Here is a 72,089-nt window from a genome sequence, read left to right on the forward strand (position 1 = left end):
TTTAAGATTTTTTTTTCTTTGAATTGTTGCTATTTCATTAGTTTCACTTTTATTTCAGAACTTCGTTAAAAACAATATTTGGAATCTTTCGAGTCCCAACATGCTGAATCTTTTAAATGAGGTCCGTGAGACATGTGTTTAATGACTTTATACCATAATTCAGGATAGGTTTCTCTGTTTGGAATTTCAGCACAGACAAAACGATCGACATCATCAGCAGTTAATAATTTTTTTTGCAAAGTAACCAATAAATGCATGTGAGGTAAAACACGTTTTTGAAATTCTCTGACTTAAACCTGAAAGCCTTACAGTATTTACATACTTCTGACATATCACCTGTGTCCATATATTCGATCCCTATTCGCCTTTTCGTTATTTCTCTTTGTAATAAATTCTCTTTGCGCTAATGCGATGTTTACTTTCTTTGTTTTGACACTTTCATTTTTTTCTGCTTTCATATTCTGTATCTTGTTCTGCATGTATTTCGTGCCTACATTTATTTTGAGTCTTTTGAATTCCACTGTTTTCATTATCTCTAAGCTGCTCTGCATATGTTTGGCCCCCTTGTTTTTTAACCTCTTTATGACATTTTACTTTGTTTTCTACTCTTTGTCTTTTATTTCTGACCTCGCTTTGTCCTGCTTTTTTTTCAATGTCACCTGGTCCGTGGTGATTATTTTCCTCTTTTTCGAGTAATAATTTCCGTTTGTTTGCGTTACTGCGATCTTTACTTTCTTTTTTTACTTTCTAATTTTCCTGCTTTCATATTCTTTAACTTTCTCTGCATTTGTATAGCGCCAATGTTTTTGAATGTCTTTATGAAGTTCTACTTTCTCTTTTACTTTTTGTCTTTTAATTCTGAGCCCGATTGGACGTGCTTTTTTTTCAGTTCCACTTGGCTGATTATTACTTTCCTTATTTTCTGAATTTGCACCTAAATTATTCTTTTTCTTTTTTTGCATTTTTTTCACTCCAACACTTTTGAGTCTCTTTTCTCCACGCTGCTCTTTCTTCTTCGCTTAGTCGTCGATGTTTCATCTATAACATATTGTCCATATACGCTTTATATGCGCTGAGAGCCCTGGATATGTGTGTGCTCAAAGCCTTTACACGACTGAGTGTTTTGCTGCCCATGGTCCATCCATCCATCCATCCTCTCCCACTTATCCGAGGTCGGGTCGCGGGGGCAGCAGCTTGAGCAGAGAGGCCCAGACTTCCCTCTCCCCGGCCACTTCTTCTAGCTCTTCCGGGAGAATCCCAAGGCATTCCCAGGCCAGCTGAGAGACATAGTCCCTCCAGCGTGTCCTGGGTCTTCCCAGGGGCCTCCTCCCGGTTAGATGTGCCCGGAACACCTCACCAGGGAGGCGTCCAGGAGGCATCCTGATCAGATGCCCAAGCCACCTCATCTGACTCCTCTCGATCCTCCGCATCCTCCGCTGCCCGTGGTCTTATTTGATATTGGTTCTACAACGTAAGTAGGGTGTGTCTTGCAAGAATTTCATGTTCTACATTCCTGCGAGACAGTCCTGGGTCAATCTCTTGGCACAAAGTCTAATGTTTAAGGTCCCTGCGAGACGCTTTGTGGCCAATCTCTTTCATCTCGCGGGTCTTTCAAGTGTCTTCAGTGATCTTCATGTGAAGATCACGTCTCGTCTCCCTAGTCTTTCTCTCCCAGGATTTTTTTTTATAATAGAGAGATGCGCGCACACACACATACACCTTTCTTATACTTGTGCTTGACAAATTCCATTTATTTCGTCCTTTACAAATACTTGAGCAATATATATATATATATATATTTAGTTAATTTGCTATTTGCCTTTCATTTTCATCGATTTCTCTGAGCATTTCTGAGGTTTCTCTTTTACTGTTTTTACTAGAGTGGTACTGGAAAAATTATTTACTGTTTTGGCTTTGCTTGTAATTCTTTTTTCAGTTATTCTTCTGACCTTTACAAGGTTTTTTTGATCCCTTGCTGTAGACTGATGGACAGATTTTAATTCTCAGGTCATGAAGCTAATCAATAGCTGCTCATATCACCACACTCCTGAGTGAGCCTCACATATCTGATGTTGCATTTAATGTATGATGTGCGTTCATTGTCCATTGTAAGAATCTCATTGTACACCTGACAATAAACTTAAACTTTATCATGTTTTTATTCCTTTCTCAATAATTTCCCTACTGGGCTGACTGAATAGCAAGCTGAAATTCAGTAACTTTCTTAATGCCAGTCATAGGCTTTCTTCCTCTAATCTAATTTTAGAATTAACAGAACCTCTAAAGTCTTTTCTTGATTTATGGTTCACAGTTGCTACACTACTAAAATTATATTAACCTTTTTTTTCTTTCATCCTTTTGCATTGTACTTCAAAAGCAAAATTGGATGGTGCGCATTCTTGTCTAATCTCCTCAGTGTATCATAAAGTGATAGCTGGTAAATTTCATTTGTAAGGCATTATCATCACCTTGCCTTCTTTTTCTCTTTGCTGCTTAAGGGCAGTTTAGCAAATAAACCTTTCCAAAACTCTGCACTGTTTATATTTATGGTCTTATTTATGCTAGCATTACATTACTAGAGCATTTTTAAGCTTTAATTCACATTTTACTGCACTATAATCTAATAGCTGATAAACATGTAATACACGCTAGTCGAGTAATCTTGTCATGAATTTTATTGACAAATTTGCACATTTCTCATCAGGAGATTTGGAAGTATTTTATAGGCAGCATCCTCCAAATGTTTTTTAGTTACAAAAATTGAATTTTCATTTCTGTTATGCTATAGACATGAATAAAACCTATTTTGGAATTAAAATGTTAGTGCATTGTAGGATTTAAAAAAGAAAATTTTAACTTTGTTAATTAATTACCAGTTTTGCCTTTGGCAATATAGGTTATTAATCAAATAATTTGGCAAGGGTCCTACTTTATTTACTTTGCTTTTCTTTGATGTAGGAGGTGGTCTCCAGCCGTTAGACTTTGTCATACAAGATACGGATTGACCGGATCTCCGGCCACTGTGGATGGTTCCTTACTCAACCAGGAAGCCATGATAAAGGAAGGATATGGATGGGTGGGTATCCTGACTGGGTTGGTTAGTGGTGCCCTTCCCATTTGGCAGGCCATTATGAAAGAAGGAGAGAGGGTGACGACCTCCCGAGACTTTGTGTTTGTGGTTTCCGTCCCGTTTGGGCACCCGCAGAGCTGCATGGGAATTGTGGTTTTGCTGGGCAGACCTTTTGGGTTTCTCAGGTGCCGCTAGGTGGGATGGCTGGGAGCAAGATGATATCAGAGACAAGACATGGAAGTGCTTCTGGTGTGGCAGCCTTTTTGCACTGGTATTACTCCAGGGTTCGACAAGGCTTGCTTGGAGGAGAGTGGAGGCGGAAAAGGGAAGGAAAGAAAGAAAATGAAATGAAACAGACTTGTGGTTGATTTATCAGGTGATGAAAACCTGGAGAAGGTATTTTGTTTAAATGAAAACTTCTCTACTTGAACCCATGACTGTGTGGTTTGGTTACGTCTGCGTGTTTGGGGTTCAGGTGAGCCTCTGATATCACTTATATCAAGGTAACTGATACAGCCCATTGAGGTATTCATTTTAAGGAACAGAATAATACAATTTATTAATAATAAACACAAGGATTGTAGAAGTATGATGAATGCTCATAAATATATTGACATGTAAGACTGGATATAGACAGACTAGACAGACAAACATGTAACATATAGGCTGGCTGTTTCCTGGTATTTAGAGTTCCACTTTATCTTGGCTCAGATAAATAGATAGATAAATAGTTCTATGATACCAAGTCTTTATGGGTGATATCCGATGTTATATGGAGATATTGCTTTGTTGTTGCTTCGGGTTCAAGTGGAAGATTCTTCTTCTTGCATTGAAGTGAACTCTTTCTCCTTGCTGCATTGCCCTTTGCATGTGATATTCTGTGCTGCTGCTTTCTTAGCTTGCTTTCTGCTGTTAGGCCATTTGCTCTGCCATCTGCAACTTAGGGAAAAGCATTCTGGCACAAGAGTTTAGTTGCTGAAGTTCCATTCTTTTACTGATGGCTGCTTTTCAGCTTTCAGACTGGCTGACTGTTAAGTCTGGCAAACTGAATTTCTCTTGGATTCTGTTTTGTGTGCTGTATTTACTCTATTTTTTTATACCAAATGTACTTGCATCCAACCTGGAAGGGGGTCTCTCCCTGAATTGCCTTCCCCAGGATTTCTTCCATTTTCATCTCCTACAAGATTTATTGGGAGTTTTTGTCTTCTTAGAGGGGGGTGTCAAAAAATAGGGCCTGCTAAAGCCTATTGAGGCATTACTTATGTGACCTTGGGTTATACAAAAAGGAAATTCTTGCTGTTCTTGTTCTTGTTGTTGCATGACACTCAACTGCAACATTTGTTTTTGTCACTTGCTGCAATAAAAGAACAGCTGTTTTGCACCACTATTTGATTTTTCTGTGTCTCTCACTAACCTACTGGTTCTTTCAGACATGAACTACAAGATGCTCAGGGTAAAGTTGTAGTGATTGTAACGTCTATGCTTCACTAAGTTTGTAGTGAAAACTAATAAAAGTGATTTTTACAAAAAATGATGCAGAGAAAAGATGCAGCAAAAAAATGTAATTAATACTTTATCTACAATCCCACAAACTCCCTGTACACAAACCGATTCTGAAAACTGCCCACGCTCTCCCAATATATACAGTGAACAAATGTCATAAAATCATGCACTCCAAAAATATCCCACAACGTCCACTCAATTTAGTCTTTTTATCAGATTATCATATCTCCCAATATTTCAGTTTCTCAGACGTGCCAATCCCAGAATAAAAGATTTATGGCTCACGCTGATTCTGATCCCATCCACTCTGGCACACTTCCCTCAGTGTATCAGGAATCTTCGAGGTGGCCACCCCACACTGCAACAGACTTGTGATGCTCCACGAGAAACAATCTTTTTCCCGGTCTTAAATACGTCATATCTTTCCCCTCCGCCATAAAGCTCGGGCTGTTTTTTTCCATTTCTCTTCCTGCCTTTTCACACTCCTATTCAATAGTGCATCTGTTTCCATGGCACTTAAGGAAATCGTAACGACCACCCCATACCCCACAAAGGTCTTACCTATCCAACTCACCCATCTTATGCTACAGTGTGCTTAGACGGAAACAGGATTCACATAGCGAGACAAAAAGACAAACCAGAAACAAATTTATAGTAATAGATAGATAGATAGATAGATAGATAGATAGATAGATAGATAGATAGATAGATAGATAGATAGATAGATAGATAGATAGATAGATAGATAGATAGATAGATAGATAGATAGATAGATAGATAGATAGATGCGTCCCTCTTCTTAATGCTGCCTCCCCAGCACACCACCGTGTAGAAGAGGGCGCTCGCCACAACCGTCTGATAGAATATCTGCAGCATCTTATTGCAGATGTTGAAGGACGCCAGTCTTCTAAGGAAGTATAGTCGGCTCTGTCCTCTCTTACACAGAGCATCAGTATTGGCAGTCCAGTCCAATTTATCATCCAGCTGCACTCCCAGATATTTATAGGTCTGCACCCTCTGCACACAGTCACTTCTGATGATCACGGGGTTCATGAGGAGCCTGGTCCTCCTAAAATCCACCACCAGCTCCTTGGTTTTGCTTGTGTTCAGGTGTAGGTGGTTTGAGTTGCACCATTTAACAAAGTCATTGATTAGGTCCCTATACTCCTCCTCCTGCCCACTCCTGATGCAGCCCATGATAGCAGTGTTGTCAGCGAACTTTTGCACGTGGCAGGACTCCGAGTTGTATTGGAAGTCCGATGTATATAGGCTGAACAGGACCAGAGAAAGTACAGTCCCCTGTGTAACAGCTCAACCCGACCAGGATGCCCTTATGATGGAAGGATGGAGGAAGGCAGATTTTCAGGAACACTGCATCCCACAAAACACTAGATGGCAGCTCCCCTGAATTGTAGCAGTACCTCCATCTGACTCAGAAGTGCTGGCAAGTCACGTGGGAGGAAGAACAGAAGCACTTCTTGGTCAAGGACTATTTAAAGAACTGCTGTGAACCCAGCAGGCGAGCCAGAATTGGGTGGAGGTGGACAAAGCTTGCTGGGGGTGTGGAGGAGATTTAGTGAGAGAGAGAGAATTGTGTTTGCTATTTGATTACTTGCCTGTTTATTGTGGAGGTGGTGCTTAGGGCACTATTTGGAGAAGAAAGTCAATTAAAAATACTTCTCATTGCTTTTACCCTGTGTTCTGCGTGTCTGTCTGTTGGGTTTAAGGAGCAACAGCGACCCCTAATGTCCATAATAGATAGATAGATAGATAGATAGATAGATAGATAGATAGATAGATAGATAGATAGATAGATAGATAGATAGATAGATAGATAGATAGATAGATAGATAGATAGATAGATAGATAGAAGGCACTATATAACAGGCTTTTAATAGAAGCTATTTAAACAAACAAACAAACAAACAAACAAACAAACAAATAAATAAATAAATAAATAAGAAAGTAAGTAAATAAATAAATAGATGTACATACACACTATGGTTTTAACACACTGAAGCTCTTTAACTAAATAAATACAAAAATAAAAAGATAAATAAATATGTATACACACACACACACACTATGGTCTGAACACAGATCAAAACGAGTAAAAAAGAGGAAGATTTAGGAAGAAAACTTCTGACTTGCAGTCCCAGTACCAGTGAGGCATTATACAGGCAGGTTGGTATAAAGGACCCCCAGTTGAATTTCTTGCCACACTTCTGCTGAATGATTCATTGGCTGAAAGTCCTCAGTGTTGCTGTGTCACAAAGAGGATGTGCAGCATTGTTCATAATGGCACTCAGTTTTGTTTTCATTCTCTCCTCCTCTACTAGCTCCAGAGGGTGTCCCATAATTAAGTCCCCCTTTTTAATTAGCTTGTTGATTCAGTTGGCCTCTAATGAAGTGATGTTATCAGCCCAGCACACCACAGTGTAGAGAACTGCACTGGCCATCACAGATAATCTCCCATGATTCCTAGGTCCCAAATGTGTGTAGCTTAGGTTAACACAAAACATGATGGGAGTGATTGTGCCCTGTGTTAGACTGATACCCCACTCAGGTTGTGGTACTGCTTTACAACCAGTGCTGGTAGGACAGGCACCAACTTCCAGTTCTGAAAAATGGAAACAGTAGGATTACAAAATGGTTGGAGAAATGAATGCATGGTGAGTGTGGTGGTAGGAAAAACACATCAGTGTGAAGTGTGCTACTGCATACAACATGTGGACAAACCTGTACAGATCTTTCAATGTCATTTGATTGAATTTACTGGAAACTAAAGCTTCTAGCATATGAGGATATAGGCAGTCTATTGCTTGGCAAAAAAAAAGGAATTATGGAACTTATTTTTTCGTGTTGCACAAAAAATGGTATGGCATGCTGAGTTAATTGAAAAGCAAAATGTGGGCAGAGAAGCTGTATGTATTCAAGCAAAAAGAAAAAAATGGTATAAACAGAAAACTGTGCACCAGCATAATATTCATCAATCAAAATGCAGGAGAAAATAAATTGTGTGATAGATGTGGCCGTGCACACGCAATAGTTAGAGAATTAACTTCTAATTACAGAAAAAGTAAAACGTGTCTCTTGTCATGCTGAATCTACTGAAATGTGCATTTTAAGAGCAGATAACATTGCAAAATCAATGAACACTATGAATTTGAAGTGTGCAATGGAATGGATGCATTGTACATGACACAAAAATTCAATTTGTCAATGACTTCCAAATGGTTATAAGGCAATGTTTCAAAGCTTCATTTCTAATCTAGGGAAATGTTTCAGCTGCTCAGGCATGGTTCACTTCTTTGAAATAAGTGAGTTCTTTTAATTTATTTTGCTCAGCAGACTTTATTTCAGTAAGCTTACTCTCTTTTTTTTCTCTCTTTTTCAACTGCATGAAATAAACAGGGTAGAAGATTATGCCTTTTTGTCAAGTATCGATGACCCCGTTTTCACACAATGTGCACATTCAATTTATATTCAAATCAAACAATAAAATCAGAATAGAAGAGAAAGGACAAATTTCAAAGCCCAAAAATATTTACAGTGCCTATAAAGGGTATTCACCTCCTTGGAAGTGTTCACGTTTTATTGCTATACTGTACTGGATTACGGTGGATTTAATTTGCCTTTTTTTGAAACCAATCAACAGAAAAAGACTCTTTAATGTCGATGTGAAGACAGGTCTCTGCAACGTGGTCTTACAAATAAAAAACACAAAACAATTGATCACAAAAAGATTCACACCCTTCAAGTCAGCTTTTAATAATAATAATAATAATAATAATTCATTACATTTATATAGTGCTGTTCTCGTCACTCAAAGCACTTTACATAGACAGAGGAGAACCACATCAACCACCACCAATGTGTAGCACCCACCAGGATGAAGTGATGGAAGCCATTATTGTGCCAGTACGCTCACCGCGTATTAGCTGGCAGCCATGACAGGCTTGAGTCTGTGTGTGCAGGCCTCTCTATCAGTGTTGCGCATCGTGACGTTGACATTTCTCCACATTCTTCTTTGTAAGACCTATGAACCTTTGAGCCTATGAACTCCAAAAAATGTTTGGCCAAATTCTACTGACTTTTAAAGGTGTAAGAAAAATTATGTGTGATATAGTTAGAGGTTAAACAACTAAAACTTTTTTTTTTTATTTTTTGTTCGTTTTTTTTATTCTTTTGTTTATGTTAATATTGTTGACCATTTACTTTGTTTATGTCAAAACATCCCTATGTGTCATGTGTTTTGTGGGTGGTCCGAAAGAGGTGGGGCCACCTGCCCATCAACCTCAAGGAACTGCTTTCAGCCCTGTAAAGACTGAAGAAATCCCAAAGTCCTTTGCAATACATTAGACTGACAGGCATTGGTGAGTACTTGTAATTATTATTATGTGATGTGAATTCACTGGCTTTTCTGACCTCAGCTGTGTCTTCTTTTTTGACCTTACATTGGATTTGTTCACCACTGGACTGCCTATTATTGGAATTGAACTCCTTCTGTGCTTCTGTGCTATACTGAGCTTCCTTGTGCTACAGGCTGGTTTTGTATAATAAACATTTTCATTTATAAAAGTTCTTTGTCTACTCTTTATTTTTTTACCAGCAGAAGGTTAATGGATCCTTCCTCTTTGGGGGGTTTTTGTGACTTATTTTTGGGAGTTATGCTAAGGTACTCTCCAGGTCATAACAGTTGCCTTTTTTTAACCTTTCATTTCCCTTTTTTGCTTTTAGTTTAGTTCTGTGTATTTTTGAGCATTTAAAGTATTTTTGAACTGTAAAAACTTGAGCCCCATTTTGAGCCTGTCCATGCCCTGAAGCCTGCTTTTTGAGTTTTGGATGAAGCCTATTATGGACTCTGACTCAGTCAAGTATATTATGAATGATTTCATTATTCATTTTCGAATGCATTTTTTGGCATTCATTTATAAAGTTTAGTGCTTGTTTTGGGTGTTTATTAAATCCTAGACTCTGAATCTCCCATCATTTTTTGATTTAAAGTTTACTTTTGTTGTTTTCAATCATTTTGTACCACTTTCACCATCATGTTTTGTTACTTAAGATGGCAGCTATTTTGTCTTCCTATCCTTTGAGCACCTCTTTTGCTCTTTACAGAGATCGTGACTCATATTAATTATTAAAGCTCTGAACCGACAAAGGTAATTTTAGAAAGAATGAATAGAGGTGCGATCAAGCAGAAAAGGGTCAGTAGTGGGAAATTAAAAGACCAACAGCACAACCAGAGTGCACGACAATACCAAAGTCAGAAAACGAAGCAAGTAGTCTGTGGTGGTTGGCTGGGGGCTGTGCACAGTCACGACACCTGGACGGACCAGGAGAGGGACTGTGCCTCCCCAGAACCATGAGAGGGCAGCCGCCCAGCCTGGTTTGGGGGCCACAGGGTTTGAGCTTGGAAGCTGACGATTGTGGAGCCTCGGAATACTGAGGACACCTGGAGTGCTTCCGGGTGCTCATGCGGCACTTCCGCCACACCAGGAAGTGCCGCAGGAAGTGCCGTCGCAAAGCACCTGGACCATGTCTGGGTGGACATAAAAGGAACCGCCTCCCTCCACTCAGCAGCTGCAGTCAGGAGGAAGAGGACAGAGCTTGGCGGAGAGGAGTAGAGTCGATGATTGACTCTAGAAGAGGGTGATTGGTGCAGGGGCACCGTGTGCTGTGAGAACTTTGTATAAATAAATGTGTGCTTTGTGGAACTATCAGTGTGTGCCTGTCTGTGTCCGGGGCTGGACTTCCACAAGTCTAAACTAAAAAGCAATAAACTAGAAAGTATTTTAGCAAAAGGGCGGCACGGTGGCACAGTGGTAGCGCTGCTGCCTCGCAGTTAGGAGACCTGGGTTCACTTCCCAGGTCCTCCCTGCGTGGAGTTTGCATGTTCTCCCCGTGTCTGCGTGATTTTCCTCTGGGTACTCCGGTTTCCTCCCACAGTCCAAAGACATGCAGGTTAGGTAGATTGGCGATTCTAAATTGGCCCTAGGGTGTGCTTGGTGTGTGGATGTGTTTGTGTGTGTCCTGCGGTGGGTTGGCACCCTGCCCGGGATTGGTTCCTGCCTTGTGCCCTGTGTTGGCTGGGATTGGCTCCAGCAGATCCCCATGACCCTGTGTTCGGATTCAGCGGGTTGGAAAATGGATGGATGGATGGATTTTAGCAAAAGGTTTGAAAGAGGTTATTAATCCACATATTCTAAAAAAAGAGAAATGTGACTGACCATTTCTTTTTTTAGTAATGTGATGATAGATTTTTTATTAGTGTTGATCAGTGAAATTTGCCAAAACTTTTGCTGGGTTGGCCGGTGACCTTGTTCTCCAAATTTTATCCTGAAATTTTGGAAAATTCTTTCCTAGTACACCACAATGCTATGTGAGGCCATCATAACATCACAGAGCTATACCAGCCAATGTTTGATGCACCACCTCCATTTTGTCCTTACTAGCAAGCTAGTTGAGGCCTACAACTCCCTTGGAACACCTCTCCATGTGTCAATCAGAGAGCTATTAGTATTAGCAATGGCAGTAACAGACATGAAGGTGGCAGTCTGATGGATGTAGGGAGAGACTATTTCTAGTCTCAGCAACCCAGTCAGACTCAGGGTGGTAGTAGCAGCAGTCACCATCAAGGGCTTGACCGCATGGTGAGCATCCACCTGGTGTATATTGGTGGGTGCACCAATGAGTCTATGAGCACCGATGGCCCCATAGAGTTTTGAGTCATGAGGATGAATTTCAGTATGTGTTGGAAGTGCTGTGATGTCCAACTTCCAGCTTACTGTCTTGATGGGTTTTCAGTCCTGTAGGTTGAGTGGCCACAGACACGACTGACATTTTTAAAAATGAACGAGTCCTGGATCAGCAGAGATTTCAGGGGTCTCAATGGGTCCCTTGTCTGCTCCTCTCTATTGCTCCCCCTCTGGTTTTCTGTAACTCTTAATTGCGCTGGGCTTGTGGTGACCAAGTGTCAGTGAATTCCTGCTCCTGGTTCACAATAAAAGTTATTGTTTTGTTATTAAATTCTATCAGTGTTATTTCAGATGTATCTGTGAGGGCCAAGCCTGAGTGAATTCACACATTTTGTTCCTGTTGCCACTGTCTGTAAGACATTTTAGTTGTCTGATATTTAATTACTGCGGTGGGCTGGCGCCCTGCCCGGGGTTTGTTTCCTGCCTTGCGCCCTGTGTTGGCTGGGATTGCCTCCAGCAGACCCCCGTGACCCTGTAGTTGGGATATAGCGGGTTGGATAATGGATGGATGGATGGATAATATTTAATTAAATGTATTTTTTCCCCTCACAGAGACACAGCTCAATTCACTATTTGGTCACCATAACTTGTCCAGCACAGTTGACAAATGCTTGCCTAAGCTTCAGGGGCATTTAAAAGACCATTGCACCATTATAATCCACTCAAAACTAGTTCAGTTTCTCCTTCCCCATTGACTTCAATGCATTTCACCAACATTCCCAAACTCAAGGTGAAGCAAATTTAGTGGGATTCGCTCATCGTAATTCTTCACATTTTAAAAAGGGTCCTTCAAGTCACTCACTTCTAGTCACTCACTAATGACTCAGGCACAGCCGAGAGTGGCAGCCTTTTCAGCAGCTTGTGAATTTCCCCCTGAGATCAATAAAGTATCTATCTATCTATCTATCTATCTATCTATCTATCTATCTATCTATCTATCTATCTATCTATCTATCTATCTATCTATCTATCTATCTATCTATCTATCTATCTATCTTCAACTAACAGAATGACTGAAAACACTGTGTTCTTGCAGACGACAACATTCGAGACATATGGAATTTGGAAGGTCACCAGGTCAGTTGCCTGTTTATTTGGTTATCTTGTAGAAAAGGACATGAGTATTTTCACTAATTTATCATTCCCAATCTGACGAGCAAAACCAGCCTCATAAGCTAAAGGCTAAATGAATAATTATTATGCTGGAAGGTCTGGAAAGCACACAGTTATCAGGTTTGCAACCCTGAGGGGGAAAAAGACTTGCAGCCTGTCTCAGTTATGGATGCCGCTGGATAATTAGCATTCTTTCCTTTGATGAGTTATAACAACTGTAGGGTTCCAAATTCTTTCAGTCATTCCTATAGGCAAAAAATTTTTTTAAATTCTTAAGTAATTAATCATTTTAAACAAGCTCCGCTATTCGAGTGCCTACGGAAAGTACTGGGTATCATGTTAAACAAGTGGCTATAATTAGCATCATTTGTGTAACTAAAATATTTTAATGTATGTTATGTGATCTAATTACTATTAGTACTCGTCCTACATGTACTACCAGCCAAAAGTCATATGCAAATAATAAATTAAACATCAGCCATTTGAAACAGCACTACCAATGCCTTGGTTATATTTTTCAATCAATTTATTGATATCTTGATAAAAACAGGAACTAGTTTCTATCAAAAATATGACAATTTCTGGGTGTGTCCAGACAATTGACTGGTAGTGTTTTATGCACTCATATAGGTGTAAGTACAATACAATACAATACAATACAATACAATACAATTTATTTTTGTATAGCCCAAAATCACACAAGAAGTGCTGCAATGGGCTTTAACAGGCCCTGCCTCTTGACAGCCCCCCCAGCCTTGACTCTCTAAGAAGACAAGAAAATACTACCAGAAAAACCCTTGAAGGGAAAAAATGGAAGAAACCTTGGGAAAGAGAGTTCAAAGAGAGACCCTTTTCCAGGTAGGCTGGGCGTGCAGTGGGTGTCAAAAAGAAGGGGGTCAATACAATACAATACACAGAACAGAATAAAACCTCAATACAGTATAAAAATAAAAATATTACAATTGCAGAGCAGAATTTAACAGTAGATAATATCACATAATAAATAGCCTATGATTTGGATTTGTTTAGAGTCCTGGAGACCTCAGCCATCAAGCTGCCTCCCCCATTTGGCCATTCCACAGCTGAAACATTGCTTGGCCAGCCAATACGATGAAAGGACCCCTCTACCCGATGATTCCTGCGATCCTCCATCAGGGATGACTTTACCTTAGGCAGGAAAAACAACTTGGCAGGTGAGCTGTGGCACCAAGTGCCACATGTGAGTACCGAGAAGAGAAACAGAATCGGTGAGGGTTAGTAACAAATTATAACTCACATTACTTATGTTTTAGTGCTAATGACCAATAACAGAAATGCAGTCTGTACAGTTAATCAGCAGCTCTAGTCAGGGTATGCTAAACTGAAGTAGTGAGTCTTCAGCCAGGATTTAAAAGCTGAGACCGAAGGGGCATCTCTTATAGTAGCAAGCAGACCATTCCACAGTTTAGGGGCCCTGTAACTAAAAGCTCGACCTCCCACTGTTATTTTATTAATCCTTGGAATCATAAGCAGACTGGCATGAAAAGTTCAGATAAGTAAGCCGGACCTTCGCCATTGTGAGCGCTGAAATCGAAATCAACAACGGGAGTCTAAAACTAATTTTTAATAAAAAACAATTTCTTTATTCTTTTATTCTTGGTGAGTAAAAAAAAAACTGTGAGACTGCCCTGTTGGAGAATGTGGGCAGACTGCAAAAGAAAAACAACGGTTCCCCCTTTTATCACCTAGCTTGTTCATTTAGCTAAAGAGAGAACAGAAAAAAAAACATAACAGTTCATTTTGAGGTCATCCATAGATTAGGGGACATCTTAAATTTATGACATAGGAGTACAGAAAAACAAACAGTACTAGGCGCCTTCATTATCTAAAGAATGTGCCCGTCTCAGTACAAACCCATTTTAAGCAGTTTTCTTAAAGTTCATTGCATTAATTATAAAGAGATTACATTCTTTTAATTTTAATATCTTCATTAGATTATATTTGTTTGATTAGATTAATAATTTTTATTTATTAATTCATAAGTGACATGTTTTCTTATAATATTAAACAAGAGTAAAGAAAGATCACATTGAATTATAATATCACAGGGTGTTCTGTTAATATCAAGAGGTTAGCACTTTCACATAGAAAAATTAAATCAGTCTCATATTCTGTGCATAAACATAATTAATTTCCTATCTAAATGCAGATAAACTCATATAGTTCTCTGCAGCATGATTAATACAAAATTCAGTTATTGGTATTTTGTGAGTTAAATACTTATAATCATCTGTGACGGGCTAGCTCTCCACCCGGTGTCTGTTTCCTGCATTGCACCCTGTGTTGGCTAGGATTGGCTCCAGCAGACCCCCGCAATCCTGCAGTTAGGATATAGCAGGTTGGATAATGGATGGATAGATGGATACTTATAAACATTACAGTTAATAATGTTTTTTCTGCGTTCTCACCATTTAAGGCTTTAAATGTTAAAAGGAGGATTTTGAAATATGCCCTAAACTTAACCAGGAGCCAGTGTAAGGATTTAAAGACTGGAGTTTTGTGTTCATATTTTCTTATTCTTATAATAATTTTTGCAACAGCATTTTGGATTAACTGGAGGCTGTATAAAGAACAATTTGAACATCTGGTGAACATTGCATTGCAGTAGTCTATCCTACTAGAAATACTGTAAGTACAGTACATGAAGAAGTAACACTGGGAAAAGTGAAGGCATGTCCCCAGCATTTTAAAACAGGCTCAAGAATTTTTAGGAATTGTCCATTGGAATCTGTTTTTGTCATGCTGCTTGCCAAATCTCTTTGAGGAAACATCTACACTTACTGCACCAAGAAAGCTTTATTATGTATACTGAATGACCAGAAAATACTCTTCATGACAGAAAAGAATGGATGCAAAATGCGGTGGATCATTAAGTAGTGATTAGCATTGATCTTGCAGTCTAAGGTGACAACTGTAAGCCATTACAAATAAATGTACTATAAATGTACTCCATGTGATAATGAAATTGCCAGAAGTCGTCATTGTAGGAAATGGCAAGTATGGCAAGAGGGCATTCTCAATTACATTCTGTCATTTTATTTTTGCATTTTTGCACTTTGATTCGAATGTTGAACCCATTATAAACTAAAGAGACCATGAAGAAAATGTCACAGAGTTTCAGGGTGTCAGGCCTATAGGCTTTTCTCTGAGTTAGCAGATGTCAATGTAGCTTAAAGCTCTGACTGTGAGACATTCTGACACTGATGGAGAAAGTGAAGTCTGTGATGGTCTGAAGGCCTTTCACTGCAGGGTAACAGCTGTTGTGATGAGGAATTAATACTGAGCTCTGAGGGCCTGGACCGCTGCTAATATTCTGAAGAGACACTAAGCAGGTGTAGAGTTTTTGTTGCTTAGAATGGCAATTATAACTGTTCATAATTTTGTAATTAGTTACCATTGCACATTCATAGGAATGTAAAGTTTTTGGGAAACAGTTGAAACCCCAATCCCAGTCATGAATGGAATCCTAGCTGGTCAATCATATCGGTTGACAATATGGTAGGAAAAGTGTAGCAAACGTAGTGGCTTATCCTGATGAGAGCTACAGCCACATTCATCTAATTTTTGGATATTTCCTAAATAAACATTATGGATGATCATAAGCAACCCAGTCCGCATCATGTTAAGTCACTTGCCAAAGAAATTCTGGCAAAATATCTTTTTAAAATAAGTCTAATAATAAATAAACACATTGTGAATTTGACAATCAATAAATAATAAAATAGTGACACATGAGCATAAAAAGATTATTACTTATTTCTTTATGAATTTATTTGATTACTAGGGGGTTCGCTCCCTGCTCGCTTCGCTTGCCAACCCCTCTGCTCGCTTTGCTCACCTTCCACTTCGCGTCTCTGCCACTCGCATTGTGAAGAGTGGGGCTGAATACACCCCAAGGAGACACGGTAGCTCCTCTGAAACCCCCTCCTTAAACGGTGATACAATTGGAAACAAATATTTTTTTTTTACCTCCTCTTTGCTCAATCAGCTGCTGGCTTGTTGCTGCTGACGTGCCGCGTGATCTGCATCTTGCATAGCACTTAGAACATTTAAAAGCCTGTACATCAGCTGTCCTACTCTTTGTCTTTCATTTCTGGCCCCGGACGTGGTTAAATCTTTTGGCACAAAGTCCCATCTCGCGAAACGTGAGTTCTTGATATTTTTTTAGTTTATAATTTAAAAACGGAATAAGAATCAGAAAATCTAACAATATCACATTAAAGTTCAATTAGTTCTGAAAAGAATGATACCAAACATATATATGTAGGTTTTAAAATAAGCTTGATTTAAAGCGTGACAAAAAATGTGACATAAACACCTCACCATTGCACTTTTAGGCTTAGGATTTTATATATATAGAGTAGATATAATCATATCACATACAGTCTTGAAATTTTAAACTGTCACTTCATTATATGGTCAAAACTCTGTGGACCCCTGAACATCACAGCTATATGAGCTTATTGGACACCCCATTCCAAATCCATGGGAATTAATATGGAGTTGCAATCCCCCAAGCCCCTCAAACACCCAGTCTTCTAGGTAAGCTTCCCACAACATTCTGGAGTATGAATGTAGGAATTTGTACTCATTCAGCCAAGAGAGCATTTGTGAGTTCAGCTACTAATGTTAGATGAGAAGACATGCCTGACTACAGTTCAACATCTGCAAGACAAAAATGTCGGTAGTGAGCTTTTGAGGGGCCTGAGACACCAGTCACTATTCCAGGTGAGGATGTGGAAGTGGTGCAGAGCTACAGCTATCTGGGGGTTCACATTAACAGTAAACTGGTCAGGTCTGACAACACAATGGCGCTGGACAAGAACAGCCAGAACAGACTGGACTTGCTGATGAGACTCAAATCCTTTGAGGTGTCCAGCACGCTGCTAGTGATGTTCTAACACTCCATAGTAGCCAGTGTGGTGTTCTACACTGCAGTCTCCTGAGGAAACAACTTGAGTTTAAATGATGCAAAATGCCTGAAGAAACTTTTGAGGAGAGCCTGTTCCATCACAGGGCTTAACTTGGACATACTGGAAGCTGTTGTGAAAAAGACAATGGTGACAAATTTGGATGAACAACATGAAAAATGTCCTCCATCCCCTCCAGGAGGTGCCATCTTGAAGCACTTTTAGTCACACGGTGTACTAAACAGTGCCTCTGGAGGTCTTTTCTGCCTGCTGCTATCAGATAATTCAAAGCTTTCTACAGATGTTTATTTTATTATTTCTGCACAATATATTGTCCCACACATACGCTTAGGAGGCAGCCAACAAGCCCCAACGTGAGTGATATTTCAAGACATAAAGGGTTGATTGTTTGTGTGCACTAATGCCTTTCTCTCCCCTTCAACAGAACCAAAGATGAAGAACCACAACTTACACACAATACTTCCAGTTTTCCAAAATGGCTACTACACAACAATCCAATTTCCAAATACCATCGATGATGTCACTTCCGGCTCCTAACAATGATGTCACTTCCAGCGCCACCGTGACGACATCACTTCCGGTCCCTAATAATGACGCCACTTCCGGTTTCACCATAATGACGTCACTTCCAGCCCTCCATGATAATGTCACTTCTGGCCCTCCCTGATGACATCACTTCCGTATATCTGCTTCAGTGTCACTTCCTGTATTAAATAATTTCCTGACACAATTTTCTATATAAACCTCATGTACCAATTTCAAGACTGATAAAAGCTTTGGTTTTTGATGGCTATTTTTCTCTTTTTTTCATCTTGTCCGACGGGCATTATACTGGGTCATTCCCCAACTCTTCTTGGAGTTTTCCAGTGTGTTTAATTTTATTACAATATATTTATTTATTATCTGTTGTATTGTGCAGGTCTTTGTGTTATGCATCACATAACCACAAAGGATTCTCCTGGACTTTTCTATTGGTTTCACCTGCACTTTAGAACACCACCCATTCTGAATGGTCAGGTTCAATTGGTCAGGCCAATTACCTCCAAGTTAAATATGGCTGCACCGCTGATAACCAGTTACCCCTCACTGAACAATTCCAAACAAAGAAACATTTCTTTGTGTTACAGTTAGTGGCAAAATTTGGGCAGGTAGGTTACGTGTCATGGTTTTTGATTTTTATTCCTTTGTTTTCTATTTTTTGGTGCTGTGATCACGCTAGAATCTCCCGGTGTTTTAGTGCTCACATTTATCCTTGGGACTTTGTTTTAATCATTATCTATCTATTGATTGATTGTATTATCTGTCCTATGAGTCTGTATTTTTGTTTTTTTTATGCTTCTACTGCTGTATGTATCTACATTTCCCCTTGGGATTAATAACGTTTGTCTCATTTAATTCAATCCAATGTAATTAAATCTGCAGGCTACATTTTACAGCAATTAATCCTTTCCTCAAAATTTGGACGTGACACATGAAAGGATAAACCTACTTCCTGCTAGTCAGCCACCAATGGGTCCCATTTATGTCCCCCCTTGTTCTCCCTTGCGACAGCCTGGGTTGGCTTCAGTTGCCCTAATGTTCTTTGATCGATGGTCATGTCCGAGGATGAGCTAGCGAATGAGGACACAACACAACAATTGGTATGTGCAGCAAAGTGCTCAGTGGTTTTCTTGATCAACAAAGTCTTCCAAACAACAAGTAAAGTACAGTGCAAAGTCTTCTGTTTTAATTAATGATTAATAATAAAAATTTGAACGTGAGCATCAGTAGGCTTACACCCTAGGAGCCAAGTTACTCGAATTATTCTCTAACATTTCAGTAATTATTTGCCACTCTGATGCTGATCATTCTGATCATAAAATTGACGAGAAGAATTCATAATTAATTGCAGAATTACAGTATTTGAGGGTTCCTCTCGAGTGCCTCTTTCTCGTGCACAATTTGGCTCAAAAACTAATCAGCACTTCGTCATCTCATAACACGCTTAAGTTTCGAGTTTGGGATTTTTCCGTCCAGCTGTTTTAGCTCTAGACTGTCCTCAAGAAACTGTGACACACAGACACTCATAGACAGACACACACCCATCATCGAGATATCAATGTTTTTGGTATCAGGAAAAAAGAGATCTGTCAAAAACTGGAGATCAAAAATTTTTGACGAATCTAAAGCTTTTGCTCTTCCCTCAATAGGTAATGGTGGGGCAGGGCACAAAGGTTTAAATCAATTAAAAATCCTTTAAAATCAAGGTTAAAATGAAGGTTAAAAACACAGTCTGGATCTGTTCAGTGAAACCACGAGCCTCAGAGCTCCCTTCTATATTTGTGCCTGTGCTGCTCACCATCATAGTCTGTACTGCAACAGCAGTCACTCTTACCGGCCTTTCAGGATCCTAAGTTACCTTCTCATTTCATATCCAAACTTTCTTTCATTACATTACGTTACTTTCTTTCAACATTTGCCCATCATGTCATTTCCTCTTGTCTCTGCAGCTCACCTTTCTTAGGTTTTGTTACCAGGCTGAGAAGCTGACTGCTCAGCTCCCCGGCTTTCATCCCTGTCACCTCAGGGAGAACCCACTGGGGCACTCTGGGCCTGACATCTTGCCACTTGACTTTGGTCCAGCAGGATCCCCTGAGCACTTGCAGTGGGAGCGACCCACCTCTGGAGAGCCTTACCTTTCACTCCATCAGGGGCTTACTACCACTCTGCCTACCTTCTGCAATGCTGTATCGTAATCCTGACACTTTCTTCATTGATCCTTCATCAGATCTAAACACCTCAGGCTCCTTTTTACATATTGTGGGTGCAGGTGCCTTGCTTACACTCCACAGAGTATCAATGAGAAAACTGGCCAACCCTGGTCGTTAATTTTCCCATTAAACACCATGAGGACATACAGCTACACTACTGCGTGCACCTACACCCCCAGATCCTGAACGCAGTGTTTTTTATTTTAAAATTGCATTCTGCTATGGTACCACCCAGTAAGTAGACCAGGGGTCACGTCCTGGGTCCTCCCTGCATGGGGTTTGCATGTTCTCCCCGTGACTGTATGGATTTCCTCCTTGTGCTCTGGTTTCCTCCCACAGTCCATGCAGGTTAGGTGAATTGGCGATGCTAAATTGGCCCTAGTGTGTGTGGTTTTGTGTGAGTTCACTCTTCAATAGACTGGCGCCCTGTCCAGGGTTTCTTCCTGTCTTGCGCCCTATGCTGGCTGGTATTAGGCTCCTGCACCCCACCATGATGCTGTTCAGGACTAAGTGGGCAAGGAAGTGAATGACTGATTGACTCTGCTAAAGACTCCTATGCACTTCATCACACACTTCCAAAGATCAGTTTCAGTGATGTAAAAAGGATTGAAGGAAAACACTACACAATGAAAGTATGAAAAGTGGACAAAGACTATACCTTTTTGTGTAAGAATGATTTCATAATTAGAAAGGTTTTTTTTAAGAGTATGTTAAATTACATCTGGCCTGTTGACAGGACTTCCAGAAAGTATACTGCAGAAGGCAATCTCATCTACTGTAAAATATCACTTTGATGGCTACAGCTACTCTATGACCAATCACTTTACTTCCAGAAGATGATGCACCAATCAAAAAACAGTAGTTGCTAGAGCCCAACATTTCAACTTTGATTGTCGAAAGTGACAGTTGAACCTTTAGGGCTTATTTTATATGGTGTGTGGTGCCTTTTACATAAATAAATGATTAATAATTACTAAAAAAATAAATAAAAAAATACATTCTTTGTAATTCATTTAATTACTTACTAGCTGGCTACTTATTTAAGACGGTTTGAAATGTAAGTAGCTAGAGTAGATCTCAGCATTTAGCATTTTCAGTGCACCATGCAATGCGTATGTCTCTGTTATAATAATAATTCCTTACATTTAAATAATAATATATTTAATTATATATATATATATATATATATATATATATATATATATATATATATATATATATATATATATATATATATATATATATATAGTAACAGACAGTGGGCGCTGTTGTCCCCTTGAACCCTCGGATCAGACGCCAGACACCAGATAAAAGTTCCAATTCTTGACTTTATTATAATAATCAAGTGCACCAAGCACCCTCCACTCCACAATACTCATAAATCAAAACAATATACAATACTAATAATCAATCCTCCACTTCCAGATGTGTTGCCACCCTTCCTCCTGACTCAGCTCCTCAACTGTATGAAGGCGGCCCCTTTTATTCCCGCCTGGATGTGCTCCAGGTGGCTGATTGCGTCCTTCCGGCAGCACTTCCTGGTGTGGCAGAATTGCTGCCCTTTGCACCGAAAGCAGTCTGGGCGTCCCTGGCAGGTTCCTCCGCCATCTTGCCAGGTGTGGCGAAAGTAACTATTTCCGGGTTCCTTGAGGTTTAAGGCGCCCCCTGGCGGTGGCAACGGGTCCCAACGGGTTAACCACTTTTCCCTCTTCTCCTGTGGTCCTCTCTTAATCCAGGGCGGTTGCCCTCTCGTGGCCCGGAAGCTATTCAATGCCCTCTTCCAGCAATCTGCCACACTATATACTATATATATATATATATATATATATATATATATATATATATATATATATATATATACTCTTTTAATAAAATTCCTGTGTGCGTCCAGGTGTCCATGTGTGTGTATCTTCTGGTGAAGTCCGCAAGCGGGGCACAGTGCAATGTGCAATATTACTGTCAGAGAAAGTTACAGGTATTTTACGGAAATACAAACCAGTATTACTGCGAGAGGGAATTAAAGGTCTGCGGTGGGTTGGCACCCTGCCTGGGATTGGTTCCCTGCCTTGTGCCCTGTGTTGGCTGGGATTGGCTCCAGCAGACCCCCGTGACCCTGTGTTCGGATTCAGCGGGTTGGAAAATGGATGGATGGATGGATGGAATTAAAGGTACATAATACAGTGACTCATATTACAGCCACATACACACCAGTATTACTGTCAGAGAAAATTAAAGGCATATTACCGATGCGCACACCTGTATTACTGCGAGAAAAAATTGAAGGTATATTACAGACGTACAAGCCAGCGGACGTACAAGACAGCATTACTGTCACAGAAAATTAAAGACACACAATACACGGCGGCAGCCCACGAAGAACGGTCAGCTCAGCAAGTAAACATCAACAAAAGAAAGGCTGAAAGAAAGAGAAATACGACCAACAAAAAGAATGAGGTCAAGGTCCCTTGCCATTTAATATAGACTGTTCCTTCTAATGTTTATGCACTACTGTTCTAGCGTCTGTCTGTATGTCAGTCCACTTTTCACAAAAGAACTACTTAACGGATTTAGATCGGGTTTTCTATACTTTCCTTGAACATTCCGGTTGATTTTGCGACTTCTCTCATCCTGCTAAGTATGATAGTTCGCTTGCGGTAACGATTTATTTGTGTGAATCCAAGAGAGAGGCTGCAGGCCGAGAGGATGGGGAAGAGTGACCTCAGGAGTGGGGAGATGGGATGAGCGCTCCTCACTCATGCGCCAGCCTCCGTTTGAATCGCTCAACCTCTGGCCACATTTTGGAGCAGACCTTGCCTCTTAGCAGACCTTGTGGACTGCTAAGCTAGCAATACATATTTGTTCAGCAGACATTATCATCTACCAAAATCTTAAGGAGTAATGTTTGACATTTCTGAGAGAGAGAGAGATCAGAGCTACGTATGTTTTAGAGGGTACCTGCTCATTGGCGGAGATATCACGGCCACGTGCTTTTCTCACCACGTGGGGGATGCTCAGATGTGTCAGAGCTGAACAAGATCAGATACAGTGCCAGTCCACTTGGCCAGAATTACTTTTTTTTTAATTGATTTTTAAAGTTTGTCCTGTTTCACTACTATGTGGGCGGAGCCACAGGGGACAGCTAATATACTATATAATACTGTACTACCTGTATATAATTCTTCTTCTGCTTTCATCTGCTCCTGTTAGGGGTTGCCACAGTGGATCATCTTCTTCCATATCTTCCTGTTCTCTTCATCTTGCTCTGTCACACTCATCACCTGCATGTCATCTCTCATCACATCCATAAATCTTCTTTTAGGCCTTCCTCTTTTCCTCTTCCCTGGCAGCTCCATCCTTAACATCCTTCTCCCAATATACCCAGCATCTCTCTTCTGCACATGTCCAAACCAATGCAATCTCGCCTCTCTGACTTTGTCTCCAAACCGTCCAACCTGAACTGACCCTCTAATGTCATAATTCCTAATCCTGTCCATCCTCTTCACACCCAATGCAAATCTTTGCATCTTTAATTCTGACACCTCCAGATCTGTCTCCTGCTTTCTGGTCAGTGCCACCGTCTCCAACCCATATAACATAGCTGGTCTCACTACCGTCCTGTAGACCTTCCCTTTCACTCTTGTTGGTATCCATCTGTTCACAAATTACTCCTGACACTTTTCTCCACCCATTCCACCCTGCCTGCACTCTCTTTTTCACCTCTCTTCCACAATCCCCACTACTCTGTACTGTTGATCCCAAGTATTTAAACTCATCCACCTTTGCCAACTCTACTTCCTGCATCCTCACCATTCCACTGACCTCGCTCTCATTTACACACATGTATTCTGTCTTGGTGGTCCTACTGACCTTCATTCCTCTCCTCTCTAGAGCAAACCTCTACTACCTGTATATCTATATATATATAAAATCCCTATGTGCATCCAGGTGTCCGTGTGTGGGTGTCTTCTGGTGAAGTGCGCATGCCCAGGGCACGGTGCGATGTGCGATATTACTGTCATAGAAAGTTAGAGGCGTTTTACGGAAATACAAACCAGTATTACTGTGAGAGGAAATTAAAGGTATACAATACAGTGATGCATATTACATACACATAACAAGCCAGTATTACTGTCAGATGAGATTGAAGGCATATTACCGACGCGCACGCCTGTATTACCGCCAGAGAAAATTAAAGGTATATTACGGACGTACAAGCCAGCGGATGTACAAGACGGTATCCTTTAATAAGGGTGCGCACAGGCATCCTTCAATAAGGGTGCGCACAAAAAGACGAGCCTCAAAAGGGTGACCTCAATTGGTTGCAGTGAATAAAGGCACGCATAAATAAAGATCTGCACCTTTGTTGCTCTTCACATATTCCAGAGCCATTTGAACTAAATTATCTACGAACGCCTTTATTCGCCGCACTCAATTGAGGTCGCCCTTTTGAAGCTCGCCTTTTTGTGCGCGCCCTTATTGAATAGACCCGTACAAGACAGTAGTACTGTCACAGAAAATTAAAGACACACAATACACTGCGGCAGCCCACGAAGAACAGTCATCGCAGCAAGTAAACATCAACAAAAGAAAGGCTGAAAGAAAGAAAAATACGACCAGAAAAAAGAATGAGGTCAAAGTCGCTTGCCATTTAATATAGACTGTTCCTACTAATGTTTATGCACTACTGTTCTAGTGCCTGTTATTGTAACGGGCTAAATGACTAGTAATAATATATTTTATTTGTGTAGCACCTTTCCCATGCCATTTGGTATGGGATTCATAAAAGCTGTGTTAATGTTTATGATGTGCCATCTCTTGCAATGACAAATACAGTTCTTCTTATTACTACAAATATTTGTGATGCACCAATTTTTGGAATGGCAGAGAAATTAACAACCAGATGGACACAACAGACAGACATTTATCCTTTTATTAAAGTGAATTCTCTCATTAATTTCATGTTTTATGGAGGATGGAGATAACAAAATTCCTGAAATAACAGGAGTCAATGTGAAGGGACCAATACTGAACAAACTGAAATGTTAAATGTTAAAATGTCCTTGGAAAAAAATCTCAGTTTACTCTTTTCACATAGTCCATTTTATAAGCTCAACCCAGTTATAAGCTCACAATTATAGATAAAATATTGTTAAAAAACACTTCCAGAAAATTCTCTTATGATTAGCTGGGGAATGTGCTGAACTGAGAATGATTTCTGAATGGAATCCCTGCCACCACCTTATTCATCCTGCCCAATAATACAGTAGCTTATTCAATGGCAGCTATGTGTACTGACTGCAATGCGGCAGCCATTGTTTTTAATTATGGAATCAGGACATTGAGCAAAATCAAGAAAGCAAGCTACAGTCATAGCTAGGAGAGCAGCAATCTATTAAACTAAGCCCAGGATATAAGACAAAAATCAGAGTAAAATATTGCACAAGAAAACAATTAAATACATTTTTTTATAGTGCTCTTCACTGAGGGTGGCACGGTGGTGCAGTGGTAGTGCTGCTGCCTTGCAGTAAGGAGACCTGGCTTCCCAGGTCCTCCCTGTATGGAGTTTTAATGTTCTCCCCCGTGTCTGTGTGGGTTTCCTCCAGGTGCTCCGATTTCCTCCACAGTCCAAAGACATGCAGGTTAGGTGCATTGGCGATCCTAAATTGTCCCTAGTGGGTGCTTGGTGTGTGTGTGGGTGTGTGTGCGTGTGCCCTGTGGTAGACTGGCGCCCTGCCCAGGATTTGTTCCTGCCTTGTGCCCTGTGCTATCTGGGATTGACTCCAGCAGACCCCCGTGACCCTGTGTTAGGATATAGCGGGTTGGATAATGGATGAATGGATGGATGCTCTTCACTGAGTGCAGGTGCAGAGCGCTGTGAACACCTTCTCAGGTAAAATTTAAGTATAGATTATACTAATTAGTAGAAACTGATAAATATAAATGGAAACCAACATTATCTGTCCATTAATAAATTGATTAACTATGGCTAGTTGATAACGGTGGAGATGAAACTTATAAAAAAAAATCGGCAGTGGTCTCCCCTCGACTTTCTTGTATACTCAGATGGATATTTGAGGAGTAAACCACAAGAAAATGATTATATTTTTATATTATGTACATTAAAGAACCATTAACAACAAATCAAATCAAAATAATAATATATTCAACAATTATTATAAAAGTAAAGTTGAATAAATTGGACTCTGCAGCTGCATGAATAAAAAATTTGTCACAATAATTTTATTTTAACGAACAATTCAGGTAAATTTCCACTTTCAGTAAGCGAAAGTGGGTCAAAAATTGCAAGAGACTTAATTAATGTGTGTAATGTAATACTTATACACACAATTTCATTTACATAAAACAAAAACGTTCTCAAATATTTATGTATTACCATTTGAACGTCAAATAGAGAACTACGATTATCTCGAAAAGCGGTCACTTTTCGAAAAATACAAAGTGACAAGAAATGCTTAGAATGTGGTGCTTTACCATAATATGATGTGAACTGATCAAATTTTTCATGTTTTTGGGGAATCGTTACAGGTAAAGTACCACTTCCTGTTAGTGGAAATAGCACAAAAGTCAATAGAAATCTCTGTTTGGTACCTAATACTTGTATGAGAAATTTGGTTGACCTAAGTGAAAGCGTACTCAGGTTATCTTGTTTCCATACACACGCACACAAACACACACACAGAGACATAATTCCAAAAATGGTATTTTTGGACTCATGGAGGTCTAAAATGTTTCATGATTCATCAAAATATTGAAATCAAATTTTTGGACAATTATACAACGTATACAAGAAAGTAAAAAAGTAAAAAATAAAGTCACGGTCATGAAGACCTCAGTAAATTGGCCGCCTATCTGCTCTTGAGTTTTCTACAGTGGATTCTGTGTTGGGTGGCCAATCTGATGAAGGAATCTTTCCATCTAATCATTTCAGCACTCCTTTACCCGAAATGTCTTTTCCACATGCTGGAGAGCAGCCTGGCAGTAAATCAGAGGCCCCAATCCTACATCAGGATACTGAGAAAAGAAACAGAATAACAACAACAACAAAAACATTTATTTCTATAGCACATTTTCATACAAACAATGTAGCTCAAAGTGCTTTACATGATGAAGAAAGAGGAAAAAGACAAAATAAATAAGAATTAAAATTAGGGAGCACTAATTAACATAGAATAAAAGTAAGGTCCGATGGCCAGGAAGGACAGAAAAAACAAAAAAGAAACTCCAGACAACTAGAATAAAAAATTAAAAATCTGCAGAATATTTTATGTATATATATATATATATATATATATAATATATATATATATATATATATATATATATATATAATATTAGAATAGAGGAGGGTTAGTTTAAAAATATTGCATTACCTACTGTATATTTTTGTGCAAATGACTAACAAACAAAGATGTAACAGCAGCTCTAGTCAGGGTATGTTAAACTGAAGTAGTGAGTCTTGAGTATGGATTTAAAAGCTGAGACTTACATTAGCAGGCAAACCATTCCATAGCGCTGGGACCCTGTAACTAAAAAGTTGACCTCCCTCTGTTATTTTATTAATCCTTAAAATTGTAAGCAGGCCGACATATTGAGATCTTAACGCGCGATCTGGTTTGCAAGAAAGGATCATTTCAGATACATATGGCTTTATATGTTAAAGGGAGGATTTTGAAATCAGCCCTAAACTTAACTAGGAGCCAGTGTAAGGATTTAAGGACTGGAGTTTTGTGTCTGTTTTTTCTCGTAATGATTCTTGCAGCAGCATTTTGAATTAACTGAAAGCTGTATAAAGAAAGATTTGAACAGTTAGTGAATAACACATTACAGTAATCAATCCTACTAGAAATTAATGCATAAATTAATTTCTTAGTATCCTGCATATTTTGAAAAACATTTTCATTTTCTAACATTTTTGGATGGAAAGTACTGTTTTGGATAGAACGTTGAGTCCTTTCAGTTGAATTCAAACTTGAATAAGCAGGAAGTTTGCAGCACTGTCTTTTATTCCTTTGACCGGGTAATGTGACATGCTGCACACTTTCATTTGATCTTACCTGACAACAGCATAGAAACCATGAACAAAAAAGTTCACAAATGAAATAAGATGGGAAAAGGTAAAAAAAATTACAAACATAAGTTAAAAATAATGTTGAAACAACATATAAATGTGACCATTAGAGCTCCCGATATGATGTATTAACACTTTTTAGAGTGCCAAGAACCAGAGACAAAAATTAAAACTGAAAGTCAAATCATGATACCATGGCACTTCATTTTGTATCAACATGGAGTATATTTAGAAGTTAAAAGTTAAAGATAAATGAGTAAAAACATGATAAAGTACAAAATATGCCTCATATTGTACATACTGTAGCTGATGTACTTCAACAAGCAGAACTTCATTTCCATGTCGCAGGTTTAGAAATTGCCATTAAAAAAACCAACAAATGACAGGACAGGAGGGTCTTCAATTCAAAAACTTTGAAACACTCCCAAGCCATTCATGAGAGGACTTTCTAGAAGTGCTTTATTTAAGAATATTTTAGCAAAAACCAAAACATGTCTGGGACATATGAATGGATATCTGACATACAGATGATGTGCTGCAAGTAAACTGAGATTTCTTCTCTTGGATGTTTTGCTGTTTGTTCATCACTGGTCCACATTAAAATCTATTATGTCAAGAAATCTGTTGTCTCCATTCTCCATAAAACTATGACATTAATCATTTTTCTCAGCCATCATCAAAAAACAATACTGAATAAAAATAAAAAAATTATCAGTTTGGTTGGAGTATTGCCTTAAGGAGCATTAACCAGCTAAGATGAACCAGAACTACTACAGCACATATTTAATAGTAAATATTATTCTAACAGACAGAAAATGAAGCGTTATGGATAAGCTGAGCAAAGCTTTACGGTATAAGTTGATTTAGTAACAAAAAGACTCAAAGGAGAGTTTTGTCAAAAATCAAGATAGAGGTCAGTAACAGAGAGAAGGAGAAAACCATAAATCCTAAACCATAGGAAGAGTTATATTCAGTAAAAAAATTAAACAAAGTCTGGAAATGCAAGATAAAGTAAGGCAAGCTAAAGGCAACTGGTGACAGTTCAATGACAGAGAACCTACCAATTTCATGGTCTGGAGACTTTTTAAACAATGAAGCCGAAAAATCTTAAAGATGCCTCAGGTGACTGCTGTGTGACTGCAGCTGCCAGCAGCAGAGAGTGTTTGGCGAAGCCAGTGACACTTTACATGTGGCCAGGGTGGGCAAAGAAAAATTACGGTGCATTCAGAAAGTACTCGGAGCCCTTCACTTTCTCCATTCTTTATTGTGTTGCTGAATTGATTTTAAATGGGTAAATTTGCCGTTTTCACCACGTCAATTTACAACTCAATAACCCATAATGGTAAAGTTAAAAACATGGTTTTAGGAAGGTATGCAAATTTATTAAAAATCAGAAACTATCATATCTCATTCATGTACATATTCAAACCCTTAATTCAGGACTTTGTGGAATCTCCTTTGGCAGCAATTCCATCTTTCAGTCTTCTTAGGCATATCTCTACAAGTTTTGCACGCCTGGATTTGGGCAGTTTATTTAATTCTTCCTGGCAGGTCCTCTCAGGCTCCATTAGGTCTGTAAACTGCCATCTTCAGGTCTCTCCACACATTTTCTGTTGGGTTCAAGTCTGAGCTTTGGCTGTGCCACTCAAGGACTGTCAGAGACTTGTCCCAAAACTACTCCAGCATTGTCTTGGCTGTATGCTTCTGTAACGGCCGACCACTACACTACCAAGACTATTCCTTGGATAACCTGAGGCTTCTTGATCTAGTAACAAGCTGTACTCTTTACAAGTTGTACTTTTTTTTCCCACACAACGAAATAACAAGCCAACAAAGTGTCAAAGAGAACTTTATTGTCATCTCAACCATATACAAGTATACAGATAGACGAAATTGCGAAGCTCAGGGTCCACAGTGTAACAACATGACGTGCAATAAATAAATTAAAAATAGAATTAAATTTAAAATTTAAAAATTTAAAAATTTAAAATTAAAGCACAAACAAGACAAGACATTGTGCAAAGATAGGACAAAGAAGTAGCAGCAATATTGCTGTGTAAGATATGTAATATAATAAATAATAAATAATAGATATAGATAATACAGAAATTATCAGTGTATACTAATAGTTGTTTAAGACGTGTGAACAATGACAGGTCAGAATGTTTCACAGCAGAAGGATCTCAAGAATGTCAAAATACTTAAAGGTCAGTAGCAAATTTTCAGTTCTTTTCTGCATGCACACTCGTCTTTGCAGGACAGTGGCTCACATGTATAAAAGTTCAATAGACAGGAATGTAAAATCAAACATGGATATATTGTAAATGGAAAAGTCAAACAGATATTCAATAATGTAAATATGTGCGCACAAAACACCACTATCCCAATGGCACCAGTGACTAATTATTATAAAAAACACAAATATACACTGTGATAAGCTGCCCGGACACAGGCAGACAGACACCGTATTAAAGTCCACCACACGTTTATTATTCATAATATTTACAATAATTGTGCACAAACCCAGTGCCGAAGCACCAATCACCCCTTCAAGTCCTGGCCACAACACAATGCCTTTCACAGTCTTTTGGTCCACCTCCACTCCTCTCCAACACGCTTCGTCTTCTTCCTCCCGACTCTCGCTCCTGACTGGAGGGAGGCGGCCCCTTTTATGTGCCCCGAATGGGCTCCAGGTGCATCCTCAGGGCTTCCGTAGCCACACCCCTGTGTGGCGGAAGCTCCCATGGTGAAGCCGGAAGTCCACCGGGTGCCCTCAAGTCTCTTCCCCCCAGTACTTCCCGGTGTGGCGGAAGTACTGAGGGCCAACACTCCCAAGGCATTGGGGCGCCCCCTGGCAGTGACCACGGGCCCCTACAGGGTTGAGCTTCCAAGCTCCGTACCCGTGGTCCCCAAAGCCATCAGGGAGGACGCCCCCTCATGTCCTGGAGGAGGCATAGGCCCTCCTCCATTCCTCCTGGGCGTCCCGGCCGGGCATGGATATTTACAAAGAACCCTCCCTTGCCCCTAAACTCTAAATAGAAACATGGAACACAAACACAGATTAGTTATACACGGCAATTGAAATGTGGTGATAAATGAGTCCAAAATAAAGTCCAGCAGTAGTGATACTGGCTGTAGTGTTATTGTGCTCCCTCCCAAAAACAAACCAACCTCACTGTGAAAGTCCTGGCATTGGCCAGTATAAATCCAAACCCCGGGGTTTCCTGGCACTGGCTGAATCGGATGTTGAAAAAGCAAGCAGTGGAATGATGCAATAAATGGCAGTGATGAGTTGGTAACTGAACGGGTAAATTGTCTCCTTTCTCCTCTCGATTTCTCTCCTCTTCTCCCTTCTCTTGCCTGTCGCTCCTCTTTTTTATGTGTGTCTGTAATATGTATATGTAAAAATATATGTCTTTTATATGTATCTGGTGAGTTTAACAGGCAATTTCCGTCTCTCTTCATTATCCTTCCCCTTTTCACTTACGGGTTACTGATGCACATATAACGGACAGTAAACGGGACGATGAAAACAAAACGCAAAACAACACAGACATAATACTTCTTACGTAGCCCAGCTACACTTCTTGTCATTGTTATTACTGAAAAGTGAACTGTCACACCAGTCTGAGGTCACATGCACACTGGAGCAGGTTTTTTTCCAAGAACCTCTTTGTATTTGGCCGGATATCTATCCAATAATAAATTGATGAACTATGGTTAGTTGACAACAGAGGAGATTCCTATAAAAGAAAAAGCCAAAACTAAAGTCACAATCTTGGAGACTTCAGTTAACTGACCGCCTATCTGCTCTTGAGTTTTCTACAGTGAATTGTATGCTGGATGGCCAATCTGATGAAAGAATCTTTCCATCTAATGATCTCAGCACTCCTTTATCCAAGATGACTTTTCCACATGCTGGAGAGCAGCCTGGTAGTTGTGCAGTGGCACCAAGTGCTACATCAGGATACTGAGAAGTAGAAACAGAATAGAGGAGGGTTACAAAAGGTTTAAAAATATTGTGATACTTATATTTTTGTTCAAATGACTAACAAACAAAGTTGTAACAGCTAATCAGCAGCTCTAGTCAGGGTATGTTAAACTGAAGTAGTGAGTCTTCAGTTGGGATTTAAAAGCTGTGACTGAAGGGGAATCTCTTAGGGCTTGTTTATACTTTACACTCAGAACGGGCATGCGCACACATCATGGCTGCCACACGTTCCCAGCATTCATTTGAGCAGGTCTTCAGAAATTAATGCGACGCATTCGTGAGTTGCAGTACCGGCAATAAGTCGGGGGACGCAGTGGATAAAAGTTCGAATGTGACGTCAGAATCTCTGTTTACTATCTATATGTCACAGAAAGCCACTGCGAATCCTGCAGGATCAATGTGCGAGCTTCGATGTTTGATGAATGGTTCAATGTGGTGAAGCAAAATGCTTTTATATTCAAGCATCACATATTCCCGATCGTAATGACACGATACATTTTAAAAGTCTCACATACCATCTTTTGTGTCGTCTTTTTTCCTGGGGCTTCCTCCTGAACTGACAAACTGACAGCAGCGGCAGGCAGTGATCACCACACAGAACACATTACATTTATGATATTCCAACTCTCTGCACATTTAGAATCCTTAGATTTATACTTGATATCACTTTCATGATGAAATGCATTAAAGTATGTATGTTACATTTTATAGATAAGTTGTTAATTTTGTTTAAATAATGAATACTGTTAATAATTACACACATGGGGGTGACATGGTGGCGGAGTGGTAGTGCTGCTGTCTTGCAGGGAGTCATGTCGCTGGTATTCCCTCCCTGGAGTTTACATGTTTTCCTGCTGGGTTTCCACAGTGTGCTCTGGTTTCCTTCCAAAGATATGCAGATTTGGTGACACTAAAATGACGGCAGTGTATGTGAGTGCTTGTACTCACCTTGCGATGAGTTGATGCCTCGTCCAGGGATTTGTTTCTGTCTCACGCCCGATGCTTGCTGGAGTGGACACATCCCTGGATTGATTACACATCCATCCTTTTCAGAGATATTGTAAGGTGTCATTGGAATTAAATGGGTGTTCCAGGCAATTCACAACACAGTGAAGCTGAACCTGTTCTCACCGTGAAAATATCTTGCACTGCCACTTGGTGGATTCTTCCAGATTTATGTAAAGTACGCACGCAACAGTACAACACTTGCGTAGCAGGAGTGTCCGCTGGAGCATGTGTCGTGTGAAGTATAAACCTGGCCTTATAGTAACAGGCAGACGGTTCCACAGCTTTGATACCTTGTAACTAAAAGGCTGACCTCCTACTGTTATTTTATGAATCCTTGAAATCTTAAGCAGGCCAGCATTTTGAGATTTTAATGTGTGATCTGAGAGTTGAGAGTTCCTTGGACTTCATGGCTTTGTTTTTGTCCTGACATGCAGAGTGAATTGTTGATCTGGTTTGCAAGAAAGCATAATTTCAGATATACAGTGATCCCTCCTCGATCGCGGGGGTTGCGTTCCAGAACCCCCGCGAAAGATGAAAGTAGAAACCATATGTTTATATGGTTATTTTTATATTGTCATGCTTGGGTCACAGATTTGCACAGAAACACAGGAGGTTGTAGAGAGACAGGAACTTTATTCAAACACTGCAAACAAACATTTGTCTCTTTTTCAAAAGTTTAACCTGTGCTCCATGACAAGACAGAGATGACAGTTCCGTCTCACAATTAAAAGAATGCAAACATATCTTCCTCTTCAAAGGAGTTCGCGTCAGGAGCAGAGAATGTCAGAGAGAGAGAGAGAAAAGCAAACAATCAAAAACCAATAGGTGCTGTTCGAGCTTTTAAGTATGCAAAGCACTGTGCGGGAAGCCTGTCGCTTGACAAAGCAGCTGCAAGGAAGCCCAGCAAGGAAGAGAGCAATGTGAAGGTAGTCTTTCAGCATTTTTTAGAGGAGCGTCCCTATCCTCTAGGGGGGGCGAACAGCCCCCCTGCTCACACCCCCTCCATCAGAAGCAGAGAATGTCAGAGAGAGAGAGAGAAAGAAAAGCAAACAATCAAAAATCAATAGGTGCTGTTTGAGCTTTTAAGTATGTGAAGCACCGTGCGGGAAGCATATCGCGCATCAAAGCAGCCACAAGTAAGACCAGCAAGGAAGGGAGCAATGTGAAGGTAGTCTTTCAGCGTTTTATGAGGAGCGGCCGTATCCTCTAGGGGTGCAAACAGCCCCCGTGCTCACAATATATTTGAGGAGTTTTATTTAATACGTAATACGTGCTCTGATTGGGTAGCTTCTCAGCCATCTGCCAATAGCGTCCCTTGTATGAAATCAACTGGGCAAACCAACTGAGGAAGCATGTACCAGAAATAAAAAGACCCATTGTCCACTGAAACCCATGAACCAGAGAAAAATCCGTGATATATATTTAAATATGCTTACATATAAAATCCGCGATAGAGTGAAGCTGCGAAAGTCAAAGCACGATATAGCGAGGGATTACTGTACAAGGCATTATAAGTTAAAAGGAGGATTTTGAAATCAACCCTATACTTAACCGAGAGCCAGTGTAAGGTTTAAGAACTGGAGTTATGTGTTTGTATTTTCTTGTTCTTGTAATGATTCTTGCAGCAGCATTCTGAATTAACTAAGAGGTGTATAAAGAAATATTTGAACAGTTACTGAATAACACATTGCAGTAATCAATCCTACTTGAAATGGTTGGATATGTTCTTCTGTCAATTCTGACCAGTCTCCAAGTCCCTGCTGCTGAGAAGCACCCCCTGGTATGAAGTTGCCACCACCATGCTTCAGAGAAAGAAATGGCATTAGGCAGGTGATGAGCAATGCCTTCACTGTTTAAATGTCTGTTCAAAGAGTTCAATTGGTCTCATCTCTTAGGCTAAGGATCTGTGCTGGCACCTGGAATGTCGCCGGTTCAAATCTCGTCACTGGCAGACGGGGTCCTACTCCATTAGGCACCTTGTGCAAGGTCCTTAACCTGAAAATTGCTCCAGGGGAGCTGTACAAAGGCTAACCCTGTACTCTGACCCCTAAGGTCAAAGATAATTTCCCCTCGGGAAATAATAAAGTATATCAATACATATATATAAAGTATATCAAATCAAAAAAACTAATCAGAGAATCTTTATGCTCATGCTCTTGGTGTCCAAGTGGGCTCCCATATGCCTTTTACTCAAGAGTGTCTTCTGTCTAGCCAGCCTACAATAAACACCAACTTGATGGAGTGCTGCTGAGATGGTCATTTTTGCAACAGCCCCCCAATCCTCAATAGAAGACTTCTGAAGCTCTATTAGAGTGACCACATGCTTGTTGCTCGCTGGTTCCCAACTTCTTCTCTTTCACAATTGTTGAGACCACTGTATTCCTGAGAACATTTAAAGCTTTGGAAATGGTTTCATCCCCTTGCCCTGATCTTTGCTTCACTACAATTTGATCATGGAGGTCTAATGAGAGTTCCTTGGACTTCATGGATTGGTTTATGTCCTGACATGCAGTATGAATTGTGGACCTCATACACACAGTGTGTGCCTTTCTAATTAATGTCCAATTAATTAAATTTACGACAGCTGAACTCCAGTCAAGATGTTAAAACATATCCCAAGGGGAATTTAAGCAAACAAGAGGTACCTGACCACAATTTGGAATGTCACAGCCAAATACTTATATGAAGGATAGCGTCTAGTTTTCACTTTTAAATAACTGCGCAAACCTTGCAAACGGAGCTTGAGAGGAGCTTTCAGAAAGAAAGGGGTGAACTGCTCAAATTCATGTGTGCAAAGCTTGTAAAAACGTATGCAAGAAGATCTGAAGCTATAAATGCTGCCAAAAGGGGCTTCTACAAAATACTGAATTAAGACTCAGATTAAGATTTCAGTTTTTGCATACCTTTCTGAAAACATATTTTCACTATGTCATTATGGGTGATTGAATGCAGACTGATGAGCAAAAATGGCAAATTTATCTATTTAAAATTAAATTAACAACACAATAAACTGTGCAGAAAGTTAAGGGTTTTAAAACTTTTTGAATCAAGTGTATATATGTATGGGAGGAATTGTCAAAGGTAATGTCATTGTGTGCGTCATGGTTAAGGGTATTATTATTGTTGGTTTTCCTGACATTTGCATGGCTTGATGTCAGAATTATACACATCTTTAAATCATATCCATCCATCCATCCATTTTCTAACCCGCTGAATCCGAACACAGGGTCACGGGGGTCTGCTGGAGCCAAACCCAGCCAACACAGGGCACAAGGCAGGAAACAATCCTGGGCAGGGTGCCAACCCACCGCAGGACACACACAAACACACCCACACACACTAAGGCCAATTTAGAATCGCCAATCCACCTAACCTGCATGTCTTTGGACTGTGGGAGGAAACCGGAGCGCCTGGAGGAAACCCACGCAGACACGGGGAGAACACGCAAACTCCACGCAGGGAGGACCCGGGAAGCGAACCCGGGTCTCCTAACTGCGAGGCAGCAGTGCTACCACTACGCCACCGTGCCGCCTTAAATCATATCCTATATATTAATTGTATTGGACAGCTGGGATTCCTACCCAGCCGGGACGCCTCCGTAATGGAAGGACTGGGGGAAGGAGCTTGCACGGGGCAGTACCTCCTCCTGGACGTATTCCCCAGGCATGCTACAGGGTTTGGAGAATAGAAGGTCATTTCTGCTGGGGCCCTTGGCCAACACCAGGGGGCGCATGAAGAATGACTGAGCCTTCCTCTGCAGAGCTGCCACCACACCCGGAAGTGCGGCCTGAAGGAGATTATGGAACACCTGGAGCACTTAAAGGTGGTCTATAAAAGGGGCCGCCTCACTCCATTCGGGGAGCCAGAGTCGGGATGAAGTAGACGAAGCTTGTGGGAGGAGGAGTGGCTCTGAGGCTAGGGATCTGCACTGGCAATCAGAAGGTTGCCGGTTCGAATCTTATAAAATGCCAAAAGGGACTCTGCTCTGTTGGGCCCTTAAGCAAGGCCCTTAACGTGCAATTGCTAAGTGCTTTGAGTAGTGAGAAAAGTAATGCAAATAATTATTAAAGAAAGAAAGAAAGAAAAGTCTTTGTAGTCCCTGTGCTTACTGTACTGTGCTGCATAGGTGGGAAACGAGACAAAAGTGTTTCCTACAGCTGAATAAACATGTGTTGTGCTGAACTTGTGTCCTGGTGTCTGTTGTGTCAGGTGTTTGGGGAGCGGTGCGCCCCCTGGTGTCCACACAAGCTAATGAGATTTTTTTTTGTGTGCATTATATTCAGTTAATTCCGGCAATCAAGACACTGCCCTGTGTTTGAAAAAGAGTTTTATAACAATGATCCTGTGGACACGTGGATTTTTTAAAGGTGTTAATTAAGTGTTTTTATTCAGTTCATCTTTAACATTTCAAGATGTCTAATTTTTATAACATGGCGCAATAATGAGGTATAACAGGATTCTAATGTGAAATATTGATTTAACATTTTGCACAAATTAATTCAAACAATAGCATAGTGTCACAGGTTTTCAAACATATTTTCTGTGTAATGCTGCCTTCCAACAGCTAAGCTCTTCATAAATGCAAAACTATATTTAATGTTGAGGAAAGTAGTTTTATTTCTAGTTAAAACCTGAATCCAAAGAAGAAAGTGTTCAAGTGTAAAGAAAGCCAAGCACATAATTTTCTTCAAACACCACAAGACTGTAAAATGGATGAAAAGGCTTCTGAGAAGCGGCCTTGTTCTATTAATATGGCTTTTCAATGGCCCAGTCAGTAGCCACTGATCATAATTTGAAATGTTAACCCTCCAAGTAATAAATTGAAACTATACAGCAGGCTCCAAGAAGAACGTGTAAATGGAAGTTATTAATTAAGAAATGTATTATTTGGCATAATTATTTACTCCACATGTACAGACCCACGGGGATACTTCTGAATGTAATAAATGTTATTGCTTTGAAATTGCCTACAGCTAGGAATAGAAAATACTCGGTAGAAATTTGTTTTGTGATTTATATATGTATGTCATTTGGCTATAAATATCAGTCTGCACATTTAGCCATTCTACATAACACATATACGTAACAGCAGCGCTGGGTGCAAAGCACTGACAAGCTCTGGATGGGGCGAAAGTCCATCGTAGGCGAACTTGCGCACGGACCAACAAGGAATAGCCAATCAACTTAACGGGCACTTCTTTGGAGATGCAGTACCCAAAAGGAAAAGACATTCCGACACCAGGTGAACGTGCAAACTCCACACAGCCAAGAAGCACGTGAGCATCCCAGCGCAGGACCATGGATCCATTAAATATGATTGCCAACCACTAAAAGTATTCTTGACCCTTTCTACTTATAATTATTTTTATATTCTTCACTCTTTACAGATTTGAAACACTTACATATATTCACTAAGATAATTCTTAGGACCACTGTGCTAATACTGGGTAGGACCTCATTCTGCTGTTATAACAGTTCTTCATCAAGGATTCCAAAAGATGTTGGGAACAGTCCCTTGAGATTCTGGTCCATATTGACAAGACTGCATCACGCAGCTGTTCCATTGGTCTCAGATCTGATGAATGGGGAGGCCACTGAAAAATTAATTGTCATGTTCTTGAAACCAGTTTGATTTCTTTTGCTTTCGGAAATGGTGCATTATCATGCTGGAAGTGGACAATAGAAGATGTGTAAATTGTGTCCATGAAAGGAAGCACATGGTCAGCAACAAGACTCAAATACGTCATGACATTCAAGCGATTATTACTTGGTATTAATGGCCAAAAAAACATTCCCCACACCATTACACCACCGCCACCATCCTGGACTATTGACATAAGGGAGGTTGGGTACATGGATTCTTTCATCTGACCCTACCATATATGTGCTTCAACAGACATTGAGATTCATCACACCAGACCAGGGGCCTCATGCATAACATCCATCCATCCATTGTCCAACCCGCTGAATCTGAACACAGGGTCACGGGGGTCTGCTGGAGCCAATCCCAGCCAACACAGGGCACAAGGCAGGAACCAATCCCAGGCAGGGTGCCAACCCACCGCAGGACTCATGTATAACATGGTGCGTAGAATTCACACTAAAACATGGCGTGAGGACAAAAGTGGAAATTTGTGTATGCACAAAAAAATCCAGATGCATAGATCTGTGCGTTTGCCAATTTCCATGTTCTTCCTCTCCATAAATCCCGGTCAGCGTGAAAAGTAACGCACGTGCATGCGCCTGCTGTCCCGCCCTGTCTCCGCCTAGAATTACACTTCTTTGAATATACAAATCAATATAAATAGCCCTTAAGCTCAGTGTTCTGTGAAAAGGCAATGGCAAAAGCACAGGGGAAAATAGAAGAATTTCAGCAAATACCAAGTGGAGGCAAGGAAAAATGTACTATTTGTTGGTTTAAACAGTGGTATATACAACAAAAGGAAGTTGATCGAGTGACATAGAGTGTTGGAGAAACTCGAAAGTTCAAAGTTAACAAAGTCGCACAGTGCCCGAAATAAAAAAGAAGTTGTCAGATATTAAATGATGATTGATGATTGCATTTGCTTATCACTTAGCCAGAGGATGTCATATTACAGGACTCAAAACCGCAGGGCATGTCAAAATACCAAACTCCTTGATGACTTTCCAGCACAGTTTTACATTTCCAAAGTAATGCAAGCTCACACCAGTTCCTGACAGCCAATAATAATACAGGCAGCACTATACGTGTGCTTTTCAGGTACGGCAAGTTCAGCCATAATCTCGTATCTCTTTTTTGTTTTCTCCATTCTTTTGTGGTATATAAAACACAAGACATCAGACAGACAAGCCCCTCTTCTGTTTGTGAGAGCCAAAACACCCAAGTTCCTTATTCTTCTTAACTGTATTGTATGTGTTGTACTTCCAGGTTAGTGCTCATTGGTTGTTGGCTCTCAACCACACCCCCACCAGCCCGTACAAATTAAGGCAAAATCAGTTTTGCCAAGACGACTTGCAGTCTGGTTACGAGAGTGCATCTAGACCTGTTTAAGCCAGAGTTATGCTTCAATTCCTTTTTAATGTTTGTTTAATTTATTTTTGATTCTTTGATAATTATCATTTATATTAATATTGTGACTTATTTTAACTTTTAGTTATGTATTTTATGTTAATTTTATTTTATTTCTTATTTCGCTTTTGTGTGCACATTTTTGTTCTGCTATGCTTCTTTTATTTAGTGGGTGGACCTCCAAGAGGCGTGGCCACCAATACTTCACTGCAAGGAACCGCCCCCAACCTATAAAGTCAAGCTGGGGAAGCCAGTGAATGCATTCTGAAGGAGTGTTAAGTGAGTATTGCTGTATCTGTGTTTGGATTGGATGGCTTTGTGATTATCTTTCTGCTCTTGTTTCTGGATTATGATTTAGAGAATTAGAATTGGATTTGGTTTCTTTGGATTGCCTATTTAGCAAATCTGTTTGCCCCTTATTTAGGGCCTTGTAGCTCTTTTCTTCTTAATGAACATTTTTTATTTATAAAGACTTAATTATTTGCTCAAGAGAAAGGTTTTTCAGCTTTTTCCCTCTCCCTTATGGGGCCCTTTGAATTATTAGGATATTAAATTGAATGGTATTTAAACATTTTGAATCCAAATTGCCACTTGGCCAGGTGTAGGCTGAAGCCAGCCTTTGGAATAGTCACTCGATAGTAATCCTTTTCAAATGTGATCCTTTTCTGGGGCAGGGTAGGTTGAATGTTGCCTTTTTATTGGCTTTGTGTTGGAGGTTTCCCACCTTCACCATTTCTGAGTGCTTTAAGACTGCCTCTGAAACTTCTGCAAGACTTTATTATCTCAAATAATCTGGATTTCTTTTTCATCACTTGAGACCTGGATTGTAAATGGTGACTCTTCATGTTTTACTGACTTGGTACCATCAGGTTATTCATTTTAAAACTCTCCTCGTCTGACTCGTTGTGGTGGGGGCATTGCCACTGTTTTTAAAAGTATATTCTTGTGTCGGAGGCTTACAAAGGGTTAGTTTAGTAGCTTCAAACTGCAACTTTTCGAAGTGTGCAGCTCCCCTTCTTTATTGTTTGCTGTGGTTTATAGACCTCCTGTAATTAATAATATATTAATTTCTGAATTCTCTGATCTCCTGGCTGATATCACCCTCTCCCATGACAAAGTACTTATTGTTGGTGATTTTAACATTCACGTTTGTTGTCAATCGAAATCTTTGGTTAATGACTTTTTATCACTATTGGAATCATTTGATTTTATCCAGCATATTAATATGCCAACTCACTCTCTCGGTCACACCCTTGATCTTGTTCTTACATGTGATATTTCAATTAATGATATTGATTTATGTGATGTTTCTTTTACTGATCACTTTTTTATTATGATGGATTTGAATATTACTGTAGATGGCTGGCGCCATGCCTGGGGTTTGTTCCTGCCTTGCGCCCTGTGTTGGCTGGGATTGGCTCCAGCAGACCCCCGTGACCCTGTGCAAGTATATAGCTGGTTGGATAATGGATGGATGGATGGATGGATGTAGATGACCCTACTACTAATTGTGCTTCACGCTGCTCTCGCTTTTTAAATTCTTCTGTTATATCCGATTTTAAAACCATATTCTCTAGTCTTGATGTGCATGTCCAATATGATTGTATCGATGATTCTCTCTTAGAATTTAATTCTTCTTGTAAAAAGGTATTAGACTCAATTGCTCCGCTCAAGACACACTGTGATAAGGGAATACCTGCTCCCTGGCTAAATGAAACTACGTGATCGTTGCGCCGCGCCTGTCAAACTGGGGAATGGCGTTGGAAAAAAGATGGTCTGATTGTTTCTAAACAGATTTTTAGGACTTCTCTATTCAACTTCCAGGTTGCAGTTAAAAAATCTAAACATGATTTCTTCACTGATTTAGTTTCCTGTCATTCTAAGAGTCCTAGGGTCTTATTTATTTCAATTAATGTGGCCATTCACCCTCATTCTGTGATGGGATTAAATAGCACTGTTCTTTCATGTGAGCAGTTTCTTTCATTCTTTGTCAGTAAAATTGATAAAAGTTGCTGTGGTATTGTTCCAACTGACTATGAACTTCCTACTATTAATCATGGTATTGTATTGGAATCTTTTGATCCTGTCTCACTTTCACAGCTAAAAAGAACTATTGACACCCTTAAACCTGCTCCCAGTCCTCTTGATATTGTACCACCACACCTCTTAGTGGAAGCCTTTGATGTTTTGGGTCCACCCTTATTAGCCATCATCAATGATTCTATTAATGCGGGGGTTGTGCCCTCATTTTTTAAACATGCAGCAGTCCGTCCCCGTCTAAAAAATGCAGAATTAGATCCTGGAGTTTTAGCCAATTTTCTCCCGATTTCCCAATTGCCATTTCTGGCTAAAATATTAGAAAGAATTATTTATAATCAAATAGTTGATCACCTTAATTCCAATAATTTATTTGAGATCTACCAATCTGGATTTAGGCGTTATCGTGGTGTTGAGACGGCCCTCCTTTAAGTATTCCATGACATCTCTATTATTACTGACACAGGTGGAGCTGCGGTCATTATCCTCCTGGGCCTGACTGCTGCCTTTGACACTATTGACCACGAGATATTACTGTTGTGGCTTGAATATCTTGTTGGGCTTAAAGGGGCTGCTCTTAACTGGTTCAGGTCATATCTAACTGGTAGACACTTTTCAGTGACTTTAAATTCCTCTACTGCTCCTCTTAAATGTGGTGTTCCTCAGGGATCCATTTTGGGTCCTATCTTATTCTCTATATACCTTCACCCTATTGGAGCATTTTTTAGGAAATTTAACATTTCTTTTCACTGCTGTGCTGATGATACACAGGTTTATATTCCCATCTGCAACTCTGCAATAAATCAACTGCACAACTGTCTTTCTGAACTAAGATCCTGGATGGCTAATAATTTTCTTGATCTGAATCAAAATAAAATGGAGGTGCTTATAGTGGGTCCATCAGCTAAAGCCCAAATTGATCTTGGACTTCTCGACTCTTTCTCTGTCTTTTGCAAACCTCAAGTCCGCAAATTTGGTGTTATCTTTCGCAGTAACTTCTCTTTTGAGAAACAAGTTAATTCTGTAGTCAAGAGTTGCTTTTTCCAGCTTCGTCTATTAGGTAAGATCAAGCCTTTTTTATCTTCTAGGGATCTTGAGAAAGCTACTCATGCTTTTATCTTTTCTCACCTTGACTACTGCAACTCGCTGTATTCTGGGATTAGCAAATCCCTGATACGTAGGTTACAGTTGGTCCAAAATGCTGCCGCTCTCTTTCTGGTTGGGGCAAAAAAGTCTGACTCTGTTTCTCCAATATTAGCTTCTTTACACTGGCTGCCTGTCAGTTTTTGAATTGATTTTAAAATCGTGTTGCTAGTTTTTAAATCTTTACATGGGCTTGCTCCTGCCTATTTATCTGAATTGTGTGCTTTACACCAGCCATCTAGAGCAGTGGTCCCCAACCTTTTTGACAGCAAGGACCACTTTATTAGATGCAAATTTTTCCACGGACCGGTCTTTGGGGGTGTTGGTTGGGGGGGGGGGCAGTTTTACAATTTACATAACATTTCTATTATTATTAAAGTTATTAAGCAGTTCGCATACGTTTGCAATCTGAGATTTTTCTTCTTTTTTTGCATATAACAAAGACATATGCTTTACATTTGCCAATCCAACAGATTGCACATCACAAACATTAACACTGCTATCTTTTTTTCGTGTCTGCCGTTTCTATAGGAGGGTGACAATGAGTTAAATTCCAATGGATGTTTTTCAAATGTTGACAAGCAATAAGCAAAATGAATCAACAAAAACCACAGACAACAAAAACAGCAAAAAAAAAAAAAAACAGTACGAGGAAAGTTCGAAGAAAGAGATTTTTTTACAATGTTTCTGTTTGGGGATCGTTGTGCAAACGTGCACATCTGAGCTGCGACCACAGATCTAACTGCTCTGTGGATGATTCGTTCAAGCATTTCAAGGTCACTTCGTTGTAATGAAAGCATCTGTTGAATGTACTTCGTAGTAACGTGATTTCTATAGACTCGTGTCATATGGGGAAACTGTCGGGACCGTAACAATACTTTGTTGTAATACTCTCTCACCTCGGTTTCTCACCTCTCTCTGCACCGCTGCAAAGCCCCGCCCGCCAAGCGTTCTGAAAAATCTGAGTGAGTCGCCGTTGCCGGCAGTTCTCTCGCGGCCCGGCTGTCAGACGGCTGCGGCCCAGTAGTGGGCCGCGGACCGGGGGTTGGGGACCCCTGATCTAGAGTGCTTAGATCTTCTGGTCAGTTGTCTCTGGTTGTCCCTCGTACCAAGTGTAAAACTAAGGGGGACAGGGCTTTTGCAGCTGCTGCTCCTCAACTGTGGAACTCTTTACCTCATTACATAAAGGAGTCGTCCACAACTGAACTGTTTAAAACAAGACTAAAGACTCATTTCTATTCACTTGCATTCCGTGACTTTCAGTAATACTGATGGTTTCCTCATCGTGATTATGTAACATTACTTCTATTTATTATTTATTTTATTTCTGTTCATTTATTTTATTTCTATTTATGTAATTCATGTTAATTGTATGTTTTTCTTTAATTATATGTTTTTCTTTAATTCTATTATTGTAAAGCACTTTGGCCACAGCATTCCAATGTTGTTTTAAATGTGCTATATAAATAAAGTTGACATTGACATTCTTTAGCTGTCTCCACGCTGTGTACATCAGCTGGCGGAGAGCGCTACGGAAAACCAAGAGGCGAGTGGGGAGATTCCTGATATGTCGTCGGCAGAAATGTCATCACCCCATGCCTCGACAAGACGGGATGAATCCCCGCCTCTTGAGATCAGACCGGACCCTCTCTCCGAGATTTCATTTCAATGCAGAGAGAGACCGGCTTCGTTTTAAAAGGGAACAATGGAACGATGACTCCCTAAAATTTGCTAAGAATGCAGTCGTGCTAGTCAATGGCCAACCCACTCATCAGCCCATGCCACACAGTGCATTACATGGCACAACAAGACACTGCGTCAGACACAGATCACTGAACACGGGAGTAAAAACTTTTACACCATTAAAAATTGTATTAAATTAAAATATGGGAGCCCACAGATACCACAGTTCAAAATTATAGTGATGTGATCATCAGAGAATATTATACACACATACACAGAGAAACTTTTAATGGAATATTAATCAGCTCAGCATTCTTACATGTATTGTCCTTATGAATTTATTCTGTCGCAGTTGACAATCTACTGGGATTCTAGCCTATTCTTAATTAAATGTAATGAAGTAATCTCATTATTGTAGTACTATTATTCATTATTCATTAAACACAAAAGGAAATACTGTATAATGTCAACAGATTTGTACATTTAAATAAGCACAAAAATAAATACTAATTTAACAAAGTGCAGTTTAATGATGATTAAGGAGTGTTATGCTATTTGGAAAGAAAGTGATTCAATCTTTGGGGAAAAGTATATTAAATAAATATTAATAAAAAAAACAATATTAACAAAAAATGTGGAAAGGCTTATTGCTCTAAGTATTGTAATGGTGAAACTGTCCTCGGTCTTATAGACGTATACGGTACAAGTAGAAGGATGTGATGTTCTTAAGCCATTGCTGCTCATCCTTTTTCAGTGTAATCCACTTTGAGGTAATGGCAACAAGTGAAGCTAATACTGCTATTTACTGCTATTGATCTCTGGCAAAGGCGCGCTTTAGCAATAAGAAAAAACTCTTTGTGTTTCAACAAAATGGATCTTAAGCTCCACAAAGGGCTTGAAGCATGCTTGTCCCAATCCCTTCTCTCTATATATTGCTGCTTTTATTTTCTCCCTGTTAGTTTTTCCCTTTTTAAACTTTTTCTGGGCACTCTTGGATTCTGGAATGGTTTCTCATTCAATATTAAATACATTAATACACATTTTTGACTCTGCTACATTTTGTCCATTTTTCGACATTTATTCTGCATTCATTTAAGACTCACTCCAATTTAAAGCAAAATGAATGTGAATGTAAAAATGTATTAGGTAAATATAATGTTCTTTAACAAATGTGTCTTGATAGGTAGCCAGAGAAGAAATCCATAATCAACACACTGCTGTGGTCTGTGAGCCCTATTGTTTTTATCAATGGTCAACTTACAAACACATTTATGTATGTTCACACACAAATACAGTATAAAATAGTGTAGTGTCTCAATTATGAAGTGGTACATCAATAAGCTGAAGTGGTGGACTCAGCATTTGTTTGTTTTGGCACCGGTCAGCGGCATATCTATATACATAGGAGGGACGTTTAAATAGTTACAGCACTTTTATATTTTCGTTGGAGGAATAATAATTGGACATTAAAAAGTTGGTACAATGCTGAGAAAATTGCATCCCAAACAAAGGTGACTGTGATGTACCATATTTTTCACTCCTTAAGATGCACCTGACCACAAGATGCACCTAGGTTTAGAGGAGGAAAACAAGAAAAATAATATTCTGAACCAAATGGTGTACTAATATATTTAATAAAATATAGCAGAATAATATTTCAACCATATTAAGTCAGCAGCGGTATTAAGAACCATCATCACTGTCATTAACAAATGAGGAGAGACTTTAAGGTTTTCTGGAAACCCCAAGAACTCCTCATCGCTAGTATCAGAATTTATGAAGCTCATTTGCTCACAATCACTATCACTTTCTTCGCTGTCTTCATATATGATACTATCTTCAGTTCCATCTAAAGCATCGCTAATGGCAGCTTCTACCTGCAGCTATATACTCTTCAGTATGCGAGCGACTCTCCACGCTAGTGTTTAGATCTGGACGGTGCATGTGCTCAAAACATTAACATTTATATGTTACTTATATAAAAGCCAGATTGAATGTTATTTACCTATTTACCTTGATTTATTTACTTATCTTCCTACAGCGTAAAGTCACAAGTAGACTGCAGAGCTTCCAGTGTTTGATCGACACAAGCATGCTCAAAAAATACACGTGTAATGCCACGAAAAGTGCACGCTGACACTTCAGTTCATAAGCAATGGTATGAGAATGCAGTCAGACTTCTTTTTTGGGCACATACTGTGACGCTATAGCCTCACCGTGACGCTGATATATTATAGTACGGATAGATACGGGGCAAGACTTTCAATAAGTTTTACGTATGAACCACAATGAGCAATATACTAGCAAGTTTACAACTTTTATAAGATTTTTGGTCTTACCATCAAGTTGTTAAGTTTTTTTTTTCAGATGTTTCACCGTATGTTTTGGGTGCAAGACTCGCGCGTAACATACCATTTTTACCGACCGGTGTTTTAAAGGTGGCGCAGACGATAAACGCAGTCACGGGTGCCTGGGAAAGTCAATAGCTATAGGAGGAGTCCAAGTTGTATTAGTAGTGTATGTGTACCGTAATCTTTAAGTTTGTATATTAGTAACCTCGAGGTTAGGTATAAATGTTTTTGTTGTTTATCCATCCATCCATCCATCCATCCTCTTCCACTTATCCGAGGTCGGGTCGTGGGGGCAGCAGCTTGAGCAGAGATACCTAGACTTTCCTCTCCCCGGCCACTTCTTCTAGCTCTTCCGGGAGAATCCCGAGGCGTTCCCAGGCCAGCCGGGAGACATAGTCCCTCCAGCGTGTCCAGGGTCTTCCTCGGGGCCTCCTCCCGGTTGGACGTGCCCGGAACACTTCACCAGGGAGGCGTCCAGGAGACATCCTGATCAGATGCCCGAGCCACCTCATCTGACTCCTCTTGATGCGGAGGAGCAGCGGCTCTACTCTGAGCTCCTCCCGGATGACTGAGTTTCTCACCCTATCTTTAAGGGAGAGCCCAGACACCCTGCGGAGGAAACTCATTTCAGCCGCTTCTATTCGCAATCTCGTTCTTTCGGTCACTACCCATAGCTCATGACCATAGGTGAGGGTAGGAACGTAGATCGACTGGTAAATTGAGAGCTTTGCCTTATGGCTCAGCTCCTTTTTCACCATGACAGACCGATGCAGAGCCCGCATCACTGCAGACGCCGTACCGATCCGCCTGTCAATCTCATGCTCCATTCTTCCCTCACTCGTGAACAAGACCCCGAGATACTTGAACTCCTCCACTTGAGGCAGGATCTAGCTCCCAACCCTAAGAGGGCACTCCACCCTTTTCCGGCTGAGGACCATGGTCTTGGATTTGGAGGTGCTGGTTCCCATCCCAGCCGCTTCTATTGTTTTATTAAGTATACTGTATGTTGTTGTCAGATATTTTGATTTGTTCTTGAAGTGTACGATTTCCCCGGCAGGTCTTAAATGGTATCTCCCTATGATTAGGTAAGCTCATCCATCCATCCATCCATCCATTGTCTCCCGCTTATCCGAGGTCGGGTCGCGGGGGCAGCAGCTTGAGCAGAGATGCCCAGACTTCCCTCTCCCCGGCCACTTCTTCTAGCTCTTCCAGGAGAATCCCAAGGCGTTCCCAGGCCAGTCGAGAGACATAGTCCCTCCAACGTGTCCTGGGTCTTCCCCGGGGCCTCCTCCCGGTTAGACGTGTCCGGAACACCTCACCAGGGAGGCGTCCAGGAGGCATCCTGATCAGATGCCCGAGCCACCTCATCTGACTCCTCTCGATGCGGAGGAGCAGCGGCTCTACTCTGAGCCCCTCCCGGATGACTGAGCTTCTCACCCTGTCTTTAAGGGAGAGCCCAGACACCCTGCGGAGGAAACTCATTTCAGCCGCTTGTAATCGCGATCTCATTCTTTCGGTCACTACCCATAGCTCATGACCATAGTTGAGGGTAGGAACATAGATCGACTGGTAAATTGAGAGCTTCGCCTTGCGGCTCAGCTCCTTTTTCACCACGACAGACCGATGCAGCGCCCGCATTACTGCGGATGCCGCACCGATCCGCCTGTCGATCTCACGCTCCATTCTTCCCTCACTCGTGAACAAGACCCCGAGATACTTGAACTCCTCCACTTGGGGCAGGATCTCGCTCCCAACCCTGAGAGGGCACTCCACACTTTTCCGGTTGAGGACCATGGTCTCGGATTTGGAGGTGCTGATTCTCATCCCAGCCGCTTCACACTCGGCTGTGAACCGATCCATAATCCATCATACTAAGCTGATCCTGGTAATGGAAAAGGCTTTATAAGTACAGTTGTGGCCGCAAGAGGGGGAACGATCATTTGGAGAGAATTAATAGGGGTTAGGTAGTGCGAGGCACGCTAGACTAAGAGGTGCCTGGTGGCTGAGCTGTTGGTTGCTGTAAAGGAGTGTGTTAGGCTCCTGAGGACCAAAAAGGACGCCTGAGATTTTTTTTTTTGGGAGGAGTTGTACTTGTGACCTGGGCTGAAACAGAGTCCAGTTTTGTATTATTTTAAGGCTGCTGATGCCCTTGCATGGACTGGAATTGATTATATACTGTATATATATATACTAGTCATTTAGCCCGTTATAATAACAGGCACTAGAACAGTAGTGCATAAACATTAGTAGGAACAGTCTGTATTAAATGGCAAGGGACTTTGACCTCATTCTTTTTGTTGGTCGTATTTTTCTTTCTTTCGGTCTTTGTTTTGTTGATGTTTACTTGCTGAGCTGACCGTTCTTCGTGGGCTGCCGCCGTGTATTGTGTTTCTTTAATTTTCTGTGACAGTAATACTGTCTTGTACGTCCGCTGGCTTGTACATCCGTAATATACCTTTAATTTTCTCTGCCGGTAATACAGGCGTGCGCGTCAGTAATATGCCTTTAATCACCCCTGACAGTAATACTGGCTTGTATGTGGCTGTAATATGCGTCACTGTATTGTGTACCTTTAATCTCCTCTCACAGTAATACTGGTTTGTATTTCCATAAAACGCCTGTAACTTTCTCTGACAGTAATATCACGCATCGCACCATGCCCCACGCATGCGCACTTCACCAGAAGACACACACACACGGACACCTGAACGCACACAGGGATTTTATTAAAGAGGATTAGGGTAAGAGCCTCTGTATTTTCCAATTTCTATTTTTTTTTTGCCCTTTTTTTTTTTTTCTTCATAATTTGATTTTGTCTTGTCACTGGATTCTTTATACATTTTTGTGCATCCTTTTTACATCAGCAACTGTTTTTTTTCTCTTCACTACTCTATTGCGGAATAATAAAATTATCTTTTGTTTTGAACATCTGCCTCACTCGTGCCTTTATTACCCCCTCAGTCCTGGTCGGTCCCAAACTACTAGCAGGCCATCTGTTTTAGTAGACGGCTTGTGACACATACACCGTCCAGATGTAAACATTAGCGTGGAGAGTCGCTCGCGTTCTGAAGAGTCTATAGCTGCAGATGGAAGTTGCCATCGCTGTACTTTGTATATAAGAGCCAGATCGAATGTTATTTACCTATTTACCTTGATTTATTTACTTATCTCCCTACAGCATTAAGTCACAAGTAGACTGCAGAGCTTCCTGTGTACATATACAAAGTACAGCGACGGCAAAAGTGTGACATGCATTCTTTCTCTGATGTAGAACCCTCATCATTATCTGAGTCACGTCAGGTAATACACATCACGGTCTGTGACGCAATATTTGCTCCATAAGATGCACAGACATTTCCACCCACTTTTGGGGAAAAAAAAAGTGTGTCATATGGAGCAAAAAATATGGTAATTTGCTTTTGAAATTTTCAATAGAGTTGTAAAAAAAAGTGCGGAAACGTTTTGAATGTCCCTATTATGATGGACGGCTGCAGCCCCTTTCTGGCTGGGAAGCCAATGTGCTGGAAAGACTATGGGAGCAGATGTGCACAGGGCACTGCCTCCCCCACAGTGCTAGATGGCAGCCCCCCTGGGTTTCAGCGGCTCCTCGGATTCCCACAGGGCTCCATGGGAGTTGTAGTTCAGCACAGTCCTGTTGGGTGCCATCATGGCCGCCAGTGGGAGGTGCAGAACCCTACTTTGGGTTTCCATCACACCTGGAAGTAGTTCCAGTTAACACTGATGATCCACATTAAGTCCTCTCAGGTGTAACATAACAGGAGCCGCCTCACTTCACTTCACTCGAGAGCCAGAGTCAGTTGGAAGAGAAAGAGAAAGAGAAAAAGAGTAAGTACTATATTTATTGTGCTTGGACTGTTATGAAACAGTGCTGCTGTGGGGAACGAATGAAAAGCCCTTCCCCACTATAATCAACGTGTGCTGTGTGGCAAACTTGTGTCTGCATCTGTCTGTGTGTGGATTTGGGCAGGCTGGAGCCTTCTGCTCCAAAATTTGAAATTACCAATCAAACAATCCAGACATAATTAAAGTGCACATTGTTTGCGATTCCTCAGGTGGCTTTCATTGCTTCATAAGATTCTTTGACCTTCTTCTACCGTTTGAAGTCTATAGCTGCCATTGTTCAACATGAGGACAAAAGCTAACCCATGAAAGTCAAAGAAGCCATTATGATGTTGAAAAACAAGAATAAAACCATTAAAGACATCACTACAACCTTAGCATGACCCACATCAACCATTTGGAAAATCATTATGAAGAAAGAATGCACTGGTGAGTTCAATAATTAGAAAGAGACTAGTAGGCCAAAGAAGACCTCCAGTGATGATGGTAAAGAAAAAGCCCAAATGCCTGTCTGGCAGATCATACACAGTCTTCAGGAAGCAAATGTGTGAGTGTGTGTGTTAGAGACAACTATCAGCAGAATACTTCATGAACAGAAATACAGAGGCCACACTGAGAGATGCAAACCACTAGTTAGCCACAAAAACAAGATAGCCAGATTACAGTTTGTGAAAAAGGACTTCAAAGAGCCTGCAGAATTCTAGAAAAAGAGCTTATGGACAGATGAGAAAAAGATGAACCTGAATCAGAGTGATGGCAAGAGCAAAGTGTGGAGATGATAAGGAACTGCCCAAGATCCAAAAGAGACCACCTCATCTGTTAAACATGGTGCTGGGGGTGTCATGGCTCAGGTATGTATGTATGGCTGCCATAGGTCCTGGCACACTTCTCTTCACTGATAATGGAACTGCTGACAGCATCTGCACAATGACAGTTCAGCACAGGACCATCTGCTCTGCTCAATTTCCAGTACATGCATGCAAACTCATTGGACGGAGCTTCATCCTCCAACAAGATAATGATCCAAACAGACTGCTAAGGAAACACTGGAGTTTTTCAAAGCCAAAAAATTTAAAATTCTTGAATGGCCAAGCCGGTCACCTGATTTAAATCCAACCAAGCAGGCCATGAGTTACGGGGACAAGCCACCAAAACAAGCAAGAGCTGAAAGTGGTTGCATTAGAGGCATCACCAGAAAAGATCCACACCACTTGGTGATGTCTATGAATCGCAGACTTCAAGCTGTCATTGCTACAAGGGATATGTGACAAAGTCCAAAATGTGACAATGGCTTTAATAGACCTGACATGAAATAGGGGAACCATGTAGAATAAGTGTTCTCATTTCTACATGGTGTGAGTGAAATGTATGCAAATATCCTTAAATAAAAGTCTGCACTTTGATTATGTCTGAAATGTTTGATTTGTAATTTTAAACTGTTGAGCAGAAGGCTAATTCAAGGAAAAAATGTGTGTTTGTCCCAAACATTATGGAGGGCACTGTGCAGTATATACTGTAAATACTAGCAATAGTTAATCCTTGTATTATGCAAAGCGTGTCATTTTTCTTGTGGAATGGATAACCCAGTTACAATGAATGTAAATATAGAAACAGAGAAATGGATACAATACTAATGACATACTTATGAAGTGGAGTGATAATTTTAAAATCCCAGACAAAAAATTATAGAGATGCAAGTTCAGAAATATGAACTAATAAAGAACATCCATCCATCCATCCATTTTCCAACCCGCTGAATCCAAACACAGGGTCACGGGGTTCTGCTGGAGCCAATCCCAGCCAACACAGGGCACAAGGCAGGAACCAATCCCGGGTAGGGTACCAACCCACCGCAGTGATTTTGTTATGAGTTTTGTAAAAGCAGTGTGATGCACCATCTGTTGGAACGAATAATTCAGTGTTTTTTATTACTACATGCATTACAAAACACATTCCAATAGATGGTGCAAACATTAACATTGAATGCACTGAGGTCTTGATTTCAACCTGCCTTAGACGGGTAGCAGAACTAGTACGGAAAAAAATAAATGATTAAAAGTAAATACTTAGCATGCAACTGATAAATATATTTAGAGTCACCAACTAACTTTAAAGACACATCTTTGGTATGTGGTTGGAAACTGGCATAGTTGAAAGAAAACCATTTTGACCCAAACACAAGGAAAGTGTGCCAACGTCGCACAAAGAGTAACTTGTCCTGAACTTGAAGTTGTGCGCATCTGTGGCTGTAGGGCAACACTTGGTAACACTTTGCTGCCAAACTGTCCACACAACAACCATTCATAATGTAAATTCTCAAATCTGAATCCTCCAGTTTGGGGTTATGGGAAGCCAAACCATACGTCTACCAGTTCTGGACAGCATTGCAGTGCCCAGTCATATGCCCACGCACAATGGACCAATGTAGAGTCTTATTTAACATTATCTACACATTTTCGGAGTTGTGGGAGGTAAAACCATGCAGACACAGGTCTTTTTTCTTATGTAATACAGCCTATTTATTTAATCTTTTTTTGTTTTTTTGACATTATCATTGATATGGTGCTAAGGTTGCATATATTTTATGTTAGAACAAAACTAAACACTTGTTGTAGGCCTTTATAAAAATACTGTATTGCATGCTTTAGGATATACAGTATATATTATTTGCAATTGATGACAACTTTGGAGATACCAGCCTGACTAAATGTGTGTTATCTAACAATGGCACATGGAAAATATGACTTCCCACCATTTATTATGGGGTCAGGGTCAGTGGCCATACTCATACATTTCAAATCCTGTTATTTAGTGTCAGGTAATCTTAGAGAGTGGAGTCATAAAGGCAGTGACTCTTATTAACACCTTTCTCGTACACTGAAAGTAAATAAATAATTAAATAGATTTCTGTAATATTTTCCTTCCTTACAATTTGAAAGTATTTTTTGTAACCATTTCTAATATTTAAGCACTTGTTGGCATAAGTTATCTGGCTTTTTGAATCGAATAATTCAGATCAATACAATTTGTATTTCTGTTTTATAATTTATAATTCTATTTAAATAAAAATCATCTATAAAATTTTAAATTTCTGCTTTCATTAATTTGCATTGCAAATTGACATTCACATTCCATTAAGCACTATTTGTTATGTATTTATTCTGATAGATACTCCAAGTGTTCTTAGTTACAACAAATTAATTCATTTATATTGCATAGAAAGAAAAAAGTAGAGTAAATGCAGTAAAAATTATTTATTTTTAATTTGTTGGAATTTATTAATTTGCCAGCAGTCATACTCACATGCACTTCAAAAGAGGTCATCCACCTGAAGCTCAGTATGTTCAGGTCCGGCCAGTACTTGGATGGGAGACCAGCCAATAAAAGCTTGGATTGCTGCTGCAAGAGGTGTTGGTGAGGCGCTTACCCTGTGGTCTGACTGTGGATCCCAATGGCCCAGTGTAGTGACAGGGACACTGGTGTTGTCCTTTGGATGAGATGTAAGAGTGAGGTCCTGTCTCTCTGTGGAACAACAGGTGTCTTTCATAAAGAATAGGGTGTTTTCTAATGTCCTGGCTATACTGCCCACCACGGTCTGGTAATTCTAACCCTCTAGTCATCCCCTGTCCTTAAGTGGTGAATTGTCTCTCTCATCCCATCACCATTTAATAGCTAATATGTGGTGAGCACACTGCAGAAAGCATGGCTGCCATTGCATCATCCAGGTGGATACTGCATATCGGTGGTGACTGAAGTGGCTCCCCCCCCTTATGTAAAGTGATTTGAATGTCTTGAAAAGTGCTATTTATTTATGTATAATCAGATTCATTTTTGGGAGGCTTTTATCAATTTTTCTTTCACTTACACTTAAAAGCAATGAGTTAGACACTCATTTCAGGGTGTACAAGTCCCGAGATGCAGGCCTACTTAAAACTCCAATGAGAAATAAAACAAGTAATGTGGATTCAGGCTGTTCCTCTAAAACAAGAACACTGAGACACAGATGTTAAACCGATAAATTTTGCATTGATAAATTTCTCATAAATGTTATGTAGAGAAAAGCCAAGCAAAATTACACCTTTTATTGGCTAACTAAAAAGATTACAATATGCAAGCTTTCGAGGCAACTCAGGCCCCATCTTGCCTGAAGAAGGGGCCTGAGTTGCCTCGAAAGCTTGCATTTTGTAATCTTTTTAGTTAGCCAATAAAAGGTGTCATTTTGCTTGGCTTTTCTCTACATTCATAATGGCTAACAGGGTACAACACCCTAGTACTGCACAAATGTTAGAAATCTTTCAGACGTATGGAATAAATGACCAAGTAGTGTGGTAGACAAGTTTTTTGGATAAGTTTGGTGGATGGGATTGGCTAACTTCATTGGAATGAATGGCTTTCTGTGGTCAAAATGTTTCTAATCATCTAGTGTAGTGCCACAATACCTTAAGGGTATTCAGACAATGAAATGATCTCAATACCAATATTAGAGAAAACCCATCTCAATTAAGGTTGGCGAGTCCATGTTTTAGCATAGCATATGACTATAGAGTTTCTGTGTACATTGGGTTCATATTGTGCTCTTTATGGGCACATTCACAGCATCTCTGCCATTGTCTAGCTGTCTCTAACATGCACATGAAACAACTCAGCTCCTAAGGACCAATTTTGTTGAATTTAGTACATTTATCTGTCAAGAAAACTAGTCATAGGAAAAAATCAAATTCTTGCTTAGATGATCTGTTTAAAACTTTTCTAAAACCTGTCAGGATCTGATCAATAACATTTTAGAATAAGCTTTTATATTGGGGAGAAAGACCCCTTCCTCTTTTTACTACTCTCAATTGTGTTACTCTGGCTGTTGGCCTTCCTCTCTTTTTCATGGGTGGGGGTTGAATTGAATTTAGTTTTGTAAAGTTTGACTTGATTGTATGAAATGTTATATGCTTTTAATAAATTCAATTAAAGACAAAAAAGAAAACTAATAGTCATAAAAGTTCATTTTTTTATTGGTATATCTGAAACAAAGTGTGATAAACAAAATTTAGAAATTTGAAAAAACTCCCATTTAAAAGCTTTAAATTGCTTGTATTAAACTAGTGAAAACATTCTGTGCAACTTCAATACCACATTTATTTGCAGTTTCAAATATTCCTTGAGAAACAGGAAAGGAAAATGACAAATATTATCCCATTGGGTGACCGGGCAGATCCAAGCAATTATAGGCCAGTAAGCTTAACGTGCATCACAGGTACATTAATGGAAGGTAATGAATGAACAGCACATGGCAAGTACTGGAGTTTTACTGAACCGTCAGCATGGGTTCAGAAGAGGGAGGTCGTGTTTTACTAACATGCTGGAGTTCTATGAGGAGGCAATAAAAGGATACGATCAAAGTGGAAGGAGGCAATAAAAGGATACGATCAAAGTGGAACTTATGATGTTATTTATCTGGACTTTCAGAAAGCATTTGATAAGGTGCCACATGAGAGATTCAAACTAGAAAAAGTGGAAATTCATGGTGTAGCATGCAGATGGGTGCCAAACTGTCTCAGACACAGGAAGCAGAGAATGATGGTGTGAGGAACCTCATCTGGAATTAGTGATGTCGAGAGTTCTGTGAGCCCTGTGACTTGGACATTTTCTTGTCTCCATCACCTGACTTGAGCTTTTCACTCAGCTTGTCATGGAGTTGATTGGTGTGTTCTTTTGTCTTCATGTTGTAGATTAGGTCACCATACTGACTCACTACAGAGATGGACCTTCCAGATTTAGATCCTGTACATTTATTCTTCAATCAACTGGAACTTCAGACAGGTGCATTAAAGTAATGATGGGACATCTAAAGCCAATCAACTGCACCAGTGATGATGTCATAGTGGTCAATCATTTTGTGTTTTTATTTGTAATTCATTTAGACTTGCAGCCGTCATGTACTTATAATATTTTTATTTTTATACTGTTTTGAGGATGACATTTGTTCTGTTCTATGTATTGTATTGTATTGACCCCCTTCTTTTTGTCACCCACCACACGCCCAACCTACCTGGAAAGGGGTCTCTCTTTGAACTGCCTTTCCTAAGGTTTCTTCCATTTTTTCTCTACAAAGGTTTTTTTGGGAGTTTTTCCGTTGTCTTCTTAGAGTGTCAAGGCTGGGGGGGCTGTCAAGAGGCAGGGCCTGTTAAAGCCCATTTGTGCACTTCCTGTGTGATTTTGGGCTATACAAAAATAAATTGTATTGTATGGCTGACAAAGGTGACTTCTACTAAATACTAACTTGAAGTGAATCAGTTTTATCTTGTTTAATATTTGTAATTCAGTCGGAACACTTTGCAGAGGTCTCTTGTTATTTTGACATAAAGAGTCCTTTTCTGATGATCAGTGTCAAAAAGTCCAAATTAAACCCACTGTGATTCAGTGTTGTATAACAAAACAATGTGAAGCCTTCCAAGGGTTGAAGACTTTTTTTAGACCCTGTACACAGAAAGCGCTATGGTAAGTTGTTTGCCTTCCTATGGAAAAGCCATCTGCAGAAGAATAATTTTAAGGTAACATAGCATTCATCTTAAAGAAATAGCATAAAGGCTTAATAAATGTGGACACACCAAGAAACAAGATAAAGGTCAAGTGAACAACAAAATGTACACTGAAATATAAGAATTGGCTTAGGAATAATACTGAGATGGTCAAGTAAATAAAGAAAGAATGTACCAGAAGAATGGTTAATGTAATATGCAAAATGTACTGAAGGATGACCAAGAAATCAGCAGATGTCCTGTAAACAACCAGAATGGACAGTTGTTATATACACAGGAATTTCATGGGTGGTGTCTCATCTGAAAAGGTATAAGAAGAACCAGAATATAATATAATAGACTTTTATTTTATATATCTGTAAATCATTTGGGTGTACAACGAACCAACCAGAGTAAAATGTATGTATTGATTGACACTGTATGTAAATTCAACAGTTTATAAAATGATCCTCTATTCTTTGTTTCGCAGACCATGCTGTAACAGACTGCTTTTGATGAATGCTCCCTCCAAGACATTTTGCTGAGGAGTAATTAAAAGATACAATGAACAGCTTTTCTCCTGCCTGATTGCTGAATTGTCCTGTTAGAGAAAGTTTCATTCTTTAATAAGACGTTAAATTTCGACCACACATATCTCCGCTAAAGAAGCACTGGAATCATTGGGTAGAAGGGTTCTTTCATCAAATTGGCCAGTAGAGGGGAGGTGACATGTTGGCCAAGGTCTCCAGGACTCTGAACAAATCTGTATCCTCATTATGTAATAGTTCTGTATTTAGTAAGTTTTGTAATCTATTCTTGCATTTTTGCCTTGTAGTTTGTACTGTTGTGTTGTGTTATTGAGGTGGCAACGTTAGATTTGCCGTTTAGCTCTGTGAAAAGGATTACATGTGCTCTGTTTTGTGTGTTGTATTTACCCCATTGCATGCCAAACCAACCTGGAAAGGGTTCTCTCTCTTTGAATTGTCTTTGTCAAGATTTCTTCCATTCATTTTTTCCCTACAAGGGTCCTTTTTTTCTGTTTTATCTTGTCTTCTTAGAGACAAGCAGGGCCTGTTAAAGGCCACTGCAGTACTCGTTGTGTGATTTAGGGCTATACAAGAAATAAACTGTTGCTGTTGTTGCAGAGCCATCTTAACAGCATTATAGGCCCCCAGGCAAAGCAGTGCACTGGGCACCCTACCTAAACATCCACTCAGCAAGTCACACCATACATAGATTAGCATGGGGCCCCTGAGCAACAGCCCAGTGTGCCCATGCGTTAAGACGGCCCTGTGTTGTTGTAAGGGTGATTAGTGTTGCTACTACACAGATCCTGAATTCTCCATGTGTCTTTATGGCCATTCCTCCTATATCTTCAAAGATGACCAGGTAGAAGGCCATCTTAAGAGGACAGATTATCTCATATCTTTCCCACAGAAATAAATTGGAAACCAAGAAGGTATCAAAGGTAACCTTCGAAATTACTAGAATAGATCAAGAAAAGGTGTTCAAGTGAGGCTCCTCATAGGAAAAGGCAGGCTCTGCATTCAGAACTCAACCTCTTGACAACTTAAGAAACTGAAGAACTCATTTTTAAATCAAGACATCAGTACTATGACCACGGAGAGAAAGCTAATAAGCTCTTAGCTCAACAAATCCATAAGCAGGAAGTTCGCAATGCAATCCCAGCAATCACCAACACAAACTGAGACAAAATCATTTACCATAAAAATGTAATGCACACATTTAGAGACTACTATAAATCCTTATATTCTACTGAGTTTAAAGAAGACAAGACACAATCTAATGCATTTCTGGATTCATTACAGATACTACAAATAGATACTCTTAGTGCAGAGGAATTGAATAAACCATTGCCACTATCAGAATTACTAGATGCTATAAAGTCACTTCAGAGTGGGAAAGCAGCAGGCCCCAATGGCTACCCTATTGAATTTTATAAGAAGTTCTCCACTCATCTAGCTCCCCTTTCATTAGCAACATTCACAGAAGCTAAAGACAATAAAATTCTACCTCAAACATTTCGCCAAACATTAATCACTGTCTTTCCTAAACAAAATAAGGACGTATTACAATGTGCATCATACAGACCAATTTCACTTCTGAATAATGATGTTAAGATACTCTCCAAAGTGCTAGCTAGAAGGACAAAGATGACCAAGTAGATTCAATGGACACACTAATTTGGCCCCGAACAAGTATGGGTGTGTATGTTGAATGTGCCCTAGAATGAAATAAACAGGTTTGCTAATTGGCAGATGATTGAGTACTGATAACACCTTTAAATATGACCCCCAAACTGAATCACGGCTCTATGGTAAATAATCAGCAGAGATGTTGTCACAATTCAAAAGGGCAGGCCTCACAGTTCAAAATTCAGAGCTGTGTATTAAATATGGAGGACAGCTTTTAATTCTGTGTCAGTTTAAATGTTAGTGCTGAAGGAGGTTTAAAGCATTCCCATTCAACACAAGCGGTTGGCATTTTCTGATGTATGTATAAATGGGATATGGATTTAAGAAGACATACAAGTATTATGTTTTGGATGTCCTCAGCTTATCACTTTGTAGGTCTAAATTGCATCCATTGTCAACGTCCACCTGTATGGCTTATCGTCCAATCCTTTATCATTTTACATTTAATTCTTATGTGACTTTTAAAGGTCACCTGCACATTATATGCGGCATCTGGAAATAAAGTTCATTTCTAGGTTACAAGGCATAAAATGACAGGGCTAGACTATAACCTTCATCCATGGAAACAATATAAAGAAATAAGTAAATTTGTTCTCGATGTTTACCCAGCACATCAAACTCAAATCCCTCTTAAATCAGGCAAACAGCACGACGAGCGGGAGGTTTTTGATTTCTTTATTTATGGCTCATTATCCACTATTAGGGAGATTTAGTGTTTTTTCCGACTCAAGCAGCCGAGATCAGTGCTACTGCCCCTGTCTCTGTTAAGGAATAAAGTGATGAATCAGATCACTTTAGGGATCAATGCCTTGTCCTTGCCCATAGATCCATCTCAATTACTGCCAAGACAGCTTTGTGTCCTACAAGCACCAAATTAGGAACAGAAAGAAACAGGAGGCACCATCCGAGCACAAGACTACAATGCTAATCCTGGCTGAAGTGGCATGTGTCTTGTAAATAAATTACATTTTTTAATTTAAGCTTCATAAGGAGAAAGTCAGCCCATATGATTCATGTATATTCCAAATTGATCTGCTAATGCTTGTCGGCTGCTTCATATCCATCTTTGAATATTTATCTTGACAGGGTAATATCCCAATACTCCACCATTAATTATTCAAAGCATTTTAAAGTTTACAAATATTTTTGGATTAAACATACTTTTTAAATATGTGGTTCCAATCTTTATTATTATTATAAACTATAAAAAAGAAAATTATTAAGCACAATACAGAAAGTAGATAGACCGTTCACTTTCTGCACATTACTCTGTTGTAGATTTGATTTTCAAAGGTAAATTTGCCATTTCTCCCCATCAATCTACACTCAATGACTCATAATGACAAAGCAAAATATGTTTTTAGAAAAGTTATTAAAAGTCAAAAAGTGAAATCTGTCATTCATAGAAGTATTCAGATCCTCAATTCAGTACTTATTGGAAGTCACTTTGGCAGTAAATTCAGCTTTGAGCCTTCTAAGGTAAATCTCTACATGCTTTAAACACCTAGAATTGGTCAATTGTATCCCATTCTTCCTGGAAGATTTTCTCAAGCTCTGTTAGATTGTATGGGAGGCAACTGTCAACTGCCATCTTCAGGTCTCTCCAAAGATGTTCTATTGGGTGTAAGCCCAGACATTGTCTGTGCCACTCAAGGACAGTTAGAGACTCCAGTGTTTTCGTGGCTCTATGCTTCAAGTCATTGATGTGCTGAAAGGGCGAACTATCAACCCAGTCTGAGGTGGCATGCGCTTTGGATCATGAATTATTCAAAGATCTCTCTGTATTTTTCTGCATTCATCTTTCCCTCAATTCTCAGTCTCCTTCTCCCCGCTGCCAAGAAGCACCGCCATAGCATGACGCAACCACCACCATGCATTACCGTAGAGAACATGTCAGGCAGGAGTTAAGCAGTGCCTGGTCTTCGCCAGACATGGTGCTTGGAGTTCTGCCCAAGGAATTTGGTTTTTGCCTCATCATATCAGAGGACCTTTTTCCTCTTGCTCTCAGAGTCCTTTAAACTGTCATAAGCCTTTTACTCAATAGTGGGTTCTGTCTAGCCACTTTACCAAAAATGTCTTATTGATGAAGGGCTGCTGAGATGTTTATTGTTCTGATAAGCTTTCCCATCTTAGCAGAGGACTTCTGTTTCTCTGTTAGAATAACCACTGGGTTCATGGTCACTCTAACAGGTCACACTAGTCTAATATACAGACAAAAGAATCATGTTTCACATGGTCTGAGAGTCCTTTAGGCTTTCATGCATCTTTTACTGAGGAGAGGCTTCTGTCTGACCACATAAAGCCCAGATTGGTGAAGTGCTGCAGTGATGGTTACCCTTCCGGACGTTTTTGTCCCATATACAGACAGGTTCACTGGACCTCATCCAGAGTCAGCATTGGGTTCTTGGTCACTTGTCTTACCTAGGCTGTTCTCCTCTAATTGTTCAATTTGGCTGGCTGGTCATCTTCCATTTAAGAGTTATGGAGGCCATCGTCATCTTGTGAACCTTAAATGCTGCAGAATTTTTTGTGCCATCACATAATCCTGTCTGTAATTTCTGCACACAATTCCTTTCTACCTCAGATTTGTTTTTGTTTTTTTGCTCTAAATACACACTGTCATCTGTAGGACCTTATATAGACAATAATGTAAAATCAATTGAATTGACCAAAGGTGGACTCCAAAGAAGGTGTAGAAACATCTCAATGATAATCAACTGAATATGATGCACCTGAGACAAATTTCAAGCACCTTAGCAAAGATTCTGAAAAGTTGTGTTATTATGAAGACAGTTATCAAGGAGTAGAATTGACAGAGGTAAACATGACTGAGTGCTGAAAGTGTGCAGTTACAGGCATGGTCGAAGGCACCATTGCATTTTATTCCAATAAAGTCCCGTTATTCATGAAAACTATGTGGATTTCTTTTGTTTGCAGTAGAACAAAACAAAAAAACAGCAAAAAGAAGTAAATGCTTGCTTAGTCTACAAAGACATTCCAAGATGGTATGACAACATTATTGAAACCTTTAAAAGTTATAAGAAATAATTGACTTGTAGTGATCCTTCAAGTGGACTCGTATCTTTTAACAGTCATCACTGGTCTCTCCAATCTTGCAATCACTCATTCTGCTGACTCAGCTCTTTTGCGTTACTGACATAGTCACTTCACTGACAGCTTTGATGTGGGAACCAAAACAATAGCAAATGTTTACAGCTGCTCTATCAAAAGTATCCTGAATGGATGCATCATGGTGTTGTTTGGAAACCTGACTTGCCAGGATCGCTAACTCCTTCAAAAGACTGTTTGTGCATCTTTTAGCCTTTAGTACTGTGTCTCTTCAGAGAATCCTTGGGTACGGCTGGTTTGACTTTGTGTCGAATGAGTGGTAGCTCATGGAATCCTGAATGAGGCATATTACTCGCATTATGAAGGCGTGTCAGTTACGACTTCCCTGAGGGTGATCCTGCTCGCTGGATCCTCATTGTTGAGGACCTGAGTGGCTGGACCAGGGCAAGGGGACGCCCACTTAACACCTGGCTGCGGCAGAGAGAGGGTCATTTCCAGAGGGTGGGACTTGATCGCGTGTCTGCCTGGAAGGTTGCCAACCAGGATCCCGGGCTATTTCGTCGTGTGGTGGGTGTAGCAATGTGCTGTACCAGTGCATGCTCTCCAACCTGACCTGACCTAACCTTCCACAGTTTTATACCATCTACTCAACTAGATGTCTGTGGGTAGCTGAATCTATTATTTCAGATGACAGCTATCCAGGTAGCCCCCTATGTTTATTTCTGCCTTCTGGGAAGTGCTACCACAGCCTCACCACTCGCTCCACCTGCTCCATGAACAGCTTCTTTCCCAGGCCATAAGGTCACTAAACTCCCAGTAACCTGATCCTACCTGCTATACACTGTATGCTGTACACACCTGCTGGTTTATGTGAAATTGTATTGTATATTACTTTTAAAAAAACTATTACTTTATGCTTTTTATTTATTTGTCCATTTATTTATGTTTTGCAACTCATATTTATTAACTGTATTTATTTATACATCACTGTAGATAGATAGCGCCTCGGAATCGTACCAATCACGGAGAAAATGCGTGAGGCACGGCTACGGTGGTATGGACACGTCGTGCGCGCAGACGACAACTCGGTAGCAAAAACGGCTATGCGGCTAGACCCTGGTGGTCAGCGCCCACGTGGCAGGCCAAAAAAGAGGTGGATGGACAGAATAAAGGAAGACATGAAGACCGCCAATGCCGCCCCAGAAGATGCCCTTGACCATGCCAAATGGAGATGGATTTGCAGAAAAGCGGACCCTGCCATGCGGGATAAACGCTAGGATGAAGAAGACTGTAGATAGATAGATAGATAGATAGATAGATAGATAGATAGATAGATAGATAGATAGATAGATAGATAGATAGATAGATAGATAGATAGATAGATAGATAGATAGATAGATAGATAGATAGATAGATAGATAGATAGATGCTTTATTAATCCCAAGGGGAAATTCACATACTCCAGCAGCAGCATAAAGACAAAGAACAATACCAAATTAAAGAGTGACAACAATGCAGGTATACAGACAGACAATAACGTTGTATAATTTTAACGTTTACCCCCCCCCGGGTGGAATTGAAGAGTCACATAGTGTGGGGGAGAAGCGATCTCCTCAGTCTGTCAGTGGAGCAGGACAGTGACAGCCGTCTGTCGCTGAAGCTGCTCCTCTGTCTGGAGATGATCCTGTCCAGTGGATGCAGTGGATTCTCCATGATTGACAGGAGCCTGCTCAGCGCCCGTCGCTCTGCCACAGATGTCAAACTGTCCAGCTCCATGCCTACAATAGAGCCTGCATTCCTCACCAGTTTGTCCAGGCGTGAGGCGTCTCTCTTCATTATGCTGCTTCCCCAGCACACCACTGCATAGAAGAGGGCGCTTGCCACAACTGTCTGATAGAACATCTGCAGCATCTTATTACAGATGTTGTAGGACGCCAGCCTTCTAAGGAAGTATAGTCGGCTATTACTTGTATGTAACCATGGCAGAGGAATTTCACTATGTTATTGGAGTGGATGTGACAATAAAGATCTCTAATCTAAGACCCAAGTTGTTTCCTGTGGACTGGCTGATGGACAGACAGACATACATGAGGATGACTGTATGTGTTTTCTACATTTTAAACATGATAACTCTTCTGAAATTATCCTGGCTACACTCCTGTTTGCCCACTAAGGTGCTCTGATTCTGGCCATCTTGTTGTACCCCACACTAACCTATACTCTATGGGTGACAGGGCCTTCAGCTGTAAAGCACCTAGACTTTGGAATGACCTCCATAAATTAATGAGATTAGCATTCATTCCCTTAAAAAACAACTTAAATGTCATCTGTTCAGAAAGGTGTTCAACTTAACCTGACATTCTTCCCCTTCTTTCGGGTAACCTCAAAAGGTTGTTAAGATGAAAGAAAAAAATCACTTTGTTGTCCCTATATAAGCTAGAGTATTTTTCAGTTTCTTTCAGTTCCTTGCCTGATGAAGGGGCCTTAGCTGCCTCGAAAGCTTGCATTTGTAATCTGTTTAGTTAGTCAATAAAAGGTGTCATTTCACCCTACTTTCTCCTGTATCAGTCTATGGCTAACACGGTACAACACTCTACTGCTACAGATGCTTCAGGATAATTTGTGTGTGTGTTATATCACAAATGCTGTTATTTGTTCAGGTTTTTCTTTTAGTATTGTATTTAGAATTTTACTCTTGTTTATTGTCATAGATTCTATTTTTAAATGCTTTGTATCTCCTATGTTTATCTGTTCATTGTTCTATGCAGAAATATTTGTTACATATACCCTGCTGTTTAAATAAGCGCCTTGAGCATGGGAAAGGTGCTATATAAATAAAATGTATTATTATCATTATTATTATTATTACTGTCTACCCACACAGAGAAAAATGTAGATGCCCGAGAAATATATGCATCAGTTTAGACCCATTAATAGCTCTTAGCAGAACAACATTGTGTGATAAATAATTCCGCTGTAAACGACAAGTAAATGACTTTCATCTGTATGCTAAAGAAGATGGTTTCCATGTCTTTGCATGTTAATATTTGAACAGATAGAGAGAGTGGTTTAAATTTTTCAATTCCATATAAGACAAAATCTCCTTCAAGACCCCAACAGATATAATAAATGTATTTAATTTTTCTCTATATGGTTCCCTTAAACTGAAGAATTCTGAAGGAGTCACATCTGATCAAAGGCAATTCTTTATGCCAATTAACACGCTGAGCAGAATGTGTTCTGTAATATAAATCGGTGCTTCAGTGAATAACCAAACTACTTCCTTTGAGCTCTCTTTAACCGGGCATGTACTTTTCAAGTAAGGAGGACCGGAGTGGCAAAATGGCAAAGTAATTAAAACTCACTGATCCAGGGGCCGGAATTCTAATCCTGGCTAAGCCACTGTTTGTATAGTCCTGTTAGTTTTCCTCAGGTACTCTGATTTCACTTTGGTAATGTAAAGCGGTCATATGAGAGAATACCATGCCTGGATCCTTGAACAGGATCAAGGGAGTTTGAAAATGAATGCATGCAATGTGGTTGATCTGCTAACTTTGACAATGAAGAAGATGTGAAGAAGGAGTCTCCATGGATCTGAGTTCCAAGTATTATATGAATTCTGTAACTTACATATTTGCTGTTACTCAGTTTCCTGAAAGGTTTACCAGTTTATTTTTTGCAACGATGAAAATTCTGTGCATGCATTCTGCAAAACGACAAGCAAAGTAGAGATGACATGTTGTGGTCCTTGGTTTGGAATCCCCTCTTAATGGTAACAAAGTTGTTGCAACTGTACTATACCGAAGGAGAGAGTAGCCAATTTGAATGGATTAACCAGAAGAGTAATGTACTCAAATAACAAAGCTGAGGTCAAAACCGAAAGTCAAGAACTGGTCATCAAAACCCGTAATGCGAAACACAAAATTCAAAGTCTTATTTCAAGAAGGGATCAAATACCAAAATAACAAGGATTGAATCACACATAATCGCCAGTAAATTTATCCAATCTTTGATTGTTTGGAGCTTACAAGGAACAACCTTGTACCACCCTCTGGCATGATTATAATATGCGCTGCCATCCTAGAGCGGCAGCAAAAAGCAAGAAAAAATTTAAAGAAATGATCTGGGGCGCGAGCGACCAACACTACTTCTCTACTACATCACTACCACAAGTACAGAAACATCAGTAAAGGCAAACGATGATTATAAGAAATTACAACCCTAATTCCAATGAAGTTGGGACGTTGTGTAAAACGTAAATAAAAACAGAATACAATGATTTGTAAATCCTTTTCAACCTATATTCAATTGAATACACTACGAAGACAAGATATCGAATGGTCCAACTGATAAACTTTATTGTTTTGCAAATCTTCACTCACTTTGACTTTGATGCCTGCAACACGTTCCAAAAAAGCTGGGACAGCGGCAGCAAAAAACTGGGAAAGTTGAGGAATGTTCAAAAAACACCTGTTTTGAACATTCCACAGGTGAACAGGTTAATTGGAAACAGGTGTTTGTCATGATTGGGTATAAAAGGAGCATCCCCAAAAGGCTCAGTCGTTCACAAGCAAGGATGGGGCGAGGTTCACCACTTTGTGAACAACTGCATGGGCAAATAGTCCAGCAGTTTAAAAACAACGTTTCTCAACGTACAATTGCTAGGAGTCTAGGGATTTCATCACCTACTGTCCATAATATCATCAAAAGATTCAGAGAATCTGGAGAAATCTCTGCACGTAAGCGGCAAGGCCGAATACCAACACTTGGATGCCCGTGACCTTCAATCCCTTAGGCGACACTGCATTAAAAATCGACATCATTCTGTAAAGGATATTACCACGTGGGCTCAGGAATACTTCAGAAAACCATTGTCAGTTAACACAGTTTGTCGCTACATCTACAAGTGCAAGTTAAAACTCTACCATGCAAAGCGAAAGCCATATATCAACAACACCCAGAAATGCCGCCGGCTTCTCTGGGCCCGAGCTCATCTGAGATGGACTGACGCAAAGTGGAAAAGTGTGCTGTGGTCTGATGAATCCACATTTCAAATTGTTTTTGGAAATCATGGACGTCGTGTCCTCCGGGCCAAAGAGGAAAAGGACCATCCGGATTGTTATCAGCACAAAGTTCAAAAGCCAGCATCTGTGATGGTATGGGGGTGTGTTAGTGTCCATGGCATGGGTAACTTGCACATCTGTGAAGGCACCATTAATGCTGAAAGGTACATACAGGTTTTGGAGCAACATATGCTGCCATCCAAGTGACATCTTTTTCAGGGACGTCCCTGCTTATTTCATCAGGACAATGCGAAGCCACGTTCTGCATGTGTTACAACAGCGTGGCTTCGTAGTAAAAGAGTGCGGGTACTGGACTGGCCTGCCTGCAGTCCAGACCTGTCTCCCATTTAAAATGTGTGGCGCATTATGAAGCGCAAAATACGAAAATGGAGACCCCGGACTTTTGAGCAACTGAAGTTGTACATCAAGCAAGAATGGGAAATAATTCCACCTACACAGCTTCAACAATTAGTGTCCTCAGTTCCCAAACGCCTATTGAGTGTTGTTAAAAGGAAAGGTGATATAACACAGTGGTAAACATGCCCCTGTCCCAGCTTTTTTGGAACGTGTTGCAGGCATCAAATTTAAAATGAGTGAAGATTTGCAAAACAACAATAAAGTTTATTAGTTTGAACATTCGATATCTTGTCTTTGTCAGTGTATTCAATTGAATATGTAGGTTGAAAAGGATTTGCAAATCATTGTATTCTGTTGGGGTTGTAGACACAACTAACAAACCCCCCTATATACATTCTATCGCACTGCTGCGATTCCCACCCACACAAATCATGACACAAAACAATAAACCACATACGCCACACTTACATAAATATGGGAATGAGGAAAGAAAAAATGAATGCAATCAGAGTCCTATTCACTGTTAGAGATGAACATCTACAGTCGAACTGAATCATACCTCCTGTTCAGGGAAACATACTACTAAACAGTCCTGTCAGGTCCTCTCCCAAATGCCTTCACTTCATTCACAAGAAAAGATAAATAATTTGTACAGAAATGAACCCGGGTTTACCTGACTTTTTCCATGCAAGTTGAATAGCATTCCCTCTTGACATTTATTTTTTTTTTTTAATGACGTCTGCTTCTCCTTTTTGTCTGGCGCTCTCTTCTCCTCCTCCTCCCTTCTCCTGCCACACATTTACATAAGGTTGGCTCCTCACCGTACAGTTTGTCTGGCCCTCTGAGCCATGTGCTCCCCTCCCCATGTACCACTGGCCGGCCTTACACATTCAGCCATTCCACTCTTAACAGGAATGGGGAAAGGTGCAAACTGCCAGTGACACCCACACATATCCAAGACAGCCGTTACAACCTTTAAACTCTTGCTGTGGATGAGGTCACTGATGAATACTCTTATTGCATGATTGGGGCATTACAGGTGATGCAACACTCTCAAAAGAAGAAGATACTGTTGAAAGTGAGGCCTCATCTGGAGTACTGGGTGCAGTTTTGGTCTCCGTAGTACAAAAAGGACATAGCAGCACTAGAAAAGGTCCAGAGAAGAGCGACTAGGCTGAGTCCAGGGCTACAGGGGATGAGTTATGAGGAAAGATTGAAAGAGCTGAGCTTTGACAGTTTAAGCAAAGAAAGATTAAAGGCTGCATCATGGCTGCCACGTGTTCCCAGCATTCATTTGACGCGTCCTCTGAGCACGTCCTCAGAAATTAACGCAACGTGTGCGCGAGTTGCAGTACCAGCAAAAAGTCGGGGGGTGCAGTGTGATCAAGTGGGAACATGATGTCAGAGTCTCTGTTTACTATCTACATGTCACAGAAAGCCACTTTGCGGATCCTAGAGGATCAATGTATATGCTTCGATGTTTGATGAGTGGTTCAATGTGGTAAAGGAAAATGCCGACAAACAAATGCATTTGTGGTGCTTTTATATTCAAGTGTTGCATTTTCCTCATAGTAATGACGTGATACATTTTAAAAGTCTCACATACCATCTTCTTTGTCATCTTTGTCAGCATCAGAATGTACGGCAGCGTATTTGAGCCACCGAGAGAAATTTAAAGACACAGTGAAAAGGACAATTTTATGATTAAAATGGAAATTTTGGCTTAAATTTCAAAATATCCACTTTAATACCATAGTTTATTTTACAGTGAAGTAGATCATCATAAATTTCATCTTAAAACCGACCCAGTTGTTAATCGCTGTGTGCTTCTGGGGCTTCCTCCTGCATTGACAGCAGCGGCAAGCAGCAATCGCCACACAGAATACTTTACATTTATGATATTCCAGCTCTCTGCACAACTAGAATCCTTAGATTTATACTTGATATCACTTTCATTATGAAATGCATTAAACTATGTATATTACATTTAACAGATAAATCGGTGGTGCCGCTGTCTCGCAGGGAGTCACATTTGCTTGCTTTCCTGCTGGGTTTCCACAGTGTGCTCCCGTTTCCTTCCAAAGATATACAGGTTTGGGGATTTGGTGATGCTAAAATGACGCCAGTGTATATTTGTGCTTGTATTCACCTTGCGATGAGCTGATGTCTTGTCCGGGGATTGTTTTTGCTTCGTGCCCAGTGCTAGCTGGAATGGGCAAATCCCTGGATTGATCATTAAACATCCATCCTTTTCAGAGATATTGTGGCACGGTGTCATTGGAATTTAATGGATGTTTCAAGCAATTTACAACACAGTGAAGCCGAACGTTTTCTCACCGTGATGATATCTCACACTGCCACCTGGAAGTGTAAATGCTTGTGTAGCAGTAGCATCTGCTGGAGAACATGTCGCGTGAAGTATAAACCCAGCCTAAGATGAGACATGACTGAAATGTTAAAAATTATGAAGGGAATTAGTCCAGTGGATTGAGACTGTGACTTTAAAATAAGTTCATCAAGAACACGGGGACACTGTCGGAAATTTGTTAAGGGTAAGTTTCACACAAACATTAGGAAGTTTTTCTTTACACAAAGAACGATAGACACTTGGAATAAGAGACCAAGTAGGGTGGTAGACAGTAAGACTTTAGGGACTTTCAAAACTCCACTTGCTGTTATTTTAGAAGAATTAAGTGGATAGGCCTGTCGAGGTTTTTTGGGCTGAATGGCCTGTTGTCGTCTTGACTGTTCTAATGTAATACTTTTTTTTCTAACCCACAGCCTGAAAAAAAGAGTTTTGAATCTTAAAATCAAGTCAGTTATAGTTAAGGCAAAATTAGGATAGTCCATTAAAAATAACTGGTTACCAATTAAGAAACTGGCTGGAATGAAAACCTTCTGCTACTTTGTTTAATACCCCCGGTGGAATCAGTTGAATCTAAGCACAAATACAGGGATAAATTAACACAACATTAACTACACACTTTTTCAGCAAAATCACAAACATCCACAATGAAATTTCCATTAAATTCTTACTCTCTTTAATTATTTATTGATGTTCTTATTTAAAACAGCACAATCCTTGAAAACAAAGTGGAAGAAAGTGAATATTATGGTGTGAGAAAGAAACCTTCTGCAAGTGTCTGTTGATGGAGGACATTGGCTTGATATCCCAAAGAATTCTGGGCAGGGGCACTTGTATGGATGAAAACATGAATCACTGCCCCAGTGTGCTCAGGACTAATAGATCTACAGTATCTAAGGACAAACATTTTTGAACATCTAGCCATACAGGGAGAGGGAGGTCATGAACTGCTGGCCACAAGACCTTCAGGTAGAAGGATGGCAGAAAGTGGTCAGTAATTGGAAAATGAAGGACTCTTTGATTGCAGTAGTTCTCCAGTATTCAAGCCACAAGTTCTTATATGTGTGTAGGGGGTGTTAGTTTTTTATTTATATATTATTTATATATTTCTCTTTCTCTTCTGTAAAGT

This window comes from Erpetoichthys calabaricus, chromosome 4, assembly GCF_900747795.2.
Source record: "Erpetoichthys calabaricus chromosome 4, fErpCal1.3, whole genome shotgun sequence".
NCBI classification, from domain to species: domain Eukaryota; kingdom Metazoa; phylum Chordata; class Cladistia; order Polypteriformes; family Polypteridae; genus Erpetoichthys; species Erpetoichthys calabaricus.